The 60779-nt window shown below is 35.9% G+C and overlaps 2 protein-coding genes across 2 annotated transcripts; both read right to left on the bottom strand.

Moving 5' to 3' along the window:
* Nucleotides 1-5423: 5423 nt before the first annotated feature.
* LOC121427548 (arylsulfatase B-like) lies at nt 5424-36099 on the bottom strand. The gene is made up of 7 exons (XM_041623998.1): nt 35573-36099; nt 11193-11379; nt 8854-9050; nt 7907-8117; nt 7254-7503; nt 6783-6952; nt 5424-6308 (listed from the first exon to the last, which is right to left on the bottom strand). The coding sequence occupies exons 1-7, from the start codon at nt 35924-35926 to the stop codon at nt 6040-6042; spliced, it is 1638 nt and encodes a 545-aa protein (XP_041479932.1). The 5' UTR covers nt 35927-36099; the 3' UTR covers nt 5424-6039.
* A 6512-nt stretch (nt 36100-42611) lies between these two features.
* Nucleotides 42612-59855, bottom strand: LOC121428193 (arylsulfatase B-like). Its single transcript, XM_041624797.1, has 7 exons — nt 59433-59855; nt 52917-53103; nt 51527-51723; nt 45082-45292; nt 44429-44678; nt 43890-44059; nt 42612-43424 (listed from the first exon to the last, which is right to left on the bottom strand). The coding sequence occupies exons 1-7, from the start codon at nt 59784-59786 to the stop codon at nt 43156-43158; spliced, it is 1638 nt and encodes a 545-aa protein (XP_041480731.1). The 5' UTR covers nt 59787-59855; the 3' UTR covers nt 42612-43155.
* Nucleotides 59856-60779: the final 924 nt, after the last annotated feature.

Here is a 60779-nt window from a genome sequence, read left to right as displayed (position 1 = left end):
ACAGTCATCTAATGCTAGTGCCATCCTTTGCTGATTTTGTTAGAATGACATCTAAACACAGTCATGAAGCACCTTTTGTAGTCATTGTAATCATGATTATTATACGCATTTCACTAATCAAATACTGCAAGCGCGAAGCGCGGGATGAAAATTTAGGAAATTTAGACCTGAAGAGGGGCATTCTAAGGCTTGTTTGTATGTATTCCCTAAGACCGTATGTATTTCACTAACCAAATGATGCGAGCGCGAAGCGCGAGCTGACATTTTTTTATTTATTGACCCCCAAACATGGATATTTTAAGGAGTATGCTTTTTGTGAATCCATTAAAAGTATACCTATCTCACCATAGTCATATAATGCCAGTGCCAAGCGCTTGCCGATTTTGTTACAGTTACATCTAAACATATGAAGTACTTTTTAAAGTCTTCATTGTAATCATGAGTATCATACGCATCTCACTAATCAAGTACTGCGAGTGCGAAGAGCGAACTGAAAATTTAGGATATTCCGACCTGAAGAGGGGCATTCTAAGGCTTGTTGGTAGGAATTCACTAAGACCCTTCGTATTTCACAAGCCAAATTATGCGAGCGCGAAACGCAAGCTGAAAATTTTTGATATTCAGATCAGAAAAATTGACACTTTAAGAACTGATTTAAGGAGTTCATGAAGAGCAGAAATCTCACCAATTCACTAATGCGAACGTTAGCACGGACAGGAAATTTGTTATTATATATTAAGACCTTAAAATAGGGCAATCACTTTAAGTAATCAGGAAAAAGAAGAATATGTCACTACATAAAGCAATAATAACTCGAAATGCGAGGAAATATATTTGTGTATATTGATTTGAAAACGGGAGGTTTTAATACAACATGATTATATATCTCGTTAAACAGTCTATGCGAGCACCAGAAACAATGAAGCAAATATAATGTTTCATAAAGTAATGAAAAAATGCTTCTTATGTAATATAACATACAACATAATATAATACAACATTATAATGAACAATAATCTCTTCTTTCCCCGTTTCTCCTCCCTTTTCCCTCTTTTTCTCCCTTTCCCTTTTTTTTGCCAGCCGATGGGGGGGGGGCACGTGCCCCCCATGCGCCCCCCCCCGTAGTTACGCCACTGCCTATATGACTATATAGCGGGTGGACCCCTATGGACAATTCCACACAAGATGTACGTCCGACCCCCTGTATGTGGAAACTTAATGAAATTTTCTGATTTCTTGTTCTTTTGACAGTCTGTAATGTTCTCAAAGGACGATGACTTGATCAGTTCAAGAAGTGAAGTAAGACTTGAGAAAATGGAGTTTGAATGTACGAAAAGGTTGACATTTTTTTGGAATTGCCCCTATACGTCATCTCATCATCATAATTCCATCTCTCAATATACCGTATTTTATAAGGGTATGAATATAAACCAACTTTAGAAATTCGATTTGTATCTGTTATGGGCACACACCTCTATTAGCATGATTAGAGCATGAATAGGCGCCCGTGGGGGAGGGGACTTACATTGACGAGTGGATACCATGCGCGACCCCACCCCTCCCCCCCAAAAAACACGTAAAAAGGATGTCTTTTTCAAGAATGATAGGGCACGTTACGTACGTTACGAAATAATGGTGTCAAAAACACTAAATTAATGAAAAAAAGGGTATCTATTTTCGACAGGAAAGCTACGTGTTTAGGGTGTAATTTGCTAGGGTATAAAAAAATCAAGACAAATGATTTATAAAGGATGTACTTTTTGCCCCAAGAGTCATCGTGTTTAGAGTACGATTTGCAAGAGTGGGGCTGTACTAAACCTTATATAGGTAAAGGTAAAACCGACGACGGACGTCCGTGGGCATAAGAATTGAAATACCGCTGTACTTGATTTAGGGGTTCAATTCAGCTAGGACTATTTGCCAATAGTATCGTTTAGTTTCCAATACTTGTTAAGGGTAGGGTTACACACGATGGGGTGCATTTTCAGAATATGAAAAATACACGTTTAGGGTGCTTTTTGAGATCTCATGGTCGCGCCTATGGTATCCACTCGTCAATGGAAGTGCCCCCCCCCCGGAATATGCCCATGGGGAATTTAGATTCTCTACATGGAAGCTAGATACCGGAAGTCAACATTACATAGAGATGCTTGATGTCGACGACACCAGACGCTGGTGTGGAGGGTTAAGCTGCATGGCAGGGAGAATATAGCCAAGCATGTCATCAGTAATCCAAACTCGATGTCACATAAAATGTACGTTTGTAATCAGATTTGAACATCTACTAGTAAGTTTTGAAGAAGAAAGATTGTAAAGAATGAGCAAAAACAATAATCAAATTTCAATTTTTTTTTCATTTAATTGCTTAAAATAATTTTCATTTTATTATAATAATTGGTGGTGCCGCAAGTGGGGCAATGGGTCATGGGGGGCAGGGAGGGGTTCTAAATTGTTGTGACCGAGCGAGAAAAAGAGAACCCTTTTTAAAGAATGGGAATGCACATTTTGTGATATACGGTATAATAGATAATATATGTAGTAGGCCAATGTGAGGGAATTAACAACAACCTACTAGTGAGAAATATTCAGTTTGGGAGGATTAAAATCATAATCATATAAGAGCACCTCACGGTTATAATGATAATGATAATAATGATAATAATAATAACGGTATATTTACCCAGGGTAGCCACTTCAGATCATAAAACTGTTCGATCTCCCAGCAGGCCCTAGCCGCTATAAGCCAGTTCGTAGTTCCTTTCTGCGCACGATCAAAAGATTCTGCGCATGATCAGAGGAAGGTAATTTGTACTAAAGTGACTAACCCTATGGTGGTTTAAAATCTAATGAGATAAGCACCAACTTTGATGACTTGATTATTCATATATTCTTTTGTAGTTTTCATTTACATCCACAAAAAACAATGCGTCCACGAACGTTTGCCAAGTACATTGTGCCACATGCTATGATATGCATTCAAAGTAGGAATGCAACAAATACATTTCATAAAGTGTTCATTGAAATGCTATTCTAGTCACCTGGTCTATTCAATTTCTTCATCCTGCTATGTAAGGCAAGCTTACGTAATATCTTGCTTCGAAATCTGCCTATCATAATGAAAGAAATGAAAGGTCATTTGACCAAAATTGTCTGTGAAGTAACTACGAACTGGTCTATTATATAGGCTTATACTATATAATCAGTTGGATATAGACATGGTAGAATATAGGTAGAATATACTGTACTCCGCATTTACTTTCTATTGACAATTTATTATTCATTTTTCTTCACGTTGCAAACTGGAAAGGGGAACAGGGGGGGGGGGCAAAAACACTGATTTTTTAAGAAAAAGGGTGATTTTGAAAGACTGGTCAATGGTCAATCGCGGTGTCAGACGTATTTGAGCTATGTTCTATTCCCCCCAATTTTTTTTTAAAGTCTAGCCAAACTAGTTTAGGGTAAGTTTTTTCCCAAGCTTTTCCTCGAGGTCATATTTTGGCGACATCTTGTTTATGGGCCAAAATGTGTAAATAAAGCCCGCAAAAAACTTGTGGGGGGGGGTATTTTGCACACAGAGAAAAACTCGTTTAGAGGGTGTTTGGAAATTACTTGGTCACGCGTGTGTACAGCAATATATTCGACTACCCGGGCCCATTCCCCCTTGGTGCCGCCAATGTCCCCCCTCTCTTCCCCCAACCTTTCTCTACAGTGCGTATCAAAAAAAAGTTTACACTTTTAAAAACCCCTGGGAATTAAAAAAATATACAACATGTGGGTATTTTTTTCACATATTCTTGGGTTTGGGTCTCATCTATCCAATGAAAGTAAAAGTTTTGACAGAACGTTACACTTGAGTGAGCACTGATCATTTTTGTAAAGCTCGCAGAAATCTGTTTGCGCAGAAATGCTCGTTTTCACGCTGTGTCAAGGGAAAAGGGCGAAATCAAACTTACCCTGCGAAACATTTCACATACATTTCCCATTGCACTTTTTGTCAATTGTAATAAATGGATACATTCAAGCATTTTGTAACAATTTTGCCACACAAATTGAAATTTCAACACTTAGTAAGCACAACCTTTACCCTTTATGTGCCAACTGGATCTGAGGACATACAAAAGTTTATATCAGACATCTCCAGCATTTTTTCATCATTTAAAGTGGGTTCACGTTTCATTTTTCATTTAATTATTGTTTCTCCACACTTTTTCCAAGCATGACAATGATTAACAAAATGAAAATCAAGCCTAAGCCATTTCATGTAATTCACGGCTCAGTGTAAAGCAAATATCGTCACGATGGCCTCTGTGTGTGGGGTGGGGCGCAATGCACTCTTTGAAGTGTTTTGGGCAAGGAAACAAACTAAAAAGGTAAAAGATATCTTCAAATCAATTTTACTAGCTAAATTCAATGTGTTCTTCATGATCAATGTCTACTTTTATTCGCATAACTATTTCAAAGTTCTGCGCAAATTATTTTTCACTAACTTTTCAAAAGTAAGTGGTGCTCACTCAAGCGGAACTATTTTTCGACAGTTATATCGTCATTTGTTTAAATGGATCTGTACCAAAGTTAAAATGTGGAAAAATCTTCAGGATATTGTAAACATAAAATTTTACATGATTTTTTCTAAGTGTAAACTTTTTTTTGATACGCACTGTGTATCTCTATCTACTCACTTCTCACGTTCATTCTCTCTCATTATGTGATGGAAAGGCCAATTCAAGCATTGTGAAGGAACGTCATTTTTGTAATTCCATGACCAGAGTATCATATACAGGCCTATATACCCAATGGGCTAACATTACTTCGAAGTCACAATTATGAAATAAATGTGAAAACAATTTTTCCATTGTATATTTTATGATAACAATTGTTTATTCAGTTATTTATTGCACAGTTTGATCATTGAGTGAAAGGCAAGGTTTTCAAGATTTATTGGCTTTTAATACAGAACCATATTCAGACACATAATATTCCAGGTATACGGATTAACAAAATATATTGTTTATGCACAAGGAAGAAGCGACACTTTACTTTCAATATACACCCAGCCACCATGGGCGGAAATCCCAGAGGGGGCAGGGGGCGTGTCCCCCTACTCAAAATAGTAGGGGGACACAATATCAAATATCCCCCTACTATTTTTGGTCTTCTATGATGGTAAGAAATACATTATACTTCATATATGGTCTAGATTGTCTTACTTTACTTTTAATTACATACGATTAAGATTACTATAAATTTATCCTAAGGGACTTACAATTACAAGCTTTGCTTTTTAATAAGTCCCTCATTTTCATTTTCACATGCTAACTGCAATCTATAATTTGTCTAATCATCATCAAATTATTCAAAATCGAAATATAAAATATTTATTTTGGAATGATAACTTTTTTATTTTATTTTTTTTGTTTGTCAAATTTAATTTCGTCGAATTGACCTTAAATTTGGGGTAATAACCTTTTTTTTTGCTTGTCAAACTTTCCAGCCCCTCGCCCCCTACCTTTTGGGAGAGATTTCCTCCCTTGCCTGCCACCACCCCCCAAAAAAAAACAACACACACACACACAATCAAACATAGGCCGACTTAAGGCCTATGACGCACGATGTATTTTTGTGTATTGTTAAAAATTATGAATTTGTATGTTCAAAATTGTATGAAGGGAACAATGTTAGCATTATGAGGCACCAATGCATATTCAATGGCGACTCTATATAATCACCGCTTAAGCTCCACCTGCTGAAAAGGCGCTTTAGGTAGGCTACAGGGTACCCATTTCCCTCATCTGGGATTCGAACCCATAACCCTATGTTTCAAAGAGAATAGTCAGAACAAATCGATCAAAAAGCTCCACATATCAAAAGAAAATATAAACTTCACAAAAAATTAGTGATAAAAAACACACTTTAAATGTCTTAAGAATATCACGATATTCATTTCATTATTTTGAAACAGTTTTTTTTATAAAATTGCAGCCACTGATAATACATATTGATTGTATATATTTTTTGTAGGACCCATGGCCTGATGTGGTTTTATTCCCAACTGTCCCAGACGCCGCCATGTCGGGCAGGGTTCGCATCCATATCAATATCCGGGTACCGCACCGGGCTCGCTCCAGATTGATATACCTTTAACCTCTCTAGAAGAAAGTTCACTATCTTTGGTTCATGGTCGGACAGGTCATGGATCTCTTTAGGATCGTTGGTGATGTTGAACAACCAGACTGATTTTCCTGGTTTGATCTCAGAAGCGATGGATGGCTCGCTTGATTCGGCTGGTGAGTACCATCCGTTGTTGACTTCTGTAATAAAAACCAAATACTATTCTCATAAGAAAAATACAGAACAAAACGATCGATTCAAAATTTGAACTTAAACACATTTAAGTGAAACTCCAAACAGGAATAGCTCCAATCGCTAAATAAAACTTATCAGAATCTATAGTAATGGCCATGTAAGTGGATTTTCAGTGAGGGCTTTATCTTGTTCGAGACACTAGGATACGCATCTCCCGATTTTGGTAGTGTCTCCGAGAATAGTGACAAATTATTTTTAACACGTTCAATTCTTTTTAAACTGGCATGTTAAGAAATCGTTTCCAATATAAGAGACGTCTCCATGACTTCTTTATCAGTGGGGGGGGGGACGTATTTGATGACTTATCTGCGGCAAGATATAGTGACGTCACGTCCTTTTGCAAGAAACGAACGTAAGTTTTCATTTCTATATCAAGTCGGGATAGGTGTTTAACTGGAACAATTATGATATGAGTTTACTTTGATATCCAGTGATAATCTTCCAATCCCTGTGTCGCAGTGCAGCATATGTTCTGGTTGAGAAAGTGTTTTTAGGGTTAGCGGTAGTTTCATTGGACCAAGTTGAAGGTGGCGTGATGAGAGGGTCGATGTTATGTAATAGCTCCACTCTGGGGGACGGTTTTCCATTACTGTTAAAAAGAAGAATGAAAGCATTTTGATGACAATGATGTAACTAATCATAGAAGAACTTCAGGAAAGCAACACGCAAAGACCCTGGTATGGTTCTTTATGTAGGGATGGGGTTCTTACTAGGGCAAATGCATTGAAATATCAGTAATCTGGAAGATAAATGCAAAGAACCTCTCCTTCTTTGGCTTAATATTTGATGGCTTCATTATTTCAAAAGTTGATAGAGAAACTGAATGGTGGTCTATATGTTTTACTGGAAATTCAAGAATTCATGCGTAATTCATTTAAAGATTTGTTTACCTCAAGGTTTCCCAAATGTTGAATCCATCCAATTCTGATCCATTGAGCGTCACTCCAGCCACACCTCCTATTAGAGTTGGGTACCAGTCGCTTATATCGATCAGTTCTCGACTGACTGTCCCTTTCATTTTGTCGGAGAGAAGTGGACTGGTAACAAAGCCCACGGCACGGACACCTCCTTCCCAAAGCGTGGTCTTGGAACCTCGGAGTGGCCAGTTGCTGGCTCCGCTATCAATCCGTCCACCATTATCTTAGGTAAATAATAAAGTCATTATTACTTACTATTAATTTTTACTTTTACTGCGGTGTCCCTGTTTGGCAAAAAACGCTTATAATAAATGAATTATATAATCTTAATGGGTTTTTTCTTTCTCCATTAGCTTTGAAGAGCCATGAGCACCTAATTAAGATGGATAGTGCTCTATACAATTTATAATCGTTATTTTCAATGTCACATTTATCATTATTATTATCATCATAATTATTTTCAGCATTACTATTATCATTTTCATCATCATCATTATTATAATTATGATTATTATTATTACTATTATTATCATCATCATCATCATCATCATCGTTATTATCATCATCGTTATTATCATTATTACTTGAATCTTCGTGTTTCTTACATGAAAAGGGGCGTGGCTTACCAGATGAAAATACTAATACGGTGTCATCCCACAATCCATGGTTCTTCAGAGCCTCTGTGATATTCCCAACGGCTTCATCCATGCAGTACGTCATTCCTGCGTAGATTCGTCTTTTCTTATTCTTAATTTCTGACTCAAATGGTTTGAGGTAGCTTTTGGGAACCTGAAGAGGGGTGTGCACTGCTTGAAACGACACGTACAAGAACAATGGCTGTATAAATAGAGAGAGAGAGAGAGAGAGAAAGAGAAATAATTATTTGTAATAACATTGGCATGATTGGGGAAGCGCATAGTCAAACTTTGAGTATACATCAGTGATTAAAAAAAATCAGGTGTAGGCCTTTAATACATCATTTTTATAACGCACAATAAACAGAACGTTTCCCTATGCACTTTAAAGTAGAGAAAAAATACATTCTAATATCTAACTGAGATGATGCGCGAAGCCCAGCCCCCCCCCCACCCGACCATAAGGGGGGGGGGGGGAATGATGGAAAGGGTGATTCTTGCCAATCATTAAGTAGTCGAAGGTCCATGGGGTTAGATTTAAACCCTGTCCCCCGAACAAAATGTGAAATTGGGTTGTTTCCAATCAAGAGATCGGGCAGTTTGTCGGAGAGTGGAGAACGTACGACATGCAGGGAAGACAAATCGATTTCAATGACCTGGGGCCCGTTGCAGAAAGGGTTGTAATCAATCGCAACTCTAAAAATCATGCACAAATTGATTTTCAGCCCATAAACAACGCGCATTTTGGACTTGCGATTAATTTTTTACTTACGTTTGAACGCAACTCTTTCTGCAACGGACCCATGGACAGTAATCGCGATAATGAGTGGAAGTATATATTGTAATTATAATTGCTAGTCCACGTTCGGATAACGATTCCTACTATTCTTTCTTTAACCCTGCCGGTTTATTTTGTATATTTTCGTCATTTCTTTTACCTTGTCCTTTTCGTGGTTTTCGATGATATGTTCTACCCGTTTCGAGATTACATGTGTTGAGTAGATCCCTGAATAGGCATTTGTTGATTGTAGACCGTCCCTGAAATCGAGCCCCTCCCATTTCCAGGTTGAAGGGTAAGGCGTACCACTGCCCGCCTCGGTGTGTAGGAAATGATCGCCCTTTCCAAGCAATATACCTGTCATCAATATACCACAGCACAAGTTAACTCTCCCAAAACAAATTCATTTTAATATTTGGAGTATGTTTACAAAGGACACTCTTGGATCTGCTAGCGCATGAGCGTGACCCCCTCCCCCAAGTTTGAACAGACAATCAAATTTAATAGGTCATGCTCAATGAAGAACATGGTCCTGGTCCTTGTGGGTGGGTGCATGCTGCGTGTGTTATAGGCAGCACCCCCTGGAAATCTGGTAGACAACGAAAGACAGAAATGTAATGAAAATGGACGAAGTTTGTAGGAACCGCCCCACTTTAGAATTTTCGTACACAGTGCTTAAATTCACCCTTTTTCTGATCGGAATATCAAATATTTTAAGCTCTCGCATTATTGATTTTTCACTATAAAAATGTTTAGAAGGTCGAATGTCCTAATTTAGGTCTAAATCTAAGCACGCGCAGGTATGTTTGGTCAGATACGCAGCCTGTTTTTTTTTTATAATTAAACTAAAAAGTTTCAGATCAGAATATAACAAAATCTGTGTTCGCGCTTCGCGCCCACGTCACCCATCCTTTTACTGATTTCCCGTTTTAGGTCTGAAATGTAAATTTTGTTTCCCTCACTTCGTGCTCGCATCAGTTGCCTATAGCGATACAATACTGTTCATGATAGAGTGTCCCGTTTTTAGGTCTGAAATCTCAAATTTGTTTCCGTTCGCGCTTCGCGCTCGCATAAATATTAAAGTTATATACCTATCTTGTTCATAATTAGATAAGTGCTTAGAATGTCCCGTTTATAGGTCTGAACTCTCAATTGAGTTTCCACTCGTGCTTCGTGCTCTCGCATCAATTGCATACACCTGCCCTGTTCATGATAAGAAAAGTGCTTAGAGTGTCCAGTTTTTAGGTCTGAAATCTCAATTTTGTTTCCGCTCGCATCAATCTAATAGTTATATACCTATCCTCTTCATGATTAGAAAAGCGCTTAGAATATCCCGTTTATAGGTCTGAAATCTCAATTTTGTCTCCACTCGCGCTTCGCGCTCGCATCAATTGTACCTATCTTGTTCATGATTAGAAACATTCTTAGAATGTCCCGTTTTCAGGTCTGAAATCTTAATTTGCGCGCGCATTAATTGTATTGTTATATACCTACCCTGTTCATGATTACGAAAAGTGCTTAGAATGTCGAATTTTTAGGAAGAAATGTCAAAGTTTTCAGCTCGCGCTTCGCGCTCGTATTATTTGATTTGATTATTGAGTAGTCTTCATGGGTCGCTGCAAACATTCCTTATATCAGACCCCTTTTCGATCAGCACCACCTTTTAGGAGAGGTTTCAGCCCAAGTCAGCACCCCTACTGAAAAAAAAAATCGTTCCCAGGGCCCTGATGAAGAAACACCTTTACCTCGAAACGAGACGGATGGTGCAGCCCCGAGCTTCTATACTGACATTATATCGCAGGAAGCAGAATTCAAGAAGAACTCTCTTCGCATCGAAAGAATTCGCCAAAATGTTCTCGAATTCAAAGCATAACAATAAAATGTTTCATCAAGATCGGTTGTGCACTAAGCAGATATAACGTTCAAAATGTTTCTTTTAACCCGCCCCCCCCCCTCCGCCTCTCCCCGGGGGTCGCTCTTCACGTGTCCTGCTATACCAGTACCACCAACGACCGGAAAAAGCGTGAAAAGGACCCGCTTTTGGCGCAACATGTATTTATGCTTATATTAGACAAAAACAGGCAAATTAGAAAAAAAATACATATTCGGCTTCATGGAAATCAGATGAAGACCGAACGATGAGTAGGCCGATAGACGAATTAGTGGTGGTGATTTTTTTACCTGACTGCTAAGAAAACACGAATGCTTGTAAGCAAACAACCAGAGGACCGACGGCTTAAAGTCCTCTCCGAGGGACATGGTAATTAGGATAAAGGACACCAAAGGACACTAGCGCATCTTGTATAGACGGAGTACTTGACCATGAGACCTCATGAAAATTACAAGTGGGTGTATAGACCAATCTGCAATTTACCATGTAGCGGCAAAACCCTTTCTAGGAGTCTATTCAAGCCGGTAGGTGTGGGATGGGTGAGCTAGAAAGTGAGAATAAACCCACTAAATATATTATACAATATCAATAATCATATTTCTACGTACCAAGAAATGAGTCGAATCCTCTGTTTGTCGGCCAGCATTCTTTCTTGTAAAAGCCAAGATGCCATTTTCCTGCCATGTGGGTGGCATATCCAGCTTGCTTCAACTTCTGGGGGAGGGTAGTGATGTCTAGGGGTAAACAGTTTGGTTGAGCTGGCCAGATAATAGAATGCTGTAGACCCGTGTGAATCTGTGTTGTAAAGTAAAGTTTAGTTAACACTATATAGTGTTATTTAAAAAAAAAATCATTTTCAAAATTGACTGCATTATTTTCTTATTTTCATAATATCAAACATTAAAGTGCATATTTTCTTGTGTCTGATGACATTTGACGAATGCTTATTTCATGTCATACGGCGTACTTTCAGTGTCTAAAAATGAGTAAAACTGTAGAGACGTACGTGTATCTCAAAAATGCGAAAATATATACCTGTTTTGGAATTTGAATTACAGAAGATTTACAGACAGGTTTAACTTCGAAAAGAAAGCAAATTTCAGCACAATTTCAAGCTCCCCTCCCAAGAAGGGAGGTGGGTCAAGCTCACTCTACACACACTCTGCCCCCCCCCCCATGGACCGTAATAGCTAGGTCCATGGTTCCCCATCATGTCTAACTACTATATTACTATCCTATAATATAAACAGGAAATTCCATTACAGTATATAAAGTACAAATGACATGATCACGAAAATTCCCAATTTAAGACTTGTTTCATATAAAAGTGTCTTTCTCATCTTCAAGAGTATTTACAGAACATCAAACAGGCTAACATTCTCACTAAAATACTGTTGTTGTTTTCTATTGTTCTTCCCCAACGTTATGCGACGCAAGCGTCCGTATCGTAGGTGAAGAACAATAGAAAACAAGATGGCGGCGTAAACATCGGGCATGTCTCTTCCGTCTTTTCATGATATTTTTCTCATTTTTTTGATGAATTCTTGTTTAAAAATAAAATCCATAGCGTAGAAATGTCGGAAACGAAGTTGTATCTCATGTACATGATTTAGGGCTAGATCTTTTAGAAAGAAAGTAGAAATCTCGGGGGTGAAACTTTCAGGTTTTTTGGTGGTACACACAATGAATACAAAGGAAGACCTGGCTTCGTATGAGAGTAACCTTACGTTAGTAAATGATTTTTACTCTCTAGAAGCCTCCTGGCTAGCAAAACGCCCACTGTTTACACACCACTTAAATATGACTTTCATATTTTACGAAATAGCCATGTCATGTTTGGTATCAAATTAAAGCTAATGAAAATCAAAAGCAAATAAATGGATCACTGGGCATTTTAATCACGCATATGTCAGTTAAGGTTTAGTTAATGTCATCAAATTACATAACAAATTAATATACATGTAAGTGACACATAAAGGCGACATATATCATGTTTTGAAATACAAACAAGTTTTTTGGTAAAAAGTTAAGTTGAGGGTGTATATTATAAATTCGATGGTTGCTACCTTGGCATATTGAGGAATTCTATTTATGGGTCATTCCATCTGGATTCACCCAGTGGTTGCACCCGACCGTCTCAGAATTCGTTGTAAATTGGTATACATAAAATTCAACATGGCCCAAGCACAAAACAGAAAAATTATTCAAATCGGTCCGTCGGTTCTCGCGCTACAGCCCGCCCTTTTCTCCTTGTTTTGACAAAAATGGGCGTGACCTTCAACTTTCAATGGCCATTGCGTCATAACGTGTTGACCAATTTTCACGAAAGTGGTACTATTTAATAGGAAATTCAGAGAGGAATCCAAAACATGCATCAAATAATGTATTGGAGCGATTTATAAGGTCGTGACCCTTGACCTATTCTTTGACCTTGAATTTGACCCCCGGACAAATAATTTTTTGACTTGATTTTCGTGTATGTTAATTATTTGTATGATATTGACAAAATATGTTATAACCAATGATGATATTTTATTTCTTCACCTTTAAAAACTCTTCCAAAGATACCATGAAATTTCACTCTAGTCCCACATACTGATATTCATGTTAGTAAAGTGTTCAAAAGTTACATGATTTCTTCCAATCTTTAAGTCACAGTATGCAAACACATTAAAAGAAATTAAGCTCATCAGTTCACAAATGAAACATTAAACATTTATGCTCATGAGTAGGTATCTGTTTAGGCATTTTTATGTTCAGCAATATATATCATATATGTATATATTCTTCTTAGTAAAGTGTTTACCCGGTACTTTTATCATCAGATTGTTGAGTATATGCTTATTTAAGGATCCCTAATATACATATATGATATATATTGCTGAACATAAAATGCCTAAACAGATACCTATTCATGAGCATAAATGTTTAATGTTTCATTTGTGAACTGATGAGCTTAATTTCTTATCATGTGTTTGCATACTGTGACTTAAAGATTGGAAGAAATCATGTAACTGGTGAACACTTTACTAACATGAATATCAGTATGTGGGACTAGAGTGAAATTTCATGATATCTTTGGAAGAGTTTTTAAAGGTGAAGAAATAAAATATCATCATTGGTTTTAACATATTTTGTCAATATCATACAAATAATTAACATACACGAAAATCAAGTCAAAAAATTATTTGTCCGGGGGTCAAATTCAAGGTCAAAGAATAGGTCAAGGGTCATGACCTTATAAATCGCTCCAATACATTATTTGATGCATGTTTTGGATTCCTCTCTGAATTTCCTATTAAATGGTACCAGTTTCATGAAAATTGGTCAACACGTTACGACACAATGGCCATTGAAAGTTGAAGGTCACACCCATTTTTGTCAAAACAAGGAGAAAAGGGCGGGCTGTAGCGCGAGAACCGATGGACCGATTTGACTAATTTTTTTTGTTTTGTGCTTGGGCCATGGTGAATTTTATGTATACCAATTTACAACGAATTCCGAGAGGGTCGGGTGCAAAATTGCACTTTCATTGGGTGAATTGGCATGGAATGACCCTCATGTGACAAACCACACCAACTTACATTCCTCTCAATTGTTACTTCTTCTACTGAGCGGAATAAACATCACGTTTTCATAGCAAATGCAAAATCAAATCCACATTATGTGAATCACAAAGCATTAAAAACGCGTTAAGGTCATAAAAGGTCTAGTTGGGTCACAAATGTAAGCAATGCAATATTAGAATCCGGGGGGGGGGGGGCACTCGACCAAAAAAGTGGTAGGGGTCCCGGGGGGGGGGGCACTTCCATTCACGAGTGGATAACATGCGCGACCATGGGGTCTCGAAAAGCACCCTAAACATTCTGAAACTGCACCCCTTATACCTTGGTCACATTTCCCTTATAAAAATCGCCAATGGTATTTGAATGGTGCCGAATGGTAGTTGAATGGTGATCTGAATGGTAAATGGTACGCGAATGGTATTTAAGTGGTGTTTCAATGGTAAGTTCTTAATGGTAATTGGTAGTTTATTTAATGGTAAATGGTATACCATATACCCAATGGTGTCTCAGCGGTATGTGACTAATGATATGATTGGTATGACGAATGGTATACCATTACCCAATGGTGTCTCAGTGGTATTCAATGGTGTCTCAGTGGTATGTGCTTGTAATGGTATGACTGGTATGATCAATGGTATACCATACACCAATGGTGTCTCAGTGGTATACAATGGTGTCTCAGTGGTATTCAATAGTGTCTCAGTAGTATATGCCTCTAATGGTATGACTGGTATAATGAATGGTATACCATACACCAATGGTGTCTCAGTGGTATACAATGGTGTCTCAGTGGTATTCAATGGTGTCTCAGTAGTATGTGCCTGTAATGGTATGATTGGTATGATCAATGGTATACCGTACACCAATGGTGTCTCACTGGTATACAATGGAGTATCAGTGGTATTCAATAGTGTCTCAGTAGTATATGCCTCTAATGGTATGACTGGTATAATGAATGGTATACCATACACCAATGGTGTCTCAGTGGTATACAATGGCGTCTCAGTGGTATTCAATGGTGTCTCAGTAGTATGTGTCTCTATATGGTATGACTGGTATGATGAATGGTATACCATATACCAAATTGTGTCTCAGTGGTATTCAATGGTGTCTCAGTAGTATGCGCCTCTATAACATGTATAATGGTATGATTAGTATGGTGAATGGTATACCATTACCCAATGGTGTCTCAGTGGTGTCAAATGGTGTCTGAGTAGTATGTGCCTCTAATGGTATGACTGCATGGTATACCATATACCCAATGGTGTCTCAGTAGTATGTGCCTCTATAATGGTATGATTGGTATCAATGGTATACCATATACCCAATATGGTGTCTTAGTAGTATGTGCCTAGTGGTATATATAATCATGTTGGATAATTGTAAAGCCATAGTGCCTTAGTGGTGTTTGCCTAATGAATGCCATTAGTGTTAATGGTGAATGGTATGCCCAGTTGCATTACCCATTATCATAATTCCGAAGATTTAAAGAAAATATATCAAAGATTAAAAGGTATTTAGAGTTAATTAAATATTTGAGCTGTGACTTTTATGCGAGCAGCTTCCCCAAATCAAGTGTAATTGCTCATGATTGTAAACATGGTATCTTGCATTCTTTTAAATTGTCTTTTTCCTTATTAAGTAAAAGGTCTATATGTGTTTAAATATTATTGATCCAGTGGTTATAATACAACATTATAAATTTGTTATATTTTACAATTGTACATGTTACTTTCTAAATTTAAATCTGATGCAATGGGTGCAAAAATAAAATCAATCGGTCAATGAAATCTTTTTTGATAATAAGGGTTTTGATTTTTAATTAATAAGTTTTATTCTATTTTTATAATCATTTTGCTTGTTTATGGCCGCTTTTTATAAAAAAAACTATATATTGAGTGTTCCAAGAAGATATTTGCAATCAATCCCAAAATTCGATCAGATGCAAATTTACAGGTGATGATAAACATTAAGTTTATCTAGAACATAACAATTTGGATTTTTTTATGGATCAGTTGCAAGTTTGCAATGAAAAGTATGACTCTCATGATTTTGGAGTCTGAAATTAATTTGCATTCGATTGCTTCGATTGCAAGTTTCTTGCAATGCCCCATATTTTGCTCAAAATGAATTCACTGTTGGTTGTCTTGGTCCATTTGTACGCTATAATAGCTGCTTCCAATCATGAATTATTTCTCTCTTTTTTTTTACAAATGATATTTTCAAAATTCTAATTCTATTTTTTAGGCCCTAATTATTCTTTCCCACTTGTGGACAGCGTTTATAAAGAGGAGAGATATTCTATAGGCCGGTCATTACTTGATTGAAATGATTTATCCACATGGTCTTGCTCCCTCACCCCTATCAAAATTCCCTGCCGCCATCAGGGTATAGTACAATGTAACAGAAAAGAAATCTACTGAATGAAATCTCAATTTCTAATAATAACAATAATAATAATAATAATAATAATAAAGGTATATTTACCCAGGGTAGCCACTTCAGTTCCGAAAACTGTTCTCCCAGCGGGCCCTGCTATTATTACCCGGCTAAGCTAGGCTACCTTCTCGGTGCACACAGCTTTTTGAGGAATTACTTCCTGCCGGTACCCATTTACCTCACCTGGGTCGAGTGCAGCACAATGTGGATAAATTTCTTGCTGAAGGAAATTACGCCATGGCTGGGATTCGAACCCACGACCCTCTGTTTCAAAGTCCGAAGACTAATCCACTGGGCCACAACGCTCCACATTTCTATCATTACAAAAGCAAATTAAAAGGGAAGATGAGGAGTGAGTAAAAAAATATATATTAAGGGGAAAAAACAAGAAAAGAAAAAAGGCAATGAAGAAAAGAAAGATTAACAGAAAAGAAAAAAGACAACGAAAATAAAAAAGAAAATAAGAGAATACAGGAAAAAAAAAGTGAAGGGATCGAAAACTTTTTTCATAGATTCTAAGATCCAAGGAAAACAGTGACACGCCATCATGGTTTCCAACCCAGAACCAATCGAGAGGAAAAAGAAGACACCCCTGATTTGGTTTTAATTCACCCCCCTCCCCCCCCCCCTCCCTTTCGCGTTGGCAAGCAGGGCCGCTTGGCTGCTTGTTAGCTAGCTCTATCGCACGCACGTACGCGCGCGCGCACGTCTAACCGCCAATTGCAATATTTGAAAAAGAAAACTCCATCTACCGGGACCGCCGTTTTGCTGTTGATAAGTCCGTCGATAATTCATCAAAAACTAAAGGAACACGGGTCAGATTCGGACAGCGACTTCAAAGTCATTTGTAGAAGGCTAAACAGTAAGTTCTATAACAATTTTCTTTGATTTATTTCTCAAATTGTCTCAAAATATTAGATGTCGGTGTACTGCCACGACCACTGCACTGCCACCGCCATTGCCCCGTTGGCGCTGGCCGCTGCTCTACTGGCCGGGACGTGGCTATGACGATAGGGAGTGCTTATGCTTTGTGTTGGCTGAGACTGAGTTTAGCTCGGCGAGCATGGAATAGATTAGTAATTCGCTCGTATTGCCTGATGTTTATTGTCAATGTTTTACAAAAACCATCTCTGAATACGTTGAATTCATGAATGAATGATTTGTTAATGCTAATGTCAAGACTGTCAAAGCGTTAATTGTGAAACACTGCACAACGTAATTCACTGAAATTGAAAACTTGCCGACAAATATTGTTTTGGAATTAGGCCTATAATTTGTTGTTGTTGTTGATAGATGTTGGTAAATGAGATAAAATGGAGGTGAAACATGGTAGGGGTCCTAAAGTTTGAAAAATGATAAAGACTACGCAGCCCCTATTAAGTTACACTGTACACACCACTCATCGCACATAGGGTGAAATGTGCACTTTGTGTGTGGAACTGTGACTGGACAGAGTGACAAACGATTCCTATATTCAATTTTTCTACAGAGGCTGCAATAATTATGCAGAGAAAAGTGGCGCTAATGCAGTTTTGCACCGGCCGATTACCAGCATACCTCATCACCAAAATTTGTTCCCAAATGTCATGACAGGTCTCTCAGTCACATTTCGATGTTAATACCACCTCTTTTCAAAATATCGGGAACGGCTGTATTTAGTCTTCGATCTCGACGCGTTGATCTAATCCGTAGAAATCACTTCGCGGATTGCTTGGATTCGCTGTAATGTTTATTGGGACTGAAGTTAGCAAACAAATCATGCTAACATGTGGCGAACAAACAGCCAGCATGCCGCATGCGAATCTTTTGGTCGCATAACTTCGGTCCATTTCAACATGACGGCAAATCCAAGCGATCCGCAATATTTTGAAAAGTGGTGGGCATATTGTGTATTGACCTCAAAATGTGTGTAGACAAATAAGACAATTTCTGGTGGGGAGTTTTGCTCGAAGTTGGCTGGTGTGAAACTTGTGAAGCATTAATGCGGGAGGTTATTATTAGATCATTTCATGGGGCTAGGCATATCAATTTTTAAAGTAAATTTTATCCTTTTTTAAATTTGTCCCGTGATCACATTTTATCTGTTTTTATTTAATTACTGATCAAAACTTGCCTAAAACAATGTCTGGAATTCATCCACTGGCATATGATTGTCCATGAATGGATCCATGATTTCTCAAAGGGGGTAGTGGGGTAGATTTTCCCAAGGAAATTTTATATAACAAGCAAACCGAAAAAGAGATCCTCACTCTTGTATGAGACAATATTTTCAATATATTTGCTGTAACTTTCGAAGGGGGGGGGGGGAACACTTGTGTAAGAAAGCCACATTTTTATCTTGCTCTCAAGGTGGGGGCACAGGGGTCCATTGCAGAAAGAGTTGCGTTTAAACCCAGGTCAAAAAATCAATCGCAAGTCCCAAATGCGCGCTGTTGATTGGTTGAAAATCAAGTTGCGTATGATATTTAGAGTTGCGATTTATTGCAACTCAAAATATACAACGGACCCCAGGTCAAATGTGCCCACTTGGATCCGCTTCTGCGATTGTCAATACCAGGGAAATGGAATTTATGTCATCGATTACCCTCCTTTTGAAAATTGCTGCTCTGGAAATTTGATTTCAGATGACATAGCTATTACTAGTATAAAGCATGCACATTTATAATACAGCCTTGTCTGAACTAAGCTGAACAATATCACATTTTATTATTGTATTCCTGAATTGTGGGCTGGTAATCAGAGATCCATGAAAAATATCTCTAAAATTAAAGTTCTAAGATCATTCTTTTTCTATTACTATATTAGTATTCTATTTTTGTTTGTATCTGCACATACATGCAGATTTTACAACACTTAAATTGATTTTATTTCATTTTCAAAGTTTGGACGACGGATACACTGGATGATAAGGTAGATGGTCCAGCCTTACATGGGAATGACACGACGGGTGTTGAACACAGAAAACGTGCCGTGTACAAGAAAAAAATGGAGTTTATGAAAGGTATGTGTGTAAGAATTTTCTTCAGTAGGAAAAATTGCAAAGCTTCATGAGATAAAACAGATTGTATTCCTGCAGTGGCATAGCTGAAAAAAAAATCAGTATGTTGGCTGAGGGGTGGACACTTCTCAGGTATTCATTTGTTGTGGTATTTGTCATCATTGGGGCCTCCCATTAGATAATAGGTTATTTTCTTCCCATCTATGGTAAACATAAATTTATTTATCATATTTTACAAAATGTTTTGTTGATATTTGTTAATTGGTACCGTTCAATTGAATGGTAGTGTATACTGCAAATTTCTCGATATTTAAAAAAATATAAGAACTTCTAAAGAAAGCTTAAACACACGACAAGCATTGATGTTTTGAACCCTTAGCTAATATACTGTCCTTTGCATTGTTTTCATCCAATATTTCTTATTACAGCTTCAAGGAATTAATCCTGCCGGGTACCCATTCACTTCACCTGGGTCTAGTGCAGCATAGTGTGGATAAATTTCGGGCTGAAGGAAAACACACCATGGCTAGGACTCAAATTCATGACCCTCTGTTTGTAAGGTGAGAGTCAGAACCACTAGACCACGACGTACCCAAGCTGATGTCATATCCCCTCTTGTTCTTTTGTATTTTATTACAAGAAGTCATGCTTATTTACACTTTGTCCTCCGAGGACTATAAAAAATGGAGTGAAAATTTATTTCAAAGACATGTCCACCCTAACAAAAAGTTGATTTGATTAAATAGAGAAAAATGAAACATAAAAATCGGATGAAAAATAAGAAAGGTATGACATTTTTAAGTTTCACTCAATTTCACTTAATAGTTATATGCACATCCTGGTCGGTATGCAAATGAGGGAACTGATGACATCACTCATTCACTTTTCTTTTGTTTTTTTAAATATGAAATATAATTTTCTCCCTATTGACCTATGAAATAAAGTTTTATTTCTCACTGAACATGTGGAGTTACCATTGCTTAATATTATTTGGTTCAGTCCAGTTGGTCCTTATTGTCAAATCTGTAAAAATTGAAATATTGTAGAATTCAAACAATGAAAAACAAAACAAAAAGTGAGGGACATCATCGATTCTCTCATATGCATGTGGGTAAATTGTGCATATAACTATTTTGTGAAATATAAGCGAAATTTTGCATCCGATTTTGATGAAATATTTTGCATGATGCTTGCCTGATTTTTCTCTGTTGATTCAAAACAACCTTTTCTGTGGTGGACTTGACCTTTAATGTGAAGATATGCATTGCTGGAAATAATGATATGATACTTGGGACATATCATACACACATGTATGAAAATATGAAATAATTATGATTTCATTTCATACAATAAGCCTAGCAAATATTCCTGACGATCATGTGTACATTAGGTTAGTTTTTTACCAAAACATTGTTAAAATTTCAAATTCAATAACTTTGTTATTATTAGATGTTAACGAAATTTTCAGCATGATGTTTTTCTGATTCATTCTCTCCCTACCAAAATCTCCCCTTTTCTATGCTTTCTTTCTATGGTCCCCTTCATTCTCCTTATAACTATTTTATGTGTAAAATGTAACCGGTCGTCCAACCCATTTGATTGAAGGGCTAGAGGTACTCGAGACTGAAAGTTATGTGATATCATTCAAAGTGTACATCAGACAAACAAAAAGCACTGAAAATTTCATCAAAATTTGTTGAGGATTAACGAAGTTATGACGAATTAAAGTTGTTATTTTTTGGTAAAACTGTTCTCTTCAAGTCCTCATGAATATACAAAATCACAATTTATATATTTTTTGTATTATATGAATTCAAATTTTGTCCAAGCTAGGTTGTAAAAAATTACAATTGACTACTGATTCTGTGTAAGACAATAATCATATTATTTCTCACACATAGTTGAGTTATTCATCTGATTCAGCACAGCAAAAATAGACAGAAAAGAAATAAGTGGGTATCTTGTATATATTATTTTCTATATATTTTGCAAAAAGAGGTCTCTTTTTTTCTGTTTTTTAGTGTTCCAAATTGAATAATTTTCTTTCCCTATTTTCATTATATTTTCTTTCTATGTGTGATATTTATTTCTTAATGTATCTTTATTGTATTTATGATAAACTTTTGGCGTGTTTCTACAGTAAATCATTAAAAACAGTTTATCTTTTCCGGACTCGAATATTCTTATCGCTCTTAAACCAACCTGTTTCTATGGACCGAATAATCTGATTAACTTGCATTTCACTTTGCAAATAGGGCAGAAATCGGAAAATTCAACCTATAACATCAACATTGCATTTCGGTATGTCTCGTTAGGAAAATTTTCAAAATTCATGGTAGATCTCACTCATTGTAGCAGGTATACGTGTTTCGCGATCAGCTGGCGAGATTAAACAGGCCAGAATATATGTATACTGTGAGATCGCACTTCTGGGTTCAAGCACTTAAGCCAGACATGCATGCTATTTTGCCCTATGTTTTACAGAAAAGTTAAACGGATTAACATGGCAATAACCACCTCTCAAAGAAAAATGAGAAACCGTATTTTGTGCGATGCAATTTATCAATTAACCGCATCGCGTCTGTTTCTACAGGAAACTTATCCAGGATTCTGGATACTTAGGCGGGTAATACTTTTTAACAATTCTTTGTAGAAACACGCCATTGATATATCTTTTTAGGTGAAAAGAAAAAAGAGAACAATTTGGGGGTACTATTTTGCCCCCTTTTGGGGATATTTCATTTCTTCTAGGTGTGGTACCCTTTATTCATTTGGCCATGTGAAGGCTATCGCACATTTTGAGTTTAATCTTCGAAATTTGGTGTTCATTAGTTTGTTGTCCAAATTCTGTCTTACATGTAAATTTGTTTATAGGAAAATTAACATAATATCTATATGGGGAGTGCAATCATTGATCTCTTGTAGTATCGCGTAGTCACATGTATTCATAATATGGTGCTTTTATGCCATACCTGTCAATACTCTTTTGTACTTGAACTTATTAGTAAAAAAATGTTTATTAATGTTGTTGAAAGCAATTACACACAACAGATTTAACATCAAGTATCAGGTTTGTATGCAGAACAGTGGTTTTGCCAAGTACGCAATCCATGTAAAAAGCAATAAGAGAGAACAGGTTTATTCTTGGAAATGTTAGTCTTCATTTGTTGTGTTTTTCAAACTCGATCTGTCTTGATACATGTTTATTTTTTTCATAGCAAGATTGACAGAGATATCAACGAATAGCTAAGTCATATATATTAATAACTTATGTGCTTTAATCATAAAGTCTATACTTGTGAATACTCTGTGCCATTTATGCTGTACTTAAACTTCTTATAGTAAAAGCAATTTAATGACGTTCTTGAAATAACTGCTTTCATTTTTTTTTATTGTGTATACCGGGGTACTTATTCCATTATTAAGCCTACCATTAGCCCCAGAGATATGCTGTTCACCATTGGTCTACCATTCACTGTACTTTATTGGCTTACTATACATTGCACATCTTTGTTCTACTGTCTACCATTGGTCTACCATTGAATGTACACTTGTCGTCTATAGTGTATGACCAATGGTGTTATTTGAATGGTTGACTAATAGTATAGTGTATGGTATGACAGTATTGTATGGTAAATGGTAGGTCAATGGTGTACAGTGTATGGTAAGCCAATGGTGTATGGTAAGCCTACGGTGTATGGTGAATATTAGTTCAATGGTGTATGGTAGGCCAATGGTGTACTGTAAATGGTAGGTCAATGGTGTTCGGTGTATGGTAGAATGGTGTAAAGTGAATGGTCAATCAATGGTGAACGGTGTACGGCGAATGGTAGTTGAATGGTGAGCGCTGAATGGTACGCGAATGGTGTACGGTGAATGATACGCGAATGGTGTACAGTGAATGGTACGCGAATGGTGTACGATGAATGGTACGCGGATGGTGAATGGTACATGAATGGTGTATGGTCAATGGTCAATGGTAGGCGAATGGTGTATGGTGTAAGGCAATTGGTAGGGCAATGGTGTCCAGTGAATGGTGGCTGAATGGTAAATGGTAGGCCAGTGAATGGTGGCTGAATGGTGAATGGTGGTCAATGGTAAACCTGTCTATAGTGGCCATATGGTAGATCAATGGTGAATGGTGTTTGATCAATGGTATATGAATGGTAAATGGTGCTCATGAATATGGTAATAGTAATGTCCCAATTATTTAAATTAGTTTGAATGGTATACCATTGAGGCTTGAATGGTATACCATTGGTGTATGGTGGGTGCTGTGCGAATGGTATTCCAATGGTATATCGATGGTGTATGATGAATGGTAGTCAATGGTATACCATTCAATTTTTTTTATAAGGGTTGCTCTACGGCGGCCGTACGGCGAGTCGAAAACAGCCGTTTTATTCATTTTTATTCAAATTACCTATATTTTAGCTGGTACAAAAATGTTAAAACGGCTGTTTTCGACTCGTCGTATACGGCCGCCGTAGAACAAATGAGACCATGGTATTAACAAGTATTGGCGTGTGAAATCCTACCCTTCCCTTATAAAAAAAATTGAATGGTATACCATTGACTACCATTTATCATACACCATTGATATACCATTGGAATACCATTCGCACAGCACCCACCATACACCAATGGTATACCATTCAAGCCTCAATGGTATACCATTCAAACTAATTTAAATAATTGGGACGTTACTATTACCATATTCATGAGCACCATTTACCATTCATATACCATTGATCAAACACCATTCACCATTGATCTACCATATGGCCACTATAGACAGGTTTACCATTGACCACCATTCACCATTCAGCCACCATTCACTGGCCTACCATTTACCATTCAGCCACCATTCACTGGACACCATTGGCCTACCAATTGCCTTTCACCATACACCATTCGCCTACCATTGACCATACACCATACACCATTCATGTACCATCCACCATCCGCGCACCATTCATCGTACACCATTCGCGTACTATTCACTGTACACCATTCACGTACCATTCAACGTACACCATTCGTGTACCATTCGACACTCACCATTCAACCACCATACACCGTTCACCATTGATTGACCATTCACTTTACACCATTCTACCATACACCATTGACCTACCATTTACAGTACACCATTGGCCTACCATACACCATTGAACTACTATTCACCGTACACCGTAGGCTTACCATACACCATACACCATTGGCTTACCATACACTGTACACCATTGACCTACCATTTACCATACAATACTGTCATACCATACACTCTATACTATTAGTCAACCATTCAAATAACACCATTGGTCATACACTATAGACCACAAGCGTACATTCAATGGTAGACTAATGATAGACAGAACAAAGATGTGCAATGTATAGTAAGCCAATAAAGTACAGTGAATGGTAGACCAATGGTGTACAGCATATCTCTGGGGTTAATGGTAGGCTTGATAATGGAATAAGTATACACAAGAAAAATAAATGAAAGCAGTTATTTCAAGAACGTCATTAAATTGTTTTTACTATAAGAAGTTTAAGTACAGCATAAATGGCACAGAGTATTCACAAGTATAGACTTTATAATTAAAGCACATAAGTTATTAATATATATGACTTAGTCTTAGCTACTCGTTGATATCTCTGTCAATCTTGTTATGAAAAAAATAAACATGTATCAAGACAGATCGAGTTTGATTGAAAAACACAACAAATGAAGACTAACATTTCCAAGAATAAACCTGTTCTCTCTTATTGCTTTTTACATGGATTGAGTACTTGGCAAAACCACTGTTCTGCGTACAAACCTGATACTTGATGTTAAATCTGTGTGTAATTGCTTTCAACAATATTAATAAACATTTTTTTACTGATAAGTTCAAGTACAAAAGAGTATTGACAGGTATGGCAAAAAAGCACCATATTATGAATACATGTGACTGCGCGACACGACAAGAGATCAATGATTACACTCCACATAGGTATTATGTTAATCTTCCTATAAACAAATTTACATGCAAGACAGAATTTGGACAACAAACTAATGAACACCAAATTTTGAAGATTAAACTCAAAATGTGCGATAGCCTTCACATGGCCAAATGAATAAAGGGTACCACACCTAGAAGAAATGAAATATCCCCAAAAGGGGGGAAAATAGTACCCCCGTCCCCCAAATTGTTCCCTTTTTTCTTTTCACCTAAAAAGATATATCAATGGCGTGTTTCTACAAAGAATTGTTAAAAAGTATTACCCGCCTAAGTATCCAGAATCCTGGATAAGTTTCCTGTAGAAACAAACGCGATGCAGTTAATTGATAAATTGCATCGCGCAAAATACGGTTTCTCATAACCATCTTTGAGAGGTGGTTATTGCCATGTAAATCCGTTTAACTTTTCTGTAAACATGGGGCAAAATAGCATTCATGTCTGGCTTAAGTGCTTGAACCCTGAAGTGCGATCTCACAGTGTACATTTATTCTGGCCTGTTTAATCTCGCCAGCTGATCGCGAAACATGTATACCTGCTACAATGAGTGAGATCTACCATGAATTTTGAAAATTTTCCTGACGAGATGCAATTTTTGACATACCAAAATGCAATGTTGATGTTATAGGTTGAATTTTCCGATTTCTGCCGTATTTGCGAAGCGAAATGCAAGTTAATCAGATTATTTGGTCTGTAGAAACAGCTTGGTTTAAGAGCGATAAGGTTATTCGAGTCTGGAAAAGATAAACTGTTTTTAATGATTTACTGTAGAAACATGCCAAAAGTTTATCATAAATACAATAAAGATACATTAAGAAATAAATAATATATCACACATAGAAAGAAAATATAATGAAAATAGGGAAAGAAAATTATTCAATTTGGAACACTAAAAAACATAAAAAAAATAGAGACCTCTTTTTGCAAAATATATAGAAAATAATATATACAAGATACCCACTTATTTCTTTTCTGTCTATTTTTGCTGTGCTGAATCAGATGAATAACTCAAGTATGTGTGAGAAATAATATGATTATTGTCTTACACAGAATCAGTAGTCAATTGTAATTTTTTACAACCTAGCTTGGACAAAATTTGAATTCATATAATACAAAAAATATATAAATTGTGATTTTGTATATTCATGAGGAATTGAAGAGAACAGTTTTACAAAAAAATAACAACTTTAATTCGTCATAACTTCGTTAATCCTCAACAAATTTTGATGAAATTTTAAGTGCTTTTTGTTTGTCTGATGTACACTTTGAATTGTATCACATAACTTTCAGTCTCGAGTACCTCTAGCCCTTCAATCGAATGGGTTGGACGACTGGTTACATTTTACACATAAAATAGTTATAAGGAGAATGAAGGGGACCATAGAAAGAAAGCATGAGAAAAGGGGAGATTTTGGAAGGGAGAGAATGAATCAGAAAAGCATCATGCTGAAAATTTCATTAACATCTAATAATAACAAAGTTATTGAATTTGAAATTTTAACAATATTTTGGTAAAAAAAATAACCTAATGTACACATGATCGTCAGGAATATTTGCTAGGCTTATTGTATAAAATGAAATCATAATTATTTAATATTTTCATACATGTGTGTATGATATGTCCCAAGTATCATATCATTATTTCCAGCAATGAATATCTTCACATTAAAGGTCAAGTCCACCACAGAAAAGGTTGTTTTGAATCAACAGAGAAAAATCAGGCAAGCATCATGCAAAATATTTCATCAAAATCGAATGCAAAGTAAGAAAGTTATGACATTTTGAAATTTCGCTTATATTTCACAAAATAGTTATATGCACAATTTACCCACATGCATATGAGAGAATCGATGATGTCCCTAACTTTTTGGTTTGTTTTTCATTGTTTGAATTCTACAATATTTCAAATTTTACAGATTTGACAATAAGGACCAATAAGGACCAACTGGACTGGACTAAGAAAGTTATGACATTTTGAAATTTCGCTTATATTTCACAAAATAGTTATATGCACAATTTACCCACATGCATATGAGAGAATCGATGATGTCCCTAACATTTTGGTTTGTTTTTCATTGTTTGAATTCTACAATATTTCATATTTTACAGATTTGACAATAAGGACCAACTGGACTGAACCAAATAATGTTAAGCAATGGTAACTCCACATGTTCAGTGAGAAATAAAACTTTATTTCATAGGTCAATGGGGAGAAAATTATATTTCATATTCAAAAAAACAAAAGAAAAGTGAATGAGTTATATCATCAGTTCCCTCATTTGCATACCGACCAGGATATGCATATAACTATTAAGTGAAATTGAGTGAAACTTAAAAATGTCATACCTTTCTTATTTTTCATCCGATTTTTATGTTTGATTTTTCTCTTTTTAATCAAATCAACATTTTGTTAGGGTGGACATGTCTTTGAAATAAATTTTCACTCCATTTTTTATAGTTCTCGGAGGACAAAGTGTAAATAAGCACGACTTCTTGTAATAAAATACAAAAGAACAAGTGGGGATATGACATCAGCTTGGGTACGTCATGGTCTAGTGGTTCTGACTCTCACCTTACAAACAGAGGGTCATGAATTTGAGTCCTAGCCATGGTGTGTTTTCCTTCAGCCCGAAATTTATCCACACTGTGCTGCACTAGACCCAGGTGAAGTGAATGGGTACCCGGCAGGATTAATTCCTTGAAGCTGTAATAAGAAATATTGGATGAAAACAATGCAAAGGACAGTATATTAGCTAAGGGTTCAAAACATCAATGCTTGTCGTGTGTGTAAGCTTTCTTTAGAAGTTCATATATTTTTTTAAATATCGAGCAATTTGCAGTATACACTACCATTCAATTGAATGGTGCCAATTAACAAATACCAACAAAACATTTTGTAAAATATGATAAATAAATTTATGTTTAACCATAGATGGGAAGAAAATAACCTATTATCTAATGGGAGGCCCCAATGATGACAAATACCACAACAAATGAATACCTGAGGACAAAGCGTCCATCCCTCCCCCTCAGCCAACATACTGATTTTTTTTTCAGCTATGCCACTGCAGGAATACAATCTGTTTTATCTCATGAAGCTTTGCAATATTTCCTACTGAAGAAAATTCTTACACACATACCTTTCATAACTCCATTTTTTTCTTGTACACGGCACGTTTTCTGTGTTCAACACCCGTCGTGTCATTCCCAGATAAGGCTGGACCATTAACCTTATCATCCAGTGTATCCGTCGTCCAAACTTTGAAAATGAAATAAAATCAATTTGAGTGTTGTAAAATCTGCATGTATGTGCAGATACAAACAAAAATAGAATACTAATATAGTAATAGAAAAAGAATGATCTTAGAACTTTAATTTTAGAGATATTTTTCATGGATCTCTGATTACCAGCCCAGAATTCAAGAAAACAATAAGGAAATGTGATATTGTTCAGCTTAGTTCAGACAAGGCTGTATTATAACTGTGCATGATTTATACTAGTAACAGCTATATCATCTGAAATCAAATTTCCAGAGCAGCAATTTTCAAAAGGAGGGTAATCGATGACATAAATTCCATTTCCCTGGTATTGACAATCGCAGAAGCGGATCCAAGTGGGCACGTTTGACCTGGGGTCCGTTGTATATTTAGAGTTGCAATAAATCGCAACTCTAAATATCATGCGCAACTTGATTTTCAACCAATCAACAACGCGCATTTGGGACTTGCGATTGATTTTTTTACCTGCGTTTAAACGCAACTCTTTCTGCAATGGACCCCTGTGCCCCCACCTTGAGAGCAAGATAAGAATGTGGCTTTTTTACACAAGTGTTCCCCCCCCTTTGAAAGTTACAGCAAATATTTATATCGAAAATATTGTCTCATACAAGAGGATCTCTTTTTTGGTTTGCTTGTTATTCAAAGTTTCCTTGGGAAAATCTGCCCCACTACCCCCTTTGAGAAATCATGGATCCGTTCATGGACAATCATATGTCAGTGGATGAATTCCAGACATTGTTTTAGGCAAGTTTTGATCAGTAAATAAATAAAAACAGATAAAATGTGATCACAGGACAAACTTAAAAAAAAGGATAAAATTTACTTTAAAAATTGATATGCCTAGCCCCATAGAAAAAAATCTAATAATACCCTCCCGCATTAATGCTTCACAAGTTTCACACCAGCCAACTTCGAGCAAAACTCCCCACCAGAAATTCTCTACACACATTTTGAGGTCAATACACAATATGCCCACCACTTTTCAAAATATTGCGGATTGCTTGGATTTGCCGTCATGTTGATATGGACCGAAGTTATGCGACCAAAAGATTCGCATGTGGCATGTTGGCTGTTTGTTCGCCACATGTAAGCATGATTTGTTCGCTAACTTCAGTCCCAATAAACATTACAGCGAATCCAAGCAATCCGCGAAGTGATGTCTACAGATTAGATCAACTCATCGAGATCGAAGACTAAATACAGCCGTTCCAGATATTTTGAAAAGCGGTGGTATTAACATCGAAATGTGACTGAGAGACCTGTCATGACATTTGGGAACAAATTTTGGTGACGAGGTATGCTGGTAATCAGCCGGTGCAAAACTGCATTAGCGCCATTTTTCTCTGCATAATTATTGCAGCCTCTGTAGAAAAATTGAATAGGAATCGTTTGTCACTCTGTCCAGTCACAGTTCCACACACAAAGTGCACATTTCACCATACGTGCCATGAGTGGTAGAGTGTAACTTTATACTAATTATAGGGGCTGCGTAGCCTTTATCATTTTTTAAACTTTTTTAAGTTTAGGACCCCTTCCATGTTTCACCTCCATTTTATCTCATTTACCAACATCCATCAACAACAACAAATTTATAGGCCTAATTCCAACATTATTTGTCGCGGCAAGTTTTCAATTTCAGTGAATTAACGTTGTGCAGTATAGGCCCTACGTGTTTCACAATTAACGTTTTGACAGTCTTGACATTAGATTAACAAATCATTCATTCATGAATTCAACGTATTCAGAGACGGTTATTGTAAAACATTGACAATAAACATCAGGCAATATGGGCGCTAATGCAGTTTCGCACCGGTCGATTACTAGCACACCTAATCACCAATACTTGTTCCCAAATGTCATGACAAGTCTCTCAGTCACATTTTGATGTCAATATATCCACCACTTTTCAAAATATCGTGATCGGGAATGGCTGTATTTCGGCTTCGATCTCAACGTCGTTGATCGACACGGCGTAGACATCGCTTCGCGGATCGCTTGGATTCACCGTGCATTCACCGTAATGTTGATATGAACTGAAGTTAGCAACCTAATCATGCGAAAATGTGGCGAACAAACTGCCAGCATGCCGCATGCGAATCTATGTTCGCATGATTTGGTTGCTAACTTCAGTTCATATCAACATTACGGTGCATGCACGGTGAATCCAAGCGATCCGCGAAGCGATGTCTACGCCGTGTCGATCAACGACGTTGAGATCGAAGCCGAAATACAGCCATTCCCGATCACGATATTTTGAAAAGTGGTGGATATATTGACATCGAAATGTGACTGAGAGACTTGTCATGACATTTGGGAACAAATATTTGTGATGAGGTATGCTGGTAACCGGCCGGTGCGAAACTGCATTAGCGCCGCAATATGAGCGAATTACTAATCTATTCAATGCTCCCCGAGCTAAACTCAGCCAACACAAAGCATAAGCACTCCCTATCGTCATAGCCACGTCCCGGCCGCGTAGAGCAGCGGCCAGCGCCAACGGGGCAATGGCGGTGGCAGTGTAGTGGTCGTGGCAGTACACCGACATCTAACATTTTGAGACAATTTGAGAAATAAATCAAAGAAAATTGTTATAGAACTTACTGTTTAGACTTCTACAAATGACTTTGAAGTCGCTGTCCGAATCTGACCCATGTTCCTTTAGTTTTTGATGAATTATCGACGGACTTATCAACAGCAAAACGGCGGTCCCGGTAGATGGAGTTTTCTTTTTCAAATATTGTAATTGGCGGTTAGACGCACGTGCGCGCGCGTGCAATAGAGCTAGCTAGCAAGCAGCCAATTAAGCGGCCCGGCCCTGCTTGCCAACGCATATGGGGGGGGGGGGGGGAGGGGTGGATTAAAACCAAATCAGGGGTGTCTTCTTTTTCCTCTCGATTGCTTCTGGGTTGGAAACCATGATGGCGTGAGTGCCACTGTTTTCCTTGGATCTTGGAATCTATGAAAAAAGTTTTTGATCCCTTCACTTTTTTCCTGTTATTTTCTTTTTTATTTTCGTTGTCTTTTTTTCTGTTAATCTTTCTTTTCTTCTTTGCCTTTTTTCTTTTCTTGTTTTTTCCCCTTTATATATATTTTTTTTACTCACTCCTCTTAGTTTTAATTTGCTTTTGTAATGATTGAAATTGAGATTTCATTCAGTAGATTTCTTTTCTGTTACATTGTACTATACCCTGTATGGCGGCAGGGAATTTTGATAGGGGTGAGGGAGCAAGACCATGTGGATAAATCATTTCAATCAAGTAATGCCGGCCTATAGAATAGCTCTCCTCTTTATAAACGCCGTCCACAAGTGGGAAAGAATATTTAGGGTCTAAAAATAGAATTTTGAAAATATCATTGTAAAAAAAGGGTGAAATAATTCATGATTGGAAGCAGCTATAATAGCGTACAAATGGGTTCAGATGGGGCTTTCGACGTTGCAGACAGACCAAATCAGGGTTTGCGGATGGGAATTTGATAGAGGTTGGGGGACCAAGACAACCAACAGTGAATTCATTTTGAGCAAAATATGGGGCATTGCAAGAAACTTGCAATCGAAGCAATCGAACGCAAATCAATTTCAGACTCCAAAATCATGAGAGTCATACTTTTCATTGCAAACTTGCAACTGATCCATAAAAAAATCCAAATTGATATGTTCTAGATAAACTTAATGTATCATCACCTGTATATTTGCATCTGATCAAATTTTGGGATTGATTGCAAATATCTTCTTGAAACACTCAATATATAGTTCTTTTTACAAAAAGCGGCCATAAACAAGCAAAATGATTATAAAAATAGAATAAAACTTATTAATTAAAAATTAAAACCCTATTTATCAAAAAAGATTTCATTGACCGATTGATTTTATTTTTGCACCCATTGCATCAGATTTAAATTTAGACGGTAATATGTACAATTGTAAAATATAACAAATTTATAATATTGTATCATAACCACTGGATCAATAATATTTAAACACATATAGACCTTTTACTTAATAAGGACAAAGACAATTTAAAAGAATGAAAGAGACCATGTTTACAATCATGAGCGATTACACTTGATTTGGGGAAGCTGCTCGCATAAAAGTCACAGGTCAAATATTTAATTAACTCTAAATACCTTTTAATCTTTGATATATTTTCTTTAAATCTTCGGAATTAATGGGTAATGCAATTGGGCATATCATTCACCATTAACACAAATGGCATTCATTAGGCAAACACCACTAAGCCACTATAGCTTTACAATTATCCAACATGATTATATATACCACTAGGCACATACTACTAAGACACCATATTGATACCAATCATACCATTATAGAGGCACATACTACTGAGACACCATTGAATACCACTGAGACACCATTGTATACCACTGAGACACCATTGGGTATATAATGGTATACCATGCAGTCATACCATTAGAGGCACATACTACTCAGACACCATTTGACACCACTGAGACACCATTGGGTATAAGGTATACAATTCATCATACCAGTCATACCATCATAGAGACACATACTACTGAGACACCATTGAATACCACTGAGACACCATTGTATACCACTAAGACACCATTAGTGCATGGTATACCATTCATTATACCAGTCATACCATTAGAGGCATACTGAGACACTATTGAATACCACTGAGATACCATTGTATACCACTGAGACACCATTGGATGTATGGTATACTATTCATCATACCAATCATACCATTACAAGCACATACCACTGAGACACCATTGAATACCACTGAGACACCATTGTATACCACAGAGACACCATTGGGTATATTATGGTATACCATGCAGTCATACCATTAGAGACACATACTACTGAGACACCATTGAATACCATTCATTATACCAGTCATACCATTAGAGGCATATACTACTGAGACACTATTGAATACCAGTGAGACACCATTGTATACCACTGAGACACCATTGGTGTATGGTATACCATTGATCATACCAATCATACTATTACAGGCACATACTACTGAGACACCATTGAATACCACTGAGACACCATTGTATACCACTGAGACACCATTGGATGTATGGTATACTATTCATCATACCAATCATACCATTACAAGCACATACCACTGAGACACCATTGAATACCACTGAGACACCACTGGGTAAATGGTATACCATTCATCATACCAATCATATCATTAGTCACATACCACTGAAACACCATTCGGTATATGGTATACCATTTACCATTAAATAAACTACCAATTACCATTAAGAACTTACCATTGAAACACCACTTAAAGACCATTCGCGTACCATTTACCATTCAGATCACCATTCAACTACCATTCGGCACCATTCAAATACCATTGGCGATTTTTATAAGGGTTAAAAAGTCTTGGAATCAAAACGATACTCTTGGCAAATATTCCCTGAAATGAACCCCTAAACAAGACTTATTGTTACGGGTCCTTCCTTCGGTCGTCGGCTTTACCTTATTTGGTTTAGTACGACCCCACCTTCTATACCTCGCGCAAATCAGACTCTAAACACGTAGTGTTAGGGCAAAAAGGACATCCTTTATAAATCATTTAATTTTGTTTTATCATCCCCGCAAATTCGACCCTAAACACGTAATTTTCCTAGCGAAAGATACCCTTTTTTCATTATTTTTGTGTTTTTGACCCCTTTCCACGTTACGTACGTAACGTGCCCTATCGTGAAAAGACATCCTTTTTACGTGTTTTTTGCATGGTCGCGCATGTATCCACTCGTCAATGTAAATGCCCCCCCCCCCCGGGTAGGGGTGTGCCGCGGGCGAGACAAAAAACGGGGGCCTTAATTGGAGCGGGCTTATTGTAAAAAGGAGGGTCCTCAGAACGGGCTCTGGAACTACAATTTTGTGAAAACGGGGGTCCTTGGAACGGATCGCTAGCGTGTGATGAGTACGTACGTGCGTATATGCAGCCCTATGGAACTGGCATGCGTGCATGATGCAGCTAGCGCGGCCTCCGCGGGTGCAGATCAGAGACGATGGTCGGACAGCGCTCGGCGGCCGCTTTTCACCAAAATTGCAGCAGATTGATGGAACGGCGTAACAAAAAAATATGCCAAGCTTTGGAGCGGATTTCTTTCTTCTTTTTTCTCGATAAGCCGACAAAATGCTAGCCTATGCCTTGGGGCGGCTTTCTTTGTTTTTTGTCTCAATAAGACAAAAATGCTATGCCTTGGAACGCCAATTTGGGTGTATAAAAATGGGGGTCCCCTAGCTCCGCGGCACACCCACTATACATATGTACTGAGTGCCCCCCCCCCCGGGATTGGAATACAAACAAGTTGGCCATTTTATGTTGAGGATACTTTTGGCACCCTCTTATGACCTCGCTCTGTAATAGCAGTGTACGGGAACTATGCTTGGTATGGAAAGTGCCGAATGTACATTTAAAGGTTATAGAAATATAAACACACATACAAAGGTCACCTTCATTTAATACGCTCATGGATCGAAGGATGAACGCAGGAGTTTATCAGTCCAAAAACATTTTTGTATCAAATAAAGGCTCAATGTGATACAACCAATGCAGGGGCGAGGATCGAGATAGCTGAACATGATAACAAATTACGGACTGCTAATATCCTACAGAATATATTAAAAAATACGGTTTGAAAATTAAAATTTTCTGAAATATATATAGGCCTACTTGATATTTCCCGCTCATCAGTTGAGCCCGCGATGGTGTGCATATCGGCTGAACATAATAATTATCCAATTTGACCCCTTCAGAAGCGAGGTAATCTAAGTTTGGAGTCCTCATTGCTGGATTTCGGTACCCGATGTCATTGAAACCATAATCATCGGCTAGTATGAACACGATATGTGGCGGTCTCTTATCTGTAGGTTGATTGATATAGGTGTGAGATAAACCAAGTACTCTCCCTGATACAGTGGACACTGCCCGCTGTATGTGGTGTTCAAAGGCAAGGAGTAGCAGTAATAGAACCGTGCTGGTGATTAAGAGGAGAGCGAATGCACGGTTTCTAATGAAGGACGCCATTTTAGTCTTGTTTGTTTTCACGTTTGTTATTGTTGAATAAAATAGTGGGCCGATCTTACACTATACAGGTAGAAGTGCACTGCACGCACGGAGTTCCATTGTTGTTTTGAAACCATTCATGGATCTGGATATCATACAGTGTCTAGCGGTAATACGGCGTAGAGGGCAGCATGCTCTGCATTGTCGTGCTTGATTGAGTACACATGCTGTGCTCGCATGTAATTATAGCTGCTCAATGGTGTATTATTTTCAAGAAAAATCACTTGCTCCAAGCAAAAAAAATGAACAATCCACTTCAGTATAGCTTGTCGTTACAGTTACTCAGCTATACCCATGCTTTAATTTTCCAGTATAGAAATCCGTATTGTAACAACAAATTCCCAATAGGAAAAAATGTCATCTTTCAAAATGGAAAATGCCCTTTTTCAAATGAAATAAGCCCCTTTTCAACTTATCATGAAATACTCTTTTAGAATTGAAGTAAAACATGATAATTAAAGGTGATAAAATCACAAAATTTCGGGCCTGCGCTTTCCGCTCGTAGCAATTATTGTTTAGTTAGGTACTCATTCTGTATCTGGTTACAAAAAAAATTCAGTCATGGTTTGGACTAAAAGTAATTTTCAACTCGCGCTTCGCGCTCGCATTATGGTGAGATATGTATCCTATTCATGAGCCACTAAATGCAGTGGCTCAGGTTCCTTTTTTGGTCAATACATTAATTCTTAAGTTAGATAGCATCTTTTTAACGTTTGCCCCCGCCCCCCAAAAACAAACAAACTCGGAATATTTAATCTTCATGTCTTATTACATTTAATTTTCAAAAGGGTGAGCTTGGGATTAGTGCTCGCAACATTTCTCGCAAGGATGCCATTTTAACAATAATTAGCGCAATAATTTGACCAGAAAGTGAGTTTTACAACTTCAGATTTGTATTTTTCCAAACCGCTAGCTCATTACGGTCTCTCAAAGTAAAAATGAAACTTAAATAACGATACTTATCAATCAGAAAACGAACTATAAAAGAATTGCAATTAAACCAATACCTAACAAATAAAAAAAAGAAAATCATTACAATTGTTACCATATTTTTCAATTAGACATTGGCTTTTATTTAGAACAAGTATAAATCAAAAATCAAACAAAACGCGTTATTTTCTAAAATTCCATGCAAAGGGCCAAGCATCTCTCCCCGTCCCTCATGCACCTGCACGTTTAATGACAATAGATATTATTTTTTTTTGCTATTTTCCAGGGCTGTTACGTTTTCAAGCTTTGCTTTTGTGACGACCCTTGCAACCATCCTATTTATTGTGTAACAGAAAATACCACTTAATAATTTTTTTTTATTTATGTAAGATATATTTGATGATTTATATACAAAACTATTTTTCATTATCTTAATGTCAAATTTCAAATATGTATTTTCTTCTCCAGAATTTTGTTATGAAAAATGTTGCAAAAACCAATAAATGAAATGAAATGATTTTTTTTCTCGGAAATTTCACATATGATGACCAGTACTGTCGCCCCCGATTTCATGGGATGGACATACCTCTTAACTGCCCTATAGGTGCCCAGATTGTTTCAGGTGTTCTCTCTTCTACAGTTCATGTGGGGCACACTCATCTCCATGGCAACCGACGAGCTATACACCACCACCTAGTCGCCTCCAGATGTCATTTTATCATGTGCCTATGCAATCGCTGCGCACACACATCTGTCTCGGCTATACAACTGCGTCACAAGAATTAGACCAAATGATCGTTAGACGAAAGGGATTTAGACTTAGTGACAGTGGACAAAGTGCAGTTAGACCAAATGGAACATAGACGAAATGAAAGTAGACTAAGTGCTCATTAGACCATTTGCCTTTAGACCAGTTGGCTATTGGACTTAGACGTAATGAAAATGGAAAAAATGGCTATTGGACCATTTGATAAAAAATACAACTAGACCAAATGACTATTAGACCAAATGATAATAGACGAAATGGTGAATGGAAAAAATGGCTATTGGACAAAATGGTAATTGGACGATGTGAATAGTGGACTAACTGATGGTAGACGAAATTACATTACACCATGTGGTGAGTGAACAAAATGGCAATAAACGAAATGGCAATAAACCTTCTGCTCGACGACGCCAGACCACTGATCTGATTGCTATCTGGATGGGCAAGGAAGTGTACCGGACTGAAGCCATCGTCCGCCATCTTAGGATCATCAACACAGCGAACAAAGCTGTTTGTTTTAACACGTAGTGGAAGGGATTGTTGCGCCTTTTCTCGTGTTTCGCATCGCAGAAAATAAAAACCTATATCACTTTTGACAAGGCTATTGGCCCTTCTCCTTACTCATTATGTTTATTTTATGGCTCAAAATATTTTTTTTCACTATAAGCCTTTACTTTATTAATATGCTTTACTAATTACTAAGAGTAATTTGTTTGCTGCCTTATTCTCTCCTTTTTTCCATGCTCTTCATGTTAATAATCTTAATTCTTTCCCTTTTTTCTTCGCTCTTTTCTCTTTAAAAAAAATCTATTCATCATTTTGTTGAGATGTCCTTATGTCCCAGCTGCAGTTCATATCCGTCTTTCAGTTTTAATACGGTGACGGTGGTTGAAATATAAATATTTCACCATATGGTATATTCATTTGTTTATGTCATTAAAAGCAATATTATTGTGATTCAATAAACGACGGATGAAAACTGTTCTTCCAGCAGGCCCTGCTATTATTAGAATATAGAATAGAGGTTAAAATATGGCTGCTACTCCGCATTTAACTTCTATTGACAATTTACTATTTATTTTTCTTCACTTTTCAAAACGGATAGAGGAACGGGGGTAAATACCCCCATTCCCCCTGGGTGCCGCCAATGTCTCTCCCTGCAAATCACAGCCTGGTCACAAGCATAAAATCTGCCCATATACCACATATAACACGTACTAAGATAGTGGCCAAGAAGAGAGTGCCTCCAAGGTTACTTTAAATGTACGCAACAAGTCAAATGATAACAAAACTAATTCTATTCATGACTTAGACGATAATAACGCTACCAAAAATGTGAAGATTACGTCTGTTACCGTTTCAGATAGACCTGTCTCCCGGGATTACCTCACTGATAAATGTTCTAAATCTTTCAATCTTGTGGATGGAAAAGTTCCTAAATTACCCAAAGGAAATGTGTTTTTGCATGTTAATATCAGAGGTCTTGTCAATAAAATCGAGTCACTTCGTTATATTTTGTCAAACAATTCCATTGATGTTCTCTGCGTTAACGAAACCTTTTGTGATGATTCAGTATCTGATGAAGAGATTTCTCTTGATGGTTTAAGGGTTGAACGTAAGGACAGAACACGTCACGGTGGAGGAGTTGCCGTTTATGTATCTGACAAGATTTTTTTTACACGAAGGTATGATCTTGAAAACCAAGATTTAGAAATGATATGTCTCCAAATCACTTTATCTTTTCAGAAGAGTATTTTAGTCATTAGTATATATAGACCCCCGTCAAGCGATGTTTCTTTTTTTGAAAGTTTTGAACAAAGTTTGGAATCAATTTGCTCGTACAATACTTCAATTGACGAGGTACTTATTTTAGGAGATCTAAATTGTGATTACAGTCAATTGAAGGATTTGTACCTGTATCATAAATTAGAATATTTGATGAGCTCGTACAGTTTCGTTCAGTTAATTGACACCTTTACACGTGTCACAAGTAATTCATCTACAATCATTGATCTCGCTTTTACAACTCACTCTTCAAGAATAATCAAGCATGGTTGCATTTTGACTTCTGTTAGTGATCATTATATGATTTATTTGATACGTAAATTACATTCTAATACCATTATTTCTGTTCCTAAAACGATAACTTACCGTCCAAAAGATTTTGACGAAGATCAATTATTTATTCTTCTTGATTCAGCGCAATGGTCTAAATTAAAGGATATTAGTGATGTAAATGAATTTTGGAGAACTTGGAAAACTATTTTTATTCATATTCTGGACAAAGTTGCTCCAAAGAAGTCAGTAAGAGTGAAAAATCGGTCACTCCCATGGATTTCTGCTGACATCAGAAAAATGATAAGGCAACGTGACAATGTTCATTGTAAATTTTTGAAAATGAAAAATAAGATTATATCACAAAATGATTTTTCGCAAAACGTTTTGTGTAAGGATTTATGGAATACTTACAAAAGGTTCAGAAATAAGGTCAATATTTCTCTTTTTGAACGTAAAAAAAAATATTTAAAAAATGAAATAAAGAATAATGTTAATGATATGCATAAAATGTGGAAATGTCTTAAATCTTTATTGCCTGCGAAACGTTCGTCTGTTCCTTCTATTATATATGACAATGAAATGGTTTTTTATTCAGATAATGATATTGCTGATGCTTTTAATGATTATTTCATTCGAATTAATGCTGAATCCCAACAAGAGATGAATACACATGTTGAAAATTATCAAAATAATTGTACTGATACTTTTTGGGATCCGACTTTTACAAGTATTTTTAACTTTGAGCCTGTTAAAGAAGAATTCGTTGAGAATTTTATTTCAAAGTTGGATATTAATAAAGCAACAGGATCTGATGATATTGATGCAATATATTTATTAAAATCTAAAGCTTTTATCGTTTCTTCTATAACGAGGCTAATTAATTTATCTTTTGCATCTGGTGTTTTCCCCGATGACTGGAAGTATGCTAAGGTTTTTCCATTATTTAAAAAAGGTGACTTTAATTCTATTTCCAATTTTCGACCAATTTCTATTTTACCGACTATAAGCAAGATCTCTGAAAAAATTGTCCATCAGCAGTTATATGACTACTTGATTTCAAATAATATTCTTAGTATAGCACAATTCGGTTTTCGACCGGGCCATTCCACAGCTTCAGCCCTCGGTTTTTTAACTGATGATTGGTTAAATGCTATAGACAAAGGTCAAATTACAGGAGCACTTTTCATTGATTTAAGACGTGCTTTTGATACTGTAAATACGTCTATTTTGTTGAATAAATTAAAGAATATTGGTTTAAATGATTTGTCTTTAGCATGGTTTCATTCATATTTAAATAACAGAAAACAATATGTTGCGATTAAAAATGCTAAATCAAATGATCGATGTATTTCCCTTGGAGTTCCACAAGGATCTATATTAGGTCCCTTACTTTTTTTGATTTATATTGATGATATGTTAAAAGTTTTGAATCATGGAAAGTTAGTAATGTATGCTGACGATACTACCCTATATGTAAGTGCTACGTCTATTCATGAAATACAAGTAAAACTTCAGAATGATTTTGATGCAATCGCTAAGTGGATCAAGTTAAATAAGCTTTGTTTAAATGTTGATAAAACCAAATATATGATCATTGGAAGTAAAAAAAGACTAAATGTATTGAAAGATAGTGCAATTTCTATTAAGTATGAATGTATTGAAATTGAAAAGTGTAATAGTTTTAAATGTCTTGGTGTTATTATTGATGATAATTTGTTATGGTGCAATCATGTTGACTATGTATGTAGAAAAGTATTTGCAGGACTTGCCATGCTCAGAAGAGTGAAACCATATGTTGATGAAGCTTCAATGAAATTATTATATTTATGTCTTATTCAAACACAAATGGATTACTGTTGTGAAATTTGGGGGAATAGATATTTAGGTCAAATTGATAAGTTGACTAAATTGCAAAAGAGGGCAGCAAGACTTATTTTAAACTGTAATATATACACCCCCTCTAATGAAATGTTTACTCGTTTAAGATGGATGCCTTTTAAGAAAAGAGTAGAATACTTCAGGTGTATATTTATTTATAAATGTCTTCATGGTTTATCAGCAGATTGCTTTAAAAATGTTTTTAAAGAAATTTCTCAAGTACATAATGTAAATACTCGACAAAGCGCTCATCATGATTTAGTTATAGGAAAATGCCGTACTGATTATTATGTAACTGCTTTATGTTATGATGGCTGCGTTCTATGGAATAGTCTCCCCCAAAGTGTTAAAAATGTTAAAACCCTCAACAATTTCAAACTCTCTGTTAAAAGACATTTCCTCAATCTTGCCTAGGCCGATCAACTGGGATGCAATACCTTTCCCCCTTTTAGGACTGATGCTATAAACTATTATCTCTTTTTTGGATGTATTGCTTTATATAATCACTTTAGTCACTTAATCATGCTTTATACGTCTGTACATGTATTTTAATAATATCATATGGACTGATGATTGTACATGTGTATGTTTTATCAATATTTACTGTTTTTAATTGTATATAGTTGTATTGTTTGTTATCCAGGGCCTCATGGAAGATCAATTTTTGTTGAATGAGCTACCCTGGTGAAATATTGAATAAAAATAAAATAAAATAAATTATGTGAATAGAAAGGCCGATTCAAGCAAACTGAAGGAACGTATTTTTGTAATTCCATTTCCTGAATATCCTGTACAGGCCTATACTAACACCCAATGGGCCAACAGTACATCGAAGTCACAATTATGAAATAAATAAATTGTATATTTTATAATAACAATTGCTTATTCAATTATCTATTGCACATTGATCATAATTGAGTGAAAGGCAAGGCTTTAAGTTTAAGATTCAGTGGCTTTTAATACGAAGCCATATTCAGACACATAATATTCCAGATATACGGATTTCCAAAATATGTTGTATATGCATAAAGAAGAAGGGACACTTTAATTTAAATATGCACCTCTGCCAACCACCACCCTCATAAAACACACACACACAAACAGTCAAACAGAGGCCGACTGAAAGCCTATGGCGTATAATTTATTTTTGTGCATTGTTAACAATCATGAATTTGTATGTTGAAAATTTTATGAAAGGAATAAAGATACTGATTATGAGACACCGATACATATTCAATGGCGACTCTATAATCACCGCTTAAGCTCCATCTGTTAAAAGGCGCTTTATGTAGGCTACCGCCTACCCATTTACCTCACTTGGGATTCGAACCCTCTGTTTCAAAGAGAATAGTCTGAACAAATAGATCACAAAGCTCCAATTATCAAAAAGAAAATATAAACTTCACCAAATATCAATGATAAAAAACCCACTTTAAATATCTTAAGAATATGACGATATTCATTTCATTATTTTGAAACAATTTTTTATAAAAATGCAGCCACTGAATGTACATATTGATTGTATCTATTTTGTGTAGGACCCTGGCCTGATGTGTTTTCATTTCCAACTGTCCCAGACGCCGCCATGTCGGGCAGGGTTCGCATCCATATCAATATCCGGGTATCGCACCGGGCTTGCTCCAGATTGATATACCATTAACCTCTCTAGAAGAAAGTTCACTATCTTTGGTTCTTGGTCTGACAGGTCATGGATCTCTATAGGATCGTTGGTGATGTTGAACAACCAGACTGATTTTCCTGGTTTGATCTCAGAAGCGATGGATGGCTCGCTTGATTCGGCTGGTGAGTACCATCCGTTGTTGACTTCTGCAATAAAAACCAAATACTATACTAATAAGAAAAATACGTACAGAAAAAACGATCGATTCAAAATTTGAATAACAGCAATAGCTACAGTCCCCAAATAATAATTGTCAAAATCTATAGTAATAGACCTGTAAGTGGATTTTCAGTGCAGGCTTATCTTGTTCGAAACTAGGATATGCATCTCCCGATTTTGGTAAATAAACGTGTCTCCGAGAATAGTGACAACTTATTTTTAACATGTTCAATTCTTTTTAGACTGGCATGTTAGGAGACTGCTTCTAATATAAGAGATGTCTCCAAGACTTCTTCATCAGTAGGGGGGGGGGGGGGGGGGGGGGGTGCGTCTTTGAATCTGCGGCAAAATGTAGTGACGTCACGTCCTTTCGCGAGAAACGCACTTAGGTTTTCATTTTTATATCAAGTCTGGATAGGTGTTTAATAGGAACAATTATGATATGAGTTTACTTTGATATCCAGTGATAATCTTCCAATCCTTGTGTCGCAGTGCAGCATATGTTCTGGTTGAGAAAGTGTTTTTAGGGTTAGCGGTAGTTTCATTGGACCAAGTTGAAGGTGGCGTGATGAGAGGGTCGATGTTATGTAATAGCTCCACTCTGGGGGACGGTTTTCCATTACTGTTAAAAAGAAGAATGAAAGCATTTTGATGACAATGATGTAACTAATCATAGAAGAACTTCAGGAAAGCAACACGCAAAGACCCTGGTATGGTTCTTTATTGAGGGATGCGGTTCTTACTAGGGCAAATGCATTGAAATATCAGTAATCTGGAAGATAAATGCAAAGGACCTCTCCTTCTTTGGCTTAATATTTGATATATTCATTACAGTCCGACCTCTCTTATCCGGCCTCCCCTTATCCGGATTGGTGTGAGGTCGGACTGTACTTCAAAAGTTGATAGAGAAACTGGGTGGTGGCCCCTATGTTTTACTGGAAATTCTAGAATTCATTCGTAATTTATTAAACATGTTCAAGGGGCTCTTTACCTCAAGGTTTCCCAAATGTTGAATCCATCCAATTCTGATCCATTGAGCGTCACTCCAGCCACACCTCCTATTAGAGTTGGGTACCAGTCGCTTATATCGATCAGTTCTCGACTGATTGTCCCTTTCATTTTGCCGGAGAGAAGTGGACTGGTAACAAAGCCTACAGCACGGACACCTCCTTCCCAAAGCGTGGTCTTGGAACCTCGGAGTGGCCAGTTGCTGGCTCCGCTATCAATCCGTCCACCGTTATCTGAAGAAAAAGTCATTATTACTTACTATTAATTTTTACTTTTACTGCGGTGTCCCTGTTTGGTAAAAAACGCTTACAATGAATCTAATTAATGGATTATATAATCTTATAACTACAAACTACGAAAGGGATGTTTTTTTTCTTGTTCCATTTGCTTTGAAGAGCCATGAGCATCTAATTAAGATGGCTAGTGCGCTATACAATTTAAAAGTATAATCATTATTATCAACATCACATTTATCGTTATTATTATTATCATCATAATTATTTTTTTCAGCATTACTATTATCATTATCATTATTGTAATTATTATTATCATTACTATTATTATGATCATCATCATCGTTATTATCATTATTACTTGAATCTTCATGTTTCTTACAGGAAAAGGGGCGTGGCTTACCAGATGAAAATACTAATACGGTGTCATCCCACAATCCATGGTTCTTCAGAGCCTCTGTGATATTCCCAACGGCTTCATCCATGCAGTACGTCATTCCTGCGTAGATTCGTCTTTTCTTATTCTTAATTTCTGACTCAAATGGTTTGAGGTAGTTGTTAGGTACTTGTAGGGGGTCATGTACGGCTTGAAACGACACGTATACGAACAATGGCTGTAAATATATTGTACGAAAAATTCCATGGATATTCACCAATCCAATTATTTTTTATCTAAAGGAGTTCATTGCATAATAAGAATATTACAGAATGTCAGTAAAGCTTTGTTATGTGCATTATGTAATGAGGCAGTATAATGTCTGGTATTTCTGTGATTTTACAATAGTGTCTGCCAGCAGTGAGAATCGACATCAGGATTAGCTATGTTGTTTACGTTGTTCATTTCACTGACAGATGTCATTCAAGAGTCTTCTAGAGTCGGACTGCTCTAGAAAGGAGAATGTTCTTTTTAAAGTTTCCAGAATAGTGGAAATTTGTATAAATAAACTGATAGTTTTTTCAAGGATCATAGGAGATCAGAACTCCAGATCAGAGTTTCACGCCAGTCTTCGTGTCAGAGCATTGTTCACTTCTATGTGAAATACAGCATTAACTTCTGTGGAAATATTTGCACACTATCAATGAACTGTTTGCAGTTATTTTGAGAAAGGATTTCTTAGTTCTCATCAAGATCATCAACTTGTTCTAAAGAACATCTTTCAACCAATGGATTGCTGAAATCGACTGTTTACCACGATCAACTTCGACTTCACGGATACTTCAACTCACTACAGTGACTGTAATTATTTAACACGTTTCAACATCACATTCATCAACAAAATAATACCTGCCAACATTTGAAAATTTAAAAGAGGAACATCCTTGGCCGGGGGGGGGGGGTGCCAGATTAAAGGGTTCAAGGGCAGCGTGTCTAGACGGGGTTTTCAAGGGGGCGGATCTCCATTTAAGCTTAAAGGAAAATAACATTGTAGAGGGCCATTAGAGGCTACAAATAATATCAGAATACACTCTCTACATACATAGAACACACCTGTGGGGGTAATTTTAAGCCTCTAATGGCCCTCCAGAATTCCTATCAACTTCCAGCCATTTGAAAATTTGAAATAAAGACATTTTGCAGACTAGGAAATAAATGAATAAATAAATAACTAAAGGAATGTGTGTGTATATATATATATATATATATATATATATATATATATATATATATACATTTTTCGGCATCACCAATTTTTCCAAAAGGGTAGATAGATCTGGGGAACCTTGATTTAAGCTACGCCTACCATTGTTCTCTTCATCCATTTCTTTCACACAATATTTAAATAAAAGAGTTGCCAAAGCTGTTGTACATGTATAACTTCACACATTTTGTATACTTTCTCCCATACGTGTACCGTATCAAAGCAACGTTTGATCCAGCTGCGGCTTGTCATTGTTCAAAACCCACCTTCACCCGACAAAGGAAATTATAATTGGTATAGTGTCGAAAATCTATTTATCTGACGGTCAATCGGATCGGGTCGCCCTAGCCACTAAACCGTCTCTATGGTCTAGTGGTTAAGGTACCGGCGTTCGAAGCTGGGGGCCCGGGTTCGATTCCCGGCAGAGAAATTTTTCCAAAGGGCAGATAGCTCTGGGGAACCTTGATTTAAGCTACGCCTACCATTGTTCTCTTCATCCATCTCTTCCACAATATATATATATATATTTAAATATATATACATGTACACAAGTGTATATCTAAAAATATAAAATAATGGTGGGCTATAGAATGTTGACATTTAAGATCGCAGAGGGGACCAGCTTGTGCTCCTTTAGCATTTTGACACCCTTTTCTATAACTTAACATCTTAAAAGTTCATGACTTGTACTATTTGCAAAGAGCTTGCTTTGTGTTTTCAGCAATGAAGAAGCTCCTACCCCAAGTATTTATTGATCATTTTGTGTATAGATTCTGATAGGTATAATTGTCGTAACTCTCATCTGAATATCCCCTCCTGAGGTTAGTAATTTTCTCGAAGTACTATAATGTTATGATGATACTAGAGAGAAGGAAACCCACGATGCGTATGTAACTAACAAATTAATGCAAGCACTAGGGGTGAGCTGAAATTGTTGATGTACTTATCTGAAAAGAAACAAACTTAAAGACTACTTGTAAAGAAAAGGATACGTATCTCATGGGCGTAATGCAAGAGCGGAGCGAGAGCTGATTATATATTGGTGATTGTAAAAAAAGTAATGGAGAAGATTTATATCTCCCATATGAAATCAGTTCGTGACGAAAGCTTTGAAAATCAAACCAGAAAAATAAAGATTTCATAACTGTTTGTAAGAATTAATGAAGAGTATGGAATTCTTTGCCCTAAGACATGAAGCAATGCCCAATCTTAAGTAACTTAAAAAGGAAATATAAGATATTTTATTGAATTGTTACATCAATAGGTAAATTTAACTCTTTGAATGTTACCCCTTTCTCCACTCCCCCCCCCCGATCAAATTCATTGTTTTTTGTATATGGTCTGCAGTGATAAACTACCCTTTTTACGGATACTGTAGATGCGGATTATTTTAATTGAATATTTTAGTGAGTTACCATTGAAGTTAAACCGTAAGGAGTTAATTCTTCTTAAATATGAACTAATGGAAATCGTTGTTTTATGACGAGCTAATGAAATTGTAGATTTCCTCGATTCACTACGGTTATATAATTTTGTTCAGTTCCGCAAAATTATTGTTATGTTTGTCGTTTTAAAATGGAACTACATTGTTCGAGTAATACACGAGCACCGATGCTATTTGATTTTTTTTTCGGTGACGCGTCGGGCAACACCACACGCTATACACTCATTGGCATACCAGTAATAGCACCCGACAGATGTCTGGGCGCTAAACGTACGTTCGTGTTGGCATTGCCAAGTTTTCGACTGTTTTTAAAATGGTACGTAACAATTAATTTCAAATCGCAAGTTAGCATTATCAATTATAGCGAAGTATTAGGTAATCAACTGATATATAGTAAATTAAATTTTGTTCAAATTTCCTCATGTTTACAATGTTGGTACAGATTGGATTTAGGCGTGACATTAAGTTTTGCCGCGGTACAGGTCATATCACTTCCATTATAGGATGAATATTATTTACAGATGAATGTTTACCTTGTGCGATAAAAGCATGGTTTATTTGATAATGTTTAATTTATTTTTTTATCTTGTTGAAGTAATCAGGAATTTAATCAACTAATATTTATTGCTTCTAGAATTTTGTAGCGGTTTATTGTTGTTTTGATATTCAAGTCACCGAATACTTAAAGGACAAGTCCACCCCAACAAAAACTTGATTTGAATAAAAAGAGAAAAATTCAACAAGCATAACACTGAAAATTTCATCAAAATCGGATGTAAAATAAGAAAGTTAAGCATTTTAAAGTTTCGCTTATTTTCAACAAAATATTTATATGAACGAGCCAGTTACATCCAAATGAGAGAAAAATATGATATATTTTTATTTTCTCGTCATTGTCATGTGAAATAAAGTTTCATTCCTCCCTGAACACATGGAATTCCACTATTTTAACATTTTGTGCTTCAGGCAAGGAGGCCCTAATCGTCAAATTCGTAAAAATTGAAATATTGTATAATTCAAACAATAAAAAACAAAAGAAATAGTGAGTGAGTGACATCATCGACTCTCTCATTTGGATGTAACTGGCTCGTTCATATAACTATTTTTTTGTTGAAAATAAGCGAAAATTTGAAATGTCATAATTTTCTTATTTTACATCTGATTTTGATGAAATTTTCAGCATTGTGCTTGTCTGATTTTTCTCTATTGATTCAAATCAACAATTTTCTGGGGTGGACTTGACCTTTAAATGGATGGTTCGGGCTGAAAGTATTTAAAGTTTAATAAATAGAGTTGAATTAAATGAGCAAAATGCCGAAAATGTAATCAAAATCGGATAACAAATAGCGAAGTTATTGAATTTTAAAGTTAAGCAATATTTTGTGAAAACTGTCGTCATGAATATTCATTAGGTGGGCTGATGACATCGTATCCCACTTGTTCCTTTGTATTTTATTATATGAAATTAGGTTTATTCAATTTTTTTACTCGAAAACTAGAAAATTTGATTGAAAAGTGATATAGTGCATTAGATATTTATTGCTGCAACTGATTTCATTTTCAGGAGACATATTATTCACACAAGTATGAAACAATGAAAAAAAAGGATTTTATGTAATAAGACAAGAAGACGAAAAAGTGGGGATGTGACATCAGCCCACCTAACATGCCTAATGAATATTCATGACGACTTTTTTCACAAAATATTGCTAAACTTTAAACTTCAATAAATTTATTATATGTTATCCGATTTTGATGAAATTTTCGGCATTTTGCTCAGTGAATTCTACTTTATGTATTCAGATATAAACATTTTCAGCCCGGACCATCCCTTTAATTTGAGAGTTGATAATTTATTCCGTCGTTGTGAAAGCATTTTGAGAAATTTATGATTATTTTTTAGTATTAGTCTCGCTCGCCGTATCTAACATAAACTTAGGGCTATAATTATTGAGTTTGTTCTTTTTTTTAAAAATCGCATACTAAATGACTTATTTATTTTGCCCACATAGGTCATGCTGACGTGACTAATTTAATGGACGCCATGTTTAGGGCGTGACTTTAAAATGGACCCAACTGAGTTTCTTTTACACCACCTAGGGTCAGTTACTATTAATAGTTACATGTTATTTAATTATATCACATATATACATTTCTTCCTTTTTTGTGAATTTATATATTGGTATTGTCTATATCTACAGGGTTTACTATAACACAATTTTACATGCCGTATAGGTGTAATGTATTTATTATACGAAAAGATATAAGTAATTTCTATTTTCGATTCTGCGATATATTGATAATGTTATGATTAAAATACCTTCCGTTTCATAATCTAAATAATAATATGATGTATATTTATATATCACCTTTTATTACAATTCTCAATGATTTACGGATTAGTATATTCACAATTAAGTCAATTGCACATGAAACTTCAATTCACTTTGTCGACATATCAGGTGATAATTGATGAAATGAATATTGCATTGTATCATTCAAATTTGCATTCTTAACAATACCAATGATACTAATTTATTTTTATTCTATACAGAGACTTCATGTTTACCAATAAAACAAATAACGTCTACACTAGACACCATATCTTCACGACTCATTTGTTGGCTTCAAAAGGGGTGTCGATAGCGTCACCAAAGGTCTTTTTTTTGTTCTTTTTATTTCAATTTCTATTAAATCCTTATCTGTTTAATCTTTTTTCAGTATTCAAGAAATGAACCTAGACAGGCCAATGGCTTATTGCTGACCCCCACATACACTGATACTTAAAGTTATTCACTCCTATCTGTCCACTTGTTTTACAATTGATTTCTCGTGTATTTTTTTTCTTTGTTGTTTTATTTTTAACCAGACCTTTTATTCATTATCTATTGTTCATATTTGTATGTATATTTTTATACATTGTATCTGTTATTTAAATATTTTTATGAGAAATGTGAAATAAACGAAACTTAAATTGAAATACATAATTGCTCAAAAAACGTGATTCTGTGTATGAGTCGATGCAAATAGTGTGTTGAATCCAATTTGCATTGATTCTGTATACGGAATCACGTTTTTGAGCACATAAGGGTTCGACATTTATAAAATGCTGCGTAATTTGAAAGACGTGTACCCAGGCTTTACAATTTTGGTCTCAGAAGATGCACAAGGCTTAAAACTACAATGTCACTGAAAGGCGAGGTCACAAAAATTTCTTGCTATTACGTAGTGACGAAATTCGTGAAGGGTGTCAAATTGACCCCCTCCCAAATTAAGTAAGGGTTAAATTTCAACTGCAAAGACAACATTAACATCTTTTTTATCAGTAAACATGAATTCTTTGTCCAAAATGCTGGTCCTTTCTGTGATTTGAAATACGGACATTTTTCACCATGTATAGCCCACCACTAACATGACTAATACAATGTAGAACATATAGCTTGGTGGATATATATACCGTGGAACATCTATGTTTGTAAATGAAAATATACACTGGCAGTGAATATTGGAATATGCAATATAATATCTCCATTGTTAAACACAATAGACAGATTAAGTAACTGCTTGTGATAACACAATATGTTTTGCACAGTCAAACCATTATTATGATTAAAGGGACTGAATTATTAATGGTAATTATTAAATGAATTATGTGTGTCAGTGGATGGAGAATGCGAGTACATGATACGGGAAAGACTTGATGGACCCTATAATTAGTTGCTCATTTGTTTTAAGAGTTATTCATAATCACTTTTAAAAATTACCTTGTCCTTTTCGTGGTTTTCGATGATATGTTCTACCCGTTTCGAGATTACATGTGTTGAGTAGATCCCTGAATATGCATTTGTTGATTGTAGACCGTCCCTGAAATCGAGCCCCTTCCACTTAGATAATTTAGGGTAGGGCGAACCACTACCCTTATCTGTGTGCTGAAAGTGATCACCCTTTCCAAGTAATATACCTGATGAAAATATTATACCAAAGAAAGCAATCAGGTCTATCTAAGCAATAAGTTGATTTGAATAAATAAAACAAGCATATAACTTAAAATCTCATCAAAATCGGATGATAGTCTTCAACAGGAACGTTATAAAAGGTTTGTTTTTATTTCATTTTAGGAGTTGATGATTGTACTCGACACGGGTGTCGGGTGCCAATGGGTGACACCTCTAGGATAATAATATACTATCTTGTAGATGACTAATTCGTTTGTGTGTAATTGTATGTGTTTTGTAAATTTGATAGTAAATACGCACTTCACTTGATGTAATAAAAACCACAACAATGACGATTTTGTTATGCTCTGTGAAGTCAAACCACATTTTCTATTCCATATTCAACACTCTAAAAAATGGAATGTTAAATCAACATTTGAAAGGTTGGAGGAGTGACAACCTTTTCCAAATGTTACATCCAACTTTGTATAAAGCTAAATCCAACATTTTAAGTGTTGGGTAGAACCATTTAAAGTGGTAAATGCAACATTAAGAAAATGTTGTCACTCCTCCAACCTTTCAAATGTTGATTTAACATTCCATTTTTTAGAGTGAATATAATAAACTAAATGGAGGCGGGTGACGTCATCATATTCGCGCCTCAATTGTATACCACAATTGTTATTTATTATTGACGAATGGCGAAGCTTACTAAAAGAAAAAGCAATAACTGCCATAGGCCCATCAGATTTTGATGAAATTTCATCATCACCCCCCTTTTTCAAAATTCGAATTTAACTTGTTAAACAAGCTTAATGGTCCCTTTTCTCATTACAGTTCTTTTAAGAAGTCTTGCATAATACACCCCTTTTCAGGATTATCTTTTTTATTCTATATGCACTGGGCAAACTTTGTCTTCACCAATAATTATTCAAACTCTAAAAATAATCCACCAAATTCAAATAGACATATCGTCACAGGGGCACCTATCAGAATTTCCATCGAGAATGAAAACGTGTCTGGTCGAAATGGCTCTTTTGTAAAAGAAAAACGTCTATTAAAAAATATTGTGCTGTCAAGCTCCCCTTTGATTTGCTATTCATTCATTTTTTTGCAGACTAAGAATTTGGCCGGCAAGATAATTTAAGGTTACGACATCTTCGTGTAAAATCCAAGAGGGATGGGGAGGGGAGGGGGTAGTAATCACATTTCTATGTACCAAGAAATGAGTCAAATCCTCTGTTTGTCGGCCAGCATTCTTTCTTGTAAAAGCCAAGATGCCATTTTCCTGCCATGTGGGTGGCGTATCCAGCTTGCTTCAACTTCTGGGGGAGGGTAGTGATGTCTAGGGGTAAACAGTTTGGTTGAGCTGGCCAGATAATAGAATGCTGTAGACCCGTGTGAATCTGTGTTGTAAAGTAAAGTTTAGATAACACTATCAATGACTATATTATTTGAAAATGCTAATGCTATGGGTGACATGCGGAAAACATGGAATGTTTTACAAGACATACTTGATACAAAAGTGAAAGATAGGAAGAAAATAGTAGAATTTTCTCTTGATAGTAATTTAATTAAAAATGAATCTGCAATCTCTAACATATTTAATGAATATTTATTAACATTGGTTACAACCTTAGGGGAAATGTGCAATATTTCTGGTTATTCTGTTTTACAAATTTGTAGATCCAATATACGAGGTGGTAGGGTATTATTACACATCAGAGATAGTATTGATTTCCAGTTGCGTAAAGACTTATCAGGAGAATTTGCTGGTTTTGAAAGTGTTTTCGTAGAAATAATAATGGATTATGTGAAATCCCTTTTTGGTTGCGTATATAGAGCTCCTGATAACAATTTTCCATCATTTATTCAATCATTAGATCATCAAATGAAAATCATTGGAAGAGAAAAGAAAGATGTCTATCTTATGGGTGATTTTGATTCTGATGGCAAAGTAAAGGACTTTGTAGATTTCTTGTCATCTTATGGATTATTCGCTTTGATAACAAAACCGACTCGAACTACTTCATTGACTTCAACACTAATGGATAATATTTTCACCAATTGTATCCAAGATGATTTTGATAGTGGAATCTTTTGCTAAGATTTTTCTGATCATGCCCATTTTCACCATTAATAAATCCAAGTCTTTTTCAAAGGAAAATGTAAATGATATATCATTAGACGTGTAATTACAAGTGAAAGAGTTCAAAAATTTAAGCAAGATCTTCTTGTGACTGATTGGTCTTTACTTTATAATCTTGATAGTGCAGATGATAGTTGCAATAATTTCTTAAGCACATTCAGTAACCTGTATGAATTTCATTACCTCTCGTTAAATTGAGTAAGAAAAGGAAATGCAAGAAACCTTGGATCACCCAATGTCTCCTAAAGTCTATAAATCATAAAAACAAACTTTGCTTCAAATATATTCAACATAAAAATGAAGAGAATGGAAGGACATATGTAGGCTATAAAAACACTTTGAAAAATTTAATCCGCAATAATAAAAAAAAAAACTATTATGATGATGCCTTTAGAAACACAGAGGGACATTAGGAAGACCTGGAATCATATTAATGATTTACTTGGTAGGGGAAAACGTGATCCCATACCAAATGAAATGTACCATGGAAATATACACTTAAAATCAAACCCAGATAAGCAGAATATTTCAATAAGTATTTTATCAATTTGCCTGGAAGCATTAGTAGAGAAATTCCCCCTATGCAAACTTCCTTTGAAAAATATCTGTTGCACCAGGATAACCAATCTTTATTCTTTAGACCAACATCTGTGCATGAGATTGTTAACTTTGTCTGTACTTTAAACTCATCCAAGTCACCTGGCTCAGATGATATTTGTCCTAGAATTGTAAAAGATTGTATTCATGTTATTGCAGACATTTTCAATAAATCATTGTTTCAAGGGGTAGTTCCTAACAAAATGAAAATAGCAAAAGTGGTTCCAGTATACGAAAAGAATGATCGAAAATGCATTGAGAATTATAGACCCATTGCATTGTTGCCAATATTCTCAAAGATTCTAGAGACAATAGTAGACAAAAGATTGAATGACTTTTTGAACACCTATGATATTTTGATACCCCAGCAATTTTGACTCTGTAAAAATTGTTCAACTAGCATGGGTGTTCTAAATTTGGTAAATACAATAGTTACTTCAATTGATGATGGGAACTATTGCATTGGAATATTTTTTAGACTTGTCAAAAGCATTTGACACAATTGACCACGATATACTCCTAAGAAGACTTGAATATTACGGCGTTCGAGGTATAGTCTTAAGTTGGTTTAGAAGTTACCTCGAAAATAGACTACAATTTGTGTATATTAATGGCGCCAAATCACAATTAAGTAATATAAACTATGGTGTACCACAGGGATCTGTCCTTGGCCCATTGTTGTTTTTTTATTTATATCAATGATATCATCAATTCGTCTCAATTATTTACCTATTCTCTTTTTACTGACGATACCTGTTTACAAGAACATTCACACTCTTATGCAGTCAGTTAATTCTGAAAATTGTAAACTCTATGCATAGTTTTGTAGTAACAAACTATTATCAAATACAGGAAAAACACAATGTGTATTATTTAGGTCTAGAGGGAGGGTAATCCCTGATGATGTTCATCACTTAGTTATTGGCAATGAACAGATCAATTGCAGTCAACATGTGAAATTTCTAGTTGTTACGGTTGATGAATATCTTGGAAAAAACACTTTGATAATGTATGTACTAAAGTTTCCCATTTTGTTAGAGTGATATCCAAACTTCGTTACTTCCTCCCAAGCAGACCCTTGTTACTTTATATAATGCTATTCTTATGCCTCATTAGACGTACTGTAATGTTACTTGCGGGCACACATATAAGACTCATATACATAAATTGCAAGTTCTTCAAAGATAAATTGTTAGATACATAACATATTCGGATTATAGGTCGCCAAGCACTCCTTTGTTTTTACAACTGCAAATTTTACCTTTTTGATGAATTGTCACATTTATGTTTAAGTGTCAATCACGCCAGAATGCTTTTTTGTCTCACGTGTTTGTGGAAAATTCTTCCATCCATCATTATCATACTCGTCAAAGAAACCTTCTCCATCAGCCATTAGCAAGAACTCAAACTGCTTTGAATTCATTTAAAATAGTTTGTGTTAAAGAATGGAATAAGTTACCTCATGACGTTAGAAATAGCTTGGCTTTGTCCCGATTTAAAACATTGTGTAAAAAGCATCTCTTCGGTAGATTGTGGTCAGATGTGAATGTATAAATCATGAAGCAGATTACAATGAGTTAGGTCTCCATGTGTGTTGGTGTGTGTGTATGTGTGTGTGAGGGTGCGTGTGCGCGTTAGTAATCGGTTGTGTATGGGGGGGGGGTCATGTGTGTGTATATTATCAGAGGTTGTCTATACAGGGGTACAAAGGGTGGTATTTCGGCTTTAGAGCTCCTGTTCATTTGATGAGGTGTCCTTTCCTGAGCACTTTTTATGCATTCACAAAATTATGTTTGGGAATGTCCTGGCCCTACTTCATTTATGCTGTTAATAGGGTTACCCTAGGCAAGCTGAAACATCTCTATTTTAAAGCCTACCCCTTTTGTTATACTATTAAATCATTTGTTCTTAAGTTATACTCGTTGGAAATATGTTACTTGCTGTGTAAAGGGGCTCCGTTAACAAGCTGTGCTTCACTTGGGTCCCAACCCTTGTCACATGGATATACTCAAATAAAACTCACATGAAACTTGTGCCATTCAGTGTGATATTATTTACAATTTATTTCAGTTAATTTTGTTTGATTTCCAATTAGAAATAAAAATGGTTTCTCACTGAAAAAAATTCAGGACAAAAAAAATACAATGTAGATTCTCAAAAAAAGATCACTTATTTCCACTTCAATTTTACCTTGTCTCGAGACACCCAAAACTGATAAATATTTCTACAACTGAATATACCTTTGATCGACCTGTTTCAAAGTTTCATTTGTCTATCTTCAACATACCTTCAAAGTAATTGTTTTGTTTTTCAATATCACCACTCACTCTAACTATGAAGGATCCTGTACTGATCCACTCATAACCTGAATCACGTTCAAATATAATATAACCAATATAACACTTACTCAAACTTCTCGACCCTTTGTTGTAATCACATATTAATATTTAACATTTCACTTTCAAACAACACTGCGAACTCTATGCAGTTTACCATTTCGCCAAGAACATCATAAATTCAAATATAATCTCAACTTCGCTGTTATCATCAGAGTTTTTTTTAAACTGTCGTCTTTTCCTCTTAAACATCATTTGCCTCATCTCAACACTAACATCAACTGTGAGGATCCTGTATTGATCCGTCCACGAACACAAGTATTTATATTCAACATCAGTCAAGGACTGAGATAAAATAAAAAGCAACATATGTTGAAAGTTCCCCCATAAAATCAAGTTTCTAAATAACTGAACTATTAATGTCCATCGGATTATCATTCTCATCAGCGTTCATAGTTTTCTGCTTCAGTTCGACAAACAATCACGTGTATACGTCACCAAAATCAATCGTATCTCTTGTTCGGTTACTCTCGGCGTCCTTCGCGACTTTCGGAAATGCTTGGCTTCAATGACCAGAAGTCGTCAGGGAATTACGTCCCACCTTGGCACCATCTAAAATTTAAATCAACCAAAACCCTTTCTACAATATATCCTAAAACAAATGTCTTTTCTTACTTGTAAATAGCATTTATCAATCCAATTTAAACTTGTCTGACTTTCATACATTTATTTATCTCAATTTTTCAAAACATTTGATTACTGACTAGTATAAACTCCAACTTCAAATGTAAATTTTCAACAACATAAACAGGCTCTATAAACCCAAGAAAATGTATACTGATTTCTACAAAACTATCACAATAATTATACATGTTATTTTATTTTTTTTCTTTTTGTATAACAAAAATTTAAGGATGGAAAAGTCATTTACACTCACCGATGACTTTCAGAAAAACAGGCTCAAAAAATGATTTAAATACTGCTTTCTGACCTCATGTAGGTAATAAAGATTAGCAGCTCACAAACTGGAAAATAAGGCTGCTCCAAAAGAAAATAAGCCTAGATATATGCCTTCAGAATGGTAAGGAAAAATAACAATTTTTCTACTGGCCTGAAAACTGCACATAAGCTGTGTGCTCACCGAAGTTAAAATGGTGTCTGCCAAAACCTAATGGAAAACTAATTACAGACCCATATCTCTTCTCTCGGTCTTTTCTAAAATTCTTAAAAGGTGTTTTTACTCCGGGTTATATGACTTTCTTGGAAAATGTGATATCATTTCAGAACATCAGTATGGTTTTAGACCGGGGCATTCCACGTCTTCTGCACTTTTTGAGTTCATCCATAAAGTTAGCAATTGTTTTGACAAACAAAAAATGATGTTGGGTTTATTTCTTGATTTGTCAAAAGCCTTTGCTCTCGATCAATTTTATTTTGTTACAAAAACTCAGTAATTATGGTATAAGGGGTGTGTTATTAGATTGGTGTCGAAGCTATTTAATTGATCGTAAGTAGTTTGTATGTTCACAATATTATTTCTGAAACAGAATGCAGCAGATGTGGAGTGCCCCATGATTCAATTTTAGGCCCGTTGTTATTTCTTATTTATATGAATGATATATACAATGTATCGTGTCATCTTGATTTTATTCAGTTTGCAGATGATACCAGTGTTTTCATGTCACATATAAACCCACAGTTACTAAACGATAAATTAAATCGTGAATTTGTACTTTTAGATAAATGGTTATCTGTAAATAAACTAGTACTTAATAAAAAAAAACAATTACATGATATTTACGAATAAGCATTTAGATACACAATTTAATGTAATTATAGGGAATTTTATTAACTTTTTTTTAAGGGGTGACAATAGACAAAAAAAAATCAACATGACATGAACAAATTGGTATCATCTGCAAACAAAAATCCAAAGGAGTTGTTATTATCAACAGATTACGATTCCTGCCAAAATTCATATTGATGACTATATATAGTGCAATTATTTTACCTTATTTAAATATCGTAATATAGCCTGGTGTAATTCAAATAGCTCATATATAAACAGACTCTCCTTTTTGAAGAAAAAGGTTGTCCGTACCATTACAAAGTCCTCCTATATTGCCGACTCGAAGCCACTTTTCTTTTAATTACAGATTTTGAATATTTATGATTTAAATGTCTATAATATTGAATTTTTTATTATCTTTGTTACAGAAATAAAATTCCTATTCAAATTTCAAAATATTCACAATTATAATACAAGATCATCCTGCAAATATAATTTTTCCCAAACAAGAACAACAGCTAAACATTTTCTATTTTCTTTAAAGGGTCAGAAATTTTGAACAATATTAAAGTAATTATAAGAGAAAAAGTAACATTGAACTCATTAAAATTGATGTCATCAACTCTCTCATTTAGATGTAACTGGCTCGTTCATATAACTATTTTGTTGAAAATAAGCAAAACTTTAAAATGCCATAACTTTCTTATTTTACATCCAATTTTGATGAAATTTTCAGTGTTTGGCTTGTTGAATTTTTTTATCTTATCTAGCAATTAAGGGACTGCTCATGTCTTAGAAAATATATTAAGAAATCACGGTCTTCAAATCAAAATGAAAATTATTTTTTAAATTTGTTAAATATACCTGATATTTTCCGCTCATTAACTGCGCCCGCGATGGTGTGCATATCGGCTGAACATAATAATTATCCAATTTGACCCCTTCAGAAGCGAGGTAATCTAAGTTTGGAGTCCTCATTGCTGGATTTCGGTACCCGATGTCATTGAAACCATAATCATCGGCTAGTATGAACACGATATGTGGCGGTCTCTTATCTGTAGGTTGATTGATATAGGTGTGAGATAAACCAAGTACTCTCCCTGATACAGTGGACACTGCCCGCTGTATGTGGTGTTCAAAGGCAAGGAATTGAAGTAATAGAAACGTGCTTGAGATTAAGAGGAGAGCGAAAGCATGGGTCCTAATAAAGAACGCCATTTTAGTCTTGTTTGTTTTCAGGTTTGTAATTGTTGAATAAAATAGTGGGTCGATCCGACACTATAATACAGTTTACTGTCACATACAGAGGTACAATGTTACTTTGAAACCATTCATGGATCTAGACATTTTCCATGGCGCACACCCCTCCCGAGTTCGGCAATTTCGGGAATCCCCTTCAGAATAATGATCCTGTAAAAGGACGTAATGGTTGGAAAAATATTTATAGAAAATCAACTGTGCATATCTGAACGTTTTTGTTTTCATTTGTGCAAAGATAGGGATTACTACTGGATCTGTTCAGTCCCATGGAAGAGCAGTAATTTGTCAATGCTTGATTTTATGGGAACCTAATTAAGGCCTGGTCACACCTCCCGAGCGTCGTTGGAGCGGTCGTGGAGCGGTAGGGAAAGAGGGTCGAATTTCGCTCACAAAATTGGGGAAAAATCGAAAACAAAAATAAAAGAAAGAAATCAATCGAAGTCGAAAATGATGAACGGTAGCGAGCGGTGATGATTTTTTCCCTCCACTCCACGACTGCTCCAACAACGCTCGGGCGGTGTGACCATGCCTTAAGACTTTATTTTGGCGATTTGTTTCAAATCTCATTTTTAACACATGAGTGTATGGGTAAATAATTGGTGGTGAGTGCCTTGAAATGAAATAGTGGGCCGATCCGACACTATAGTACAGTACACTGCCACATACGTAGTTACATTGTTGTTTTGAAACAATTCATGGAACTGGGTCACACGGGCCTAACTACTGGCAGGCCAAAGATATTCATTCGAGCCAACCTATTGCTCAATTTTAAAATATTGCTGATTGACACAAATGAATGAATAATTATGATTGACAATCTAACACTGATTCTAGGGAGGGTCCCTAATGAACTTCCTTTTTTTCCAAATTGGAAAGATATGTTACTACTTTGGAACTATTTTTTACTGGCTGAAGAATTAGGGCCATTTTACTCTCTCAAGTGATGAATTT

This window comes from Lytechinus variegatus, chromosome 14 (genome assembly GCF_018143015.1).
Source record: "Lytechinus variegatus isolate NC3 chromosome 14, Lvar_3.0, whole genome shotgun sequence".
NCBI lineage: Eukaryota > Metazoa > Echinodermata > Echinoidea > Temnopleuroida > Toxopneustidae > Lytechinus > Lytechinus variegatus.
This window is presented reverse-complemented; position numbering and strand designations above follow the sequence as displayed.

What these genes read in the sequence shown, in the direction of transcription:
- LOC121427548 (XM_041623998.1), bottom strand. Translation starts at nt 35,926, where the DNA reads ATGGCGTCCTTCATTAGAAACCGTGCATTCGCTCTCCTCTTAATCACC. An exon ending in TGATGAGCGGGAAATATCAA is followed by an intron (nt 11,380 to 35,572) that starts GTAGGCCTATAT and finishes TTTACAACACAG; the next exon opens with ATTCACACGGGTCTACAGCA. An exon ending in AGGATTCGACTCATTTCTTG is followed by an intron (nt 9,051 to 11,192) that starts GTACGTAGAAAT and finishes TATTGATGACAG; the next exon opens with GTATATTGCTTGGAAAGGGC.
- LOC121428193 (XM_041624797.1), bottom strand. Translation starts at nt 59,786, where the DNA reads ATGGCGTTCTTTATTAGGACCCATGCTTTCGCTCTCCTCTTAATCTCA. An exon ending in AAAACCACGAAAAGGACAAG is followed by an intron (nt 45,293 to 51,526) that starts GTAATTTTTAAA and finishes ATATATTTACAG; the next exon opens with CCATTGTTCGTATACGTGTC. An exon ending in AACATTTGGGAAACCTTGAG is followed by an intron (nt 44,060 to 44,428) that starts GTAAAGAGCCCC and finishes TCTTTTTAACAG; the next exon opens with TAATGGAAAACCGTCCCCCA.